Source organism: Tamandua tetradactyla, chromosome 6 (genome assembly GCF_023851605.1).
Source record: "Tamandua tetradactyla isolate mTamTet1 chromosome 6, mTamTet1.pri, whole genome shotgun sequence".
Taxonomy (NCBI): domain Eukaryota; kingdom Metazoa; phylum Chordata; class Mammalia; order Pilosa; family Myrmecophagidae; genus Tamandua; species Tamandua tetradactyla.
The window spans coordinates 101777564-101846248 of NC_135332.1; the positions used below are offsets into that span (position 1 = coordinate 101777564).

General features: G+C 38.1%; 1 protein-coding gene and 1 non-coding gene across 5 annotated transcripts; both read right to left on the reverse strand.

Annotated features, from left to right (window-relative positions):
• Positions 1 to 123: 123 nt before the first annotated feature.
• On the reverse strand, positions 124 to 314 carry LOC143689317 (U2 spliceosomal RNA). The gene has a single exon (XR_013178758.1). It is a non-coding gene; the product is annotated as a U2 spliceosomal RNA (small nuclear RNA).
• A 22599-nt stretch (positions 315 to 22913) lies between these two features.
• On the reverse strand, positions 22914 to 41643 carry CYP7A1 (cytochrome P450 family 7 subfamily A member 1). 4 transcript variants are annotated; one of them, XM_077166820.1, is made up of 7 exons: positions 41420 to 41643; positions 40682 to 40821; positions 31924 to 32164; positions 30441 to 31027; positions 28823 to 28953; positions 27350 to 27525; positions 22914 to 23662 (listed from the first exon to the last, which is right to left on the reverse strand). In XM_077166820.1, exons 3-7 carry the CDS (start codon positions 32029 to 32031, stop codon positions 23363 to 23365), a joined length of 1302 nt encoding a protein of 433 aa, XP_077022935.1. In that variant the 5' UTR covers positions 32032 to 32164; positions 40682 to 40821; positions 41420 to 41643; the 3' UTR covers positions 22914 to 23362. The 4 variants fall into 4 exon arrangements, with proteins under 4 accessions (XP_077022935.1, XP_077022936.1, XP_077022937.1 ...); XM_077166821.1 differs by having other exon boundaries at positions 40682 to 40847; XM_077166822.1 differs by lacking the exon at positions 41420 to 41643 and adding an exon at positions 41247 to 41411.
• Positions 41644 to 68685: the final 27042 nt, after the last annotated feature.

Below are 68685 nucleotides of genomic sequence, written 5' to 3' on the forward strand. Positions count from 1 at the left end.
CAGGAAAACCTGACGCCATCAATAGGACAGCTGGGAATAGAAAAACAGATTAGGACCGAAGAAAAGAGACAACACCAACTTTAAGTAAACCTAATCTTTTGAACCAATGGATGTTTCCCCCGCAGGGGGTGCACCGTTTCTGGAGATACTGCAATACCAGGTCAATGCGCAGAGTGGACGGAGCAAGCTCCTATTCCATCTCCCTGCTCCAAAAATCCATTTACTATATTGTCCTCAGATAGAGGACGTATCAGATATTAAACTGATAAGAACAGATACTACACTTGATCTTAGCCAAAGGGCCGAGAAGCGATGCTGAGTCCTTCTTAGATAACCTTGTAATAGTCTGCCCTAAGGAGTTGGCCATTCATCCTCCACCTGAAGGGATTAACCTTCAGTACATGTGAAGCACACAGTTACCCCCCATGGGGAAACATTCCTTGCTTCTCTGCCTGTAGTGATTAATCATGTTTCACCAGATAAAACTGCAAACGAATGCCCTGAAGCAACTGGCTTGGAAGATACTTATAATTTTTTTCATGAACCACCCCCACTAACCCTCTTTTCTTCCAGACCTATAACTAGACTAAGGTCCCAACAGGCCCCAAAAGGTGAGGTACAAAGTGTCACCCATGAGGAGGTATGCTATACTCCAAAAGAACTGCATGAGTTTTCCAATTTATATAGACAGAAATCAGAGGAATATGTGTGGGAATGGATTTTAAGGGTGTGGAATAATGGTGGGAGGAATATAAGGCTGGATCAGGCTGAATTTATTGATATGGGCCCACTAAGCAGAGATTCTGCATTCAGTGTTACAGCTCAAGGGGTTAGAAAATGCATTAACAGTTTGTTTGAATGGTTGGCTGAATCATGATTCAAAAGGTGGCCAACATTACCTGAGGTTAAAATGTCAGAATTTACCGGGAATAATGTAGATGAGGGGTTCCAACAGCTTATCGAAATTGGAATGTTAGAGTGGATTTACCATGGAAAACCTTCTCATACACCCCAAGAATGCCCATAGGACACAACTTTTACCAGAACTGTTGAAAAGTAAATGTGTGAGATTAGCTCCATCATCCCTGAAGAGCTCTGTAGTCACCCTTCTCTGTAGGTCAGATATTACTGTCAGATCTTCTGCCACTGAACCGGAATCCTTAAACATGATGGGGATGATTGGATCCCGAGTTGGCAGAAGCCAGGTAGCAATACCTTACAGAGCCCAGCTGATGTTCTCCAGGAGACTGTGTATGCTCTGAATCAGTGTCCATTGTATGATGCTGTTTCTCCCATAGACAGGATCCGTGGATCCAGGAACCAAAGGGTGGAAATGGGAGTGGCACCACTCACACCCCTAGTGACCCACCAGAAAAGTTTTTGCTTCCTGTCCCTGCAGCTTTGAGCTCTGCTGGTCTACAGGTTTTAGTTCCAGAAGGGGGAGTGCTTACACCAGGAGAAATGACAACAATTCCATTGAACTGGAATCTAATACTGCCACCTGGTCACTTTGGGCTACTCATGCCCATGGATCAACAAGCCAAGGAGGGGATTATTTTATTGGCTGGGGTGATTGACCCTGACTATCAGGGGGAAATAGATAGTCTACAGCTATGCAATGCAGGTAAAGAAGAGTTCTCCTGGAATTTAGGAGATCCACTAGGGTGTCTCTTAGGACTACCATGCTCTGTGATTAAAATCAATGGAAAACTGCAACAACCCAACCCAGGCAGGACTACCAATGGCTCTGAAACTTCAGGAATGAAGGTTTGGGTCACCCCACCAGGCAAAGAACCATGCTGGTACTGGCACAAGGATAGATATATTGATCAACTGAATGAGATTGAGGTTTCAGAAATAGACCCTCACACCTATGTCCAATTGATATTTGACAAGACTACCAGGTCCACTCAATTGAAAGAATAGTCTCTTCAACAAATGATGCTGGAAGAACTAGATACCCATATGCAAAAAAAAAGCAGTGAAAGAGGACACCTATCTCAAACCATATACAAAAATTACCTCAAAATGTATCAAAGACTTAAATATAAGAACCAGGACTATAAAACTCCTAGGAGAAAATGAGTGGTTGGATTAAGCAGGAAAGTCCATGGAAGCATTTAGCACAATATCTAACATAAGAAGCATGCAATAAGTTTACTGTTATTACTAGTCTCTTTCAGTTCAAAATATTGGGTCAACATAGGCACCTGAGATTTCAATCTAATTTGATTAAACAAGAGTCTAATCCATGAAAATCTCAACAGAATTCTTATGACACTTCCCATCACTAAACTTCATTAGCTACATACAGTAACTTCCAGGCAATTTATTTTGATAGGTATACTTCTGTGCCTTATGTGATGATCCTCTTTAAAGAAGTTGGTGGTTGGCCTTTGAATTCCCTTGATTTACACTTTCCAACCTGGCAGGGGCATCTTGAGAGTACTCTCTGTTTCTTTGCTGGCATTTGCATGGTTTTCAGGTCTACCTGTTCCCTAAAGTCAATAGTTACTTGCAAAGATATGTTTACTTTGACTTTACTCCTATTGGAATTCTGTAACCTTGGACTAAAATAGTTCTCAAATATATTGTTTCTAAAGGGCAAAGTCAAATTTTCCCCACAACCTATTTTCTCTTTAGGAATAGGCATAGAGGACCATCAGAAACAGAATAAAGGTACTAGTGTTCAGATTCTGAGAATTTTGACCTATAAGGCTTTTCACAGTGAGACCTTTGGGTCTCCCAACCCAGTGATTCCTTTTAGGTGAGGGGAACTCAGCCTAAGCTCTTGGACAGCTATTTATAGTTGGACATTCTTGACATAGAATCCTTTTATTTTTTCATTAGTGCCCCCTCTCTGTGGGTAATGAACTTAACGTTATAATGTCCACAAGGTAAACTAATACAGAAATTCCCCGTCTTGATCACCGTAACATTCCTGAAGTCATAGCATTAAGTGAACCCTTGTAATCATAACTAAATCTTTCATGTGGCTTACTTAGCTGTCTGGTTGTTTTAAGCACTCACTGGCTCCTCATAACCTCCCTATGAAGTCAGTGTTTTGTCATCCCCTTCTTAAAGGAAAGGACATGAGATACAGAGATATGGACATCATGCAGTTAGTGGGTGGAAGAGTAGTGAACTGAATGCAGTCATTCTGGCTCCAGAATCCAGACTTGCAGCCACTGAGTCCAGTGGCCTTGAAGACGGCCCCATAACCCTGACTCATGCCCTCATATGGGAGCTGAGCTTTCTGACTTGCTTCTAATGAATGGAATACAGCAGGAGTGGGATTCCACTTCTGAGATTAGTATATACGAAGACTATAAGTTCCATTTTGGACCCTCTCTTGTTCTTTCTTGGATGACTGAACATCCAAGATGGCTCCCTTGAAGCATCCAGCTGTCATATCATGAAGCCACCCTTTGGATGGCTTTGGAGAAGCCCAAGTGATTGAGCTTTGAAACACATGCTTCAGCTCCAATCTAGCTTTGACGTGCCTGCAACCTTGCGAAGGACCTGTAGCCAGAGGCACCCAGCTAACCATGTCCTGATTTCTGACCCACGGAAATTGAGTTAATAACTGTTTGTTGTTTTGAGCCATTGTCATAGTTAAGTTCATGTGTCAACTTGGCCAAGTGGTGGTACCTGTTTGTCTGGTTGGGCAAGTGCTTTGGTCTGTCTGTTGCGATGAGGACATTTCATAGAATTAAACCATTTGTAATCAGCCAAAGGGGAGTGTCTTCTGCAATGAGTAATGCTTAATCTGATCACTGAACGCCTTTTAAGGAGGATTCAGAAGAGACAATCTCTTCCTGTCTCGGTTGATCACCCTCTCCTATGGAGATCATCCAGATCCTCCATTGGAATTGTAGGCTTCACAGCCTGCCCTGCCGATTTTGGACTCTGCATTCCTGTGGTCACATGAGACACTTTTATAAATTTTATATTTGCAAGTGTTCCCTGTTGATTTTGTTTCTCTAGAGAACCCTAACTAATACATCTTGGTACCAGAACTGGTTCTTAAGAAACAGAATCTTAAAAATGGGTTTTTATGAATGGTTTTCTACTCTGACTAGACTCAAAGACACTAAGGACTCTGAGTCCCATAATCAGAATGACACTCCCAATCCGCCTCACTTCCAGCCTGTTATAGTATTTAAGTTGTAAGATATCAAGTTAAAGAATGAATATTACCCAAGGATTTGTACCCTATTCTGGAGAGATTTAATGTGTTTCCAGTTATATGCAGGACAGTTGAGTATTGTTAGGTGAAAGAAAAAATGTGTGTTTTATTGTTTTTTATTTAAATATTTGGTATGGTTTAAGGTGGTATGTATAACTGCCAAGTTGACAAAGGGTGGACTGTCATGTTTAAGTTCATGAGTCAGCTTGGCCAAATGGTGGTACCTGTTTGTCTGGTTGGGCAAGTACTGGCCTGTCTGTTGCGATGAGGACTTTTCATAGAATTAAATCATGATCATGTCAGCTACATCCACAGCTGATTCCATTTGTAATCAGCCAAAGGGGAGTGGCTTCTGCAATGAGTAATGCTTAATCTGATCACTGGAAGCCTTTTAAGGAGGATTCAGAAGAGACAGGCTCTTCCTGTCTCGGCTGGTCAGCCTCTCCTGTGGGGTTTGTCCAGACCCTCCATCAGAATCGTCGGCTTCACAGACTGCCCTGCTGATTTTGGACTCTGCGTTCCTGTGGTTACGTGAGACACTTTTATAAATTTTATATTTGCGAGTGTTCCTTGTTGATTCTGTTTCTCTAGAGAGCCCTAACTAATACAGCCACTAAGTTTTATAATTTTTATAGAGCAAAAGTATTACCACTAAACCATATTGCTATGTTTGTTTGTTGACTTTAAACTAATACAGATACTACAATTAGGGTGGTGCAACAGTGGCTCTGTGGCAGAATTCTTGCCTGCCACGCAGACAAGGCGAGACCCAGGTTTGATTCCCAGAGCCTGCCCATGCCAAAAAATAAAGATAGTACAATTAGAAGTTACATTTCTTACTAAGGCCTACAGTTAGTAAAGGTACTTAGCTATTTGTTTTAAGTGCTCTATTTCTAATCTCTACTGCAAACCCTGCAGTTTTATAAATGGAATGCTTAAATCCTGATATGCACAATGACTTTCCTAAGACCACCCAATTAATGTGTAGTGGCTAGTCTTTTTTTTTTTTATTAATCAAAAAAAAATTAACTAACATAACATTTAGAAATTATTCCATTCTACATATGCAATCAGTACTTCTTAATATCACCACATAGATGCATGTTCATCATTTCTTAGTACATTTGCATCGATTTAGAAAAAGAAATAGCAAGACAACAGAAAAAGAAATAAAATGATAATATAGAGAAAAAAATAAAAATACAAAATACAAAAAATATATTAAAAAAAAACTATAGCTCAGATGCAGCTTCATTCAGTGTTTTAACATAATTACATTACAATTAGGTAGTATTGTGCTGTCCATTTTTGAGTTTTTGTATCCAGTCCTGTTGCACGGTCTGTATCCCTTCAGCTCCAATTACCCATTATCTTACCCTATTTCTAACTCCTGATGGTCTTTGTTACCAATGACATATTCCAAGTTTATTCTCTAATGTCGGTTCACATCAGTGGGACCATACAGTATTTGTCCTTAAGTTTTTGGCTAGTCTCACTCAGCATAATGTCCTCTAGGTCCATCCATGTTATTACATGCTTCATAAGTTTATTCTGTCTTAAAGCTGCATACTATTCCATCATATGTATATACCACAGTTTGTTTAGCCACTCATCTGTTGATGGACATTTTGGCTGTTTCCATCTCTTTGCAATTGTAAATAATGCTACTATAAACATTGGTGTGCAAATGTCCATTTGTGTCTTTGCCCTTAAGTCCTCTGAATAGATACCTAGCAATGGTATTGCTGGGTCGTATGGCAATTCTATATTCAGCTTTTTGAGGAACCGCCAAACTGCCTTCCACAGTGGTTGCACCATTTGACATTCCCACCAACAGTGGATAAGTGTGCCTCTTTCTCCACATCCTCTCCAGCACTTGTCATTTTTTGTTTTGTTGATAATGGCCATTCTGGTGAGTGTGAGATGATATCTCATTGTGGTTTTGATTTGCATTTCTCTAATGGCCAGGGACATTGAGCATCTCTTCATGTGCCTTTTGGCCATTTGTATTTCCTCTTCTGAGAGGTGTCTGTTCAAGACTTTTTCCCATTTTGTAATTGGGTTGGCTGTCTTTTTGTTGTTGAGTTGAACAATCTCTTTATAAATTCTGGATACTAGAACTTTATCTGATATGTCGTTTCCAAATATTGTCTCCCATTGTGTAGGCTGTCTTTCTACTTTCTTGATGAAGTTCTTTGATGCACAAAAGTGTTTAATTTTGAGGAGCTCCCATTTATTTCTTTCTTTCTTCAGTACTCTTGCTTTAGGTTTAAGGTCCATAAAACCGTCTCCAATTGTAAGATTCATAAGATATCTCCCTACATTTTCCTCTAACTGTTTTATGGTCTTAGTCCTAATGTTTAAATCTTTGATCCATTTTGAGTTAACTTTTGTATACGGTGTGAGATACGGGTCCTCTTTCATTCTTTTGCATATGGATATCCAGTTCTCTAGGCACCATTTATTGAAGAGACTGTTCTGTCCCAGGTGAGTTGGCTTGACTGCCTTATCAAAGATCAAATGTCCATAGATGAGAGGGTCTATATCTGAGCACTCTATTCAATTCCATTGGTCGATATATCTATCTTTATGGCAATACCATGCTGTTTTGACCACTGTGGCTTCATAATATGCCTTAAAGTCAGGCAGCGTGAGACTCACAGCTTCGTTTTTTTTCCTCAAGATACTTTTAGCAATTCGGGGCACCCTGCCCTTCCAGATAAATTTGCTTATTGGTTTTTCTATTTCCAAAAAATAAGTTGTTGGGATTTTGATTGGTATTGCATTGAATCTGTAAATCAATTTAGGTAGGATTGACATCTTAACTATATTTAGTCTTCCAATCCATGAACACGGTATGCCCTTCCATCTATTTAGGTCTTCTGTGATTTCTTTTAACAGTTTTTTTGTAGTTTTCTTTGCATAGGTCTTTTGTCTCTTTAGTTAAATTTATTCCTAAGTATTTTATTCTTTTAGTTGCCATTGAAATGGGATTCGTTTCTTGATTTCCCCCTCAGCTTGTTCATTGCTAGTGTATAGAAATACTACAGATTTTTGAATGTTGATCTTGTAACCTGCTACTTTGCTGTACTCATTTATTAGCTCTAGTAGTTTTGTTGTGGATTTTTCTGGGTTTTCGACGTATAGTATCATATCGTCTACAAACAGTGATAGTTTTACTTCTTCCTTTCCAATTTTGATGCCTTGTATTTCTTTTTCTTGTCTAATTGCTCTGGCCAGAACCTCCAACATGATGTTGAATAATAGTGGTGATAATGGACATCCTTGTCTTGTTCCTGATCTTAGGGGGAAAGTTTTCAATTTTTCCCCATTGAGGATGATATTAGCTGTGGGTTTTTCATATATTCCATCTATCATTTTAAGGAAGTTCCCTTGTATTCCTATCCTTTGAAGTGTTTTCAACAGGAAAGGATGTTGAATCTTGTCAAATGCCTTCTCTGCATCAATTGAGATGATCATGTGATTTTTCTGCTTTGATTTGTTGGTATAGTGTATTACATTGATTGATTTTCTTATGTTGAACCATCCTTGCATACCGGGGTGAATCCTACTTGGTCATGATGTATCATTCTTTTAATGTATTGTTGGATTCGATTTGCTAGAATTTTGTTGAGGATTTTTGCATCTATATTCATTACAGAGATTGGTCTGTAGTTTTCTTTGTTTGTAATATCTTTGCCTGGTTTTGGTATGAGGGTGATGTTGGCTTCATAGAATGAATTAGGTAGCTTTCCCTCCACTTCAATTTTTTTGAAGAGTTTGAGGAGAGTTGGTACTAATTGTTTCTGGAATGTTTGATAGAATTTACATGTGAAGCCATCTGGTCCTGGACTTTTCTTTTTGGGAAGCTTTTGAATGACTGATTCAATTTCTTTACTTGGATTGGTTTGTTGAGGTCATCTATTTCTTCTTGAGTCAAAGTTGGTTGTTCATGCCTTTCTAGGAACTTGTCCATTTCATCTACATTGTTGTATTTATTAGTGTAAAGTTGTTCATACTATCCTGTTATTACCTCCTTTATTTCTGTGAGGTCAGTGGTTATGTCTCCTCTTCCATTTCTGATCTTATTTATTTGCGTCCTCTCTCTTCTTCTTTTTGTCAATCTTGCTAAGGGCCCATCAATCTTGTTGATTTTCTCATAGAACCAACTTCTGGTCTTATTGATTTTCTCAATTGTTTTCATGTTCTCAATTTCATTTATTTCTGCTCTAATCTTTGTTATTTCTTTCCTTTTGCTTGCTTTGGGGTTAGTTTGCTGTTCTTTCTCCAGTTCTTCCAACTGGACAGTTAATTCCCGAATTTTTGCCCTTTCTTCTTTTCTGATATAGGCATTTAGGGCAATAAATTTCCCTCTTAGCACTGCCTTTGCTGCGTCCCATAGGTTTTGATATGTTGTGTTTTCATTTTCATTTGCCTCGAGATATTTACTAATTTCTCTTGTAATTTCTTCCTTGACCCACTGGTTGTTTAAGAGTGTGTTGTTGAGCCTCCACGTATTTGTGAATTTTCTGGCACTCTGCCTATTATTGATTTCCAACTTCATTCCTTTATGATCCGAGAAAGTGTTGTGTATGATTTCAATCTTTTTAAATTTGTTGAGACTTGCTTTGTGACCCAGCATATGGTCTATCTTTGAGAATGATCCATGAGCACTTGAGAAAAAGGTGTATCCTGCTGTTGTAGGGTGTAATGTCCTATAAATGTCTGTTAAGTCTAGCTCATTTATTGTAATATTCAAATTCTCTGTTTCTTTATTGATCTTCTGTCTAGATGTTCTGTCCATTGATGAGAGTGGCAAATTGAAGTCTCCAACTATTATGGTAGATGTGTCTATTTCCCTTTTCAGTAATTGCAGTGTATTCCTCACGTATTTTGGAGCATTCTGATTAGGTGTGTAAATATTTATGATTGTTATGTCTTCTTGTTTAATTGTTCCATTTATTAGTAGATAGTATCCTTCTTTGTCTCTTTTAACTGTTTTACATTTGAAGTCTAATTTGTTGGATATTAGTATAGCTACTCCTGCTCTTTTCTGGTTGTTATTTGCATGAAATATCTTTTCCCAACCTTTCACTTTCAACCTATGTTTATCTTTGGGTCTAAGATGTGTTTCCTGTAGAAGCATACAGAAGGATCCTGTTTTTTAATCCATTCTGCCAGTCTATGTCTTTTGATTGGGGAATTCAGTCCATTAACATTTAGTGTTATTACTGTTTGGGTAATACTTTCCTCTACCATTTTGCCTTTTGTATTATATATATCGTATCTGATTTTCCTTCTTTCTACACTCTTCTCCATACCTCTCTCTTCTGTCTTTTCATATCTGACTCTAGTGCTCCCTTTAGTATTTCTTGCAGAGCTGGTCTCTTGGTCACAAATTCTCTCAGTGACTTTTTGTCTGAGAATGTTTTAATTTCTCCCTCATTTTTGAAGGACAATTTTGCTGGATATAGAAGTCTTGGTTGGCAGTTTTTCTCTTTTAGTAATTTAAATATATCATCCCACTGTCTTCTTGCCTCCATGGTTTCTGCTGAGAAATCTACACATAGTTTTATTGGGTTTCCCTTGTTTGTGATGGATTGTTTTTTTCTTGCTGCTTTCAAGATCCTCTCTTTCTCTTTGACCTCTGACATTCTAACTAGTAAGTGTCTTGGAGAATGCCTATTTGGATCTATTCTCTTTGGGGTGCGCTGCACTTCTTGGATCTGTAATTTTAGGTCTTTCATAAGAGTTGGGAAATTTTCAGTGATAATTTCTTCCATTAGTTTTTCTCCTCCTTCTTCCCTTCTCTTCTCCTTCTGGGACACCCACAACAGGTATATTTGTGCGCTTCATATTATCATTCAATTCCCTGAGCCCCTGCTCAAATTTTTCCATTCTTTTTCCTATGGTTTCTGTTTCTTTTTGGATTTCAGATGTTCCATCCTCCAGTTCACTAATTCTAGCCTCTGTCTCTTGAAATCTACCATTGTAGGCTTCCATTGTTTTTTTCATCTCTTCTACTGTATCTTTCATTCCCGTAAGTTCTGTGATTTGTTTTTTAGACTTTCCATTTCTTCTTTTTGTTCATCCCTTGCCTTCTTCATGTCCTCCCTCAATTTATTGATTTGGTTTTTGAAGAGGTTTTCCATTTCTGTTCGTATATTCAGAATTAGTTGTCTCAGCTCCTGTATCTCATTTGAGCTATTGGTTTGTTCCTTTGACTGGGCCATATAGTCAATTTTCCTGGTGTGATTTGTTATTTTTTTCTGGCGTCTGGGCTTTTAATCAGATTTCCCTGAGTGTGGGACCCAGCAGGTTGAAAGACTTTCCCGTGAAGTCTCTGTGCTCTGTTTTTCTTATCCTGCCCAGTATGTGGTGCTTGTCTGTCTGCAGGTCCCACCAGCAAAAGATGTTGTGGCTCCTTTAACTTTGGAAGACTCTTGCTGCTGGTTGTGTGGTGGAGACAGAGGAAAGGTTGTAGGTTGATTTTAATGGCTTCAAATTGTGAAGTCCTGGGATCTGAATTCCTTGAGAGAGGGATTCCACCTAAGTTGTGTTTCACTCCTCCCGCAGGGCAGGTTCAGGTGGTAGAGAGCCCTGAAAGCAGCCTGTTTCTGCGTTCGGGGCAGTTGCAACCTGTGTAATCCTAGCGCTGAGCCCAGAGGCAACGAAGCCTCCATAGAAACAGCCACAGAAGGCTCTGTTTCGCCCCCTTTCCTCTTTTTCAGTTAGCCCAATCGGCGACTTCCACCTTGATCAGTTTCGCCTGAGCTGAGGGCCTATTTTTAGTAGTCAGAAGTTGTTCATTAATGCCACTATTGGTGTTAGGTTGGGCTCAGTCTCTACTACTGTTGGAGACTCTTTCCTTTCCCTCCGGGAAGTCACCTGTGGGGGAGGGGCACCGGCCTCCGCAGCTTGGGAAACTGCTGATCCGAGGCTCCCAGCCGGCCCGGGAAGCCGCGTGTGTGGGAGGGGCGCCGGTCACCGGCCACCGCAGTTTGGGGAATCGCCGATCCGAGGCTCCCAGCTGCCCCGGGAAGCCACGTGTGTGGGAGGGGCTCTGGTCGCCGGCCGCCGCGGCTTGGGAAACCGCCGATCTGAGGCTCCCAGCCAGCCCGGGAAACCGCGCGTGGGGGAGGGGCGCTGGCCGCCACAGCTCGGGGAACTGCTGATCTGAAGCTCCCAGCTGGCCCCAGGAAGGAGTGAGGGAGGGACTGTGGCCACCAGCCGCCGCGGCCCGGGGAAGCGCGTGCTGCTAGGGGACCTCACCACAGCGGAGTCTCTTAGCCAGTCCAGCCATTCCAAACTGGGGTACACTGTGTGTCTTGTTTCTGTCGTGGCTCCGGAAGCTGTTCTGTACTGTTTCTAGTTATTTAGTAGTTGTTCTGGAGGAGGAACTAAGACGCGTGCACCTTACTAAGCCGCCATCTTCTCCGGAAGTCCTGTAGTGGCTAATCTTGATTGCAAACTAATACTCTTTCCCCTGCACCATGACAGTCTCAGGGAAAGCAAAGCTGGGGCTAGCAAATGTAATTAAAACTAAGAAATAATCATAAATCTCAGTATTCACTAATCATTGTAAAAGAATGGTCTAAGCCCTATATAACAGGCAGGAATATATTGACTTTTGATAAAGCAAAGGGTTAGTCCACAAAAACCCATGTAAGGCTTCTAACCTTCAGAACTGCAAGAAAATAAATATGTGTAGTTTTAAGTCACTGAGCTTGTGGTAATGTGTCACAGAGACAGTAGAAAACCTGCCAGGAGAGGTGGCCACAGATGAAGTGGTGCCAAATTGATTTCACACTCCAAACAATTTTCCCATTCATGCCTATTTCATGACAATTAATTTTTTAAATGTTTTAAGGACTTTCTGAAATTCTAAATTAATTCACTGCTTCCCTTTATCTTTTTCTTCTCTCAGAGAAATCCAATCATCACACATACTTTATTGAAATTGTTGGGACAAATTTTGTTTCCTTGAGTATGATCATATCCTATGCTATAGGTTCTGTGGCTTGGACAGGCTGGGGTTATCAATCAGGGTAAACCTTCAGCCTGCCTTCTCCATCTGTTCCTTTTGGGATACTTTTCTTTCATTCTCTTTTTAACCTTCAGCCTGCCTTCCCCATCTGTTCCTTTTGGGATACTTTTCTTTCATTCTCTTTTTTTTCTTTTTGTACTTTCTTCTTCATCTTCTGTGTGTGGTGTGGTATGTGTTTTTGGGGGGTGTGATGTGTGCCTAGTGTGTGTAATATATATGTGTAGTGTGTATGTGTGAGGAGGTGTGATGGTGTGGTATGTATGTATGGTAAGTGTGATTTGTGTGTGGTATGGGGACTGTGGGGGTTATGTGTGTGGTATATGTGCAGTGTTTATGTGGTGTGTAGGTTTGGGGTATATGTGGTATGTGTGATGTTTGGGTGGTGAGTGTGGAGTGTGGAGACATATGTTGTGTGTCTTGTGTGGTGTGTGGTGGTTGTGTCTGTGTAAAGAAAATCCATTTGCAATCTTATCAATGGGCACAATTTAACATACTCTGATCAGAAGATTTTCCCCTAGATTCCTACAAAATTATCAAATAGTTCTCACCGAGGTTCAGTTATTCTTATCAACATTTCATTAATGTAGTTTAAATCTACTGAGGGACTATAATATTATCTTGCCCCTCCTACTTGCTCATTTTATGGATAAATTTCAGAATAAGAATCTTTTTAATATCTTCCTCAGTAAAAATAGAGGTAAAAGATGTATTTTTAATCTGAATCATCACCCTTTCTCCTTAAGTCTTTGTCCCATAATCATGGAGAAGTCTCATAGAATGTTCCTTTGAGACCTTGACTTTCAAAAGGTCTCGAAGCCCATAACATTTAGTAATTTGTGGTTTTCCCAATTGATATTGTGTCCAGAAGTGAGTCACTTGCCTAGGAAGTTAGAACCTTGCCATCAACCTAAAATTGCCATCTTGACTTAGTTCTAGTTCTTTGTGGCAGGCATATTTTTTAGGGAGTTACATGCTACAGTGGTATTTATAAATTTAGGCAGTCTTGCAGATATATCGGTAAGGATCAAGGGGCTGGTTAATCTTTATTTGTCATTCACTTGTTTCGGAGTTCTTAAAACAAGCTTCTCAAAGTCTTTTGACCTGCCATCTAAAATTGGACATTTTTTATTATTTGAATATGCTTTTTCCCTGCTCTCATTTTGTATGAGAGCAAAGCATCACTTAGATTGTATATGCGTGCGTGTGTGTATGTGTTGTGTATATGTTTTAAGCATGTCTTATTTGGGCAAGACTTCAGTTTTCTACATTCTTAACAATCAGCCTTGCCACTGCCCTTAAGTGACTTTAGATTCAAAGGCTATCTGATTTATCAAAGATGCAGCATGGGTTGCACCATTTCACCAGAGATAACCAACATGAGCACTTTGTAAACCACTATTGACTCTAGGTCTCCTAACAAAATTTCAAAAACCATGAGACAGCACTGGAAAGGATCCAAGAGAATTTTCAGCTTGGAGCACTGAGCTCTACGGTTGTTTTGCAGGATTCTTATGACAAGCACAAGTTGATAAGGGTGAACGAGTTTTGGTAAATAAAACAAACAGCTTCAAAAAACAACCCATGTTTTGTAAGGGAGCGGTCAAATAGAAGAGGCAATCTTCAAAGTCCCTAAAGGGAGTCAGGGGTCTAAAAAGCAGCTGCCTCCCACTTGTTTGCAAGATTTGGGGAAAACGTCCTCACCTCCAACAAGAGTATTGCCATCTGCCACTGGAAATCCTCTAATAAAGGGCAATTAGCAGTTTTTGTTTGTTTGTTTTGTTTGTTTGTTTGTTTGTTTTTACATGGGCAGGCATCAGGAATCGAACCCGGGTCCTCTGGCATGGCAGGTGAACATTCTTGCCTGCTGAGCCACCACAGCCCACCCAGCAGTTATGTTTTAAATAACTCCCCCAAAGAGGTAGCATATCATTTCAGGGGAAGGAGGGGTACCAGATTACTTTACTTGAAGAAATGGTACATGTGAAAAACAACTTATAGAAAAGATGAAGTTAAATCAATGCATATGCACTGCCCTGTTGACCCAGAAGTCCCCCTGGTGACTATGGGGAAGCCAGCCTAAAGCTCAACTCTCAAAATCACTATTTCCCAGGGTGTGTCTGTCAAGTGATGCTCTGCCAAGCCAGATTCCGGGGCCCCCTTCTTGTGCACACTCGTGACAACACCCAAGTCTTTGATGGACTTCACTTGTTCATTCTGGTAGTGGGTTTCAATGGAGTCACACAATGGGGGTCATATTTGTCAGGGGCCAGTCTGTGCAGTTCCAGTAGTGACTGAGTCACCCTTTTTTCTAAGTGTAATACTCTCTGTATTGTGTTCAGCCCACTCTCCCAGGTGGCCCATTCTGGTTTCTTGATATCCAAAGGAAGAGTTGTCCACCTCCTTGGTTCTGCAGGTTCATAAGTTTCTCAGCATAAATTTCATGCTCCTTGTGAGTTTCATGAAGAAAATATTCAGCAGAGTTCTACAAAGCCTCATCAGCATGGTCAAAGTAGTAAGACATGAGCAGTAGACATAAGAGGTGTAGCGCTCCAGTGACCTGGTGGTTGATGGTGACTTCCTAGGCCTAGCTGTTGCTCTGGCACCCATGAATGGGGACATGGTCTCCATGGCAGCAGCTGAAGAGAGGTGGTGGCAGTAGAGGGTTCCAGGTGGTCCCAAAGCAGTGTGAGGAAGTGGTAGAGGGCTGGATGCCAGCCTTGGTTCAAGCACTGTGGAAGCAGGAAACTGCAATAACTCTATGTAAGATGTCTGGTGGCTTTTAATCATTTTATATTCATTCTTAGATCTATGTAGAATTGGAATCAGATCCTTCTGAGCTTCTCCAGTGATTTGACTAGACTCTGAACTCCTTGTGGACAGAGACTATGTCTTTTCATCTCCACAAAGCACTGGAGAGCCTTAACTCTTTGGGGCACTGAGATGAGGAGAAAGGGTGATAAAAGCAAGCCTTTTCAGCATTTTGCTTTGTCCTGTTTTCAAATGTCAGCCTCAAATAATATTGGATTAGTCTAGTAGTCCAGTGTGTGTCATTCTGGTTACATGGTTGTTACATACACTGGGTAAAGATACTGTCATCTGTTAACTGCTAAGGAATCCATTGCCTGCAGGTATCAGTGAAGTGTCAGTGAGGATAAGATTTGTTCTTGTAACCATGCAATACACGCCAATAGTAGGGAAATATGATAGGTTAAATTATATATCCCAGAAAAACATGTTCTTAATCTTAATCCATTCCTGTGTGTGTGAGCCCATTGTAAATAGAAGCTTTGGGCAATGTTATTTTCGGTTATGGTGTGGCCAGCTGAATCAGGACGGGTCTTATGCTTATTACTGGAGGTCTTCCAGAGAAGGCCAAGGGAGAAAGCCATAGGGAAGAGCTAGAAGCCAGAAATCAACAGAGTATGGAAGAGAAAGGAGAGGACATTACTCTGTGATGAGAAAACCAAGGAAACCGAGGATGGTCAACCAGAATGCTGCTGACTCAGAAAGAAGCAAGCCTTTCAGCCCTGGAAACCATGAGTTGGTAGTTCCTGTTGTGACGCCAATCCACTGTGTGGCATTTGTCATAGCAGGCAAGGAACTAAGACAGAAGAAGGCCTTAGATATGTGTAAATATTTATGCTTTCTTACTCTTAGGACTGATAGACCAGGGTGGGGTGAGGACGTACTAGTGTAATAAAATGCCCCCAGTGAGAATAAGGAAAGGACTCATAGTCATCCTGAAATCCCTGCTGGGACACAGTGAGGCCCTTTATTGTGCAGGTGAGTTCCTTAATTCGTCCTGGCCCTTTATTGTGGGGATGGGGGAGTTCTTTGATTAGTCATAGATCATGCTGTCTGGGAAGGGATGTTCTGGCCACTGTTCTGAGCTCACCATGCTGAAACGGACATTGGGAAACAGGCCCTCCTGGTAGCCTTGCAGCCATTTCAGTCAGCTTCCTGTTCAGAGAAGGCTGGCCCCAATTCTCAGTCTTAAACAGTCAGATTTCCTTGGATCAGAGCCTTAAAGTGGAATGAAAGTAACTTTCATGGAGCCTGTGTGTAATGACATTAGTATTCTAGGTCGCCAAAAGAAAAGTGAAATTCATAGTGATGAGAGTAGAGGTTCCTTGGTCATTTTGCCCCAACAGGTCCCTGCTGATCCAGAAGCTATTGCTCTGCTCTGAACCCACCCCAATCCACAGGTAAGCTCCCTTCTCTTCTTCCAGCCATTACCTGTCCAGTTGGAATGTCGATAGCACTCCGTTCTCTGTAACTTTCTTCTTGCTTCTTCAGGATCTTCCTGTACTTTTCCACTTTCTCAAATGCACCTTTATCTGCCATTAGCACATTTTCCCCCCATTTCTCCAACCCCATTAGTGAACCAGTTGACTGAAAGATCGATATAATGGAAGAACTTGGAGGTAAAATTAGAAATAACCTTCTCTGGCCCTTGTTTTCCTTAGTTGTCAAATAAGGGAAGTGGTGCCATTTATAACTCAGAAAATCCATGGTTCTCAACCACCTCCTTTGCAGAACCTCCTTTAAAAGGACCTATACGTCCCCTTCAGAATCTTCATGTTCCATCTCCATTCTCTTTTAGGATGTCTGCTTTCATGACATCTTAAAAATGTTTCTTAGACAACTTAAAATAGTCACATTTCAACAGTGATTTTTTTTCTCCCTCTTTTCTTTTGCCTTATAAAATTATTAAAAACAGAATGACCTATTTGATGATATGAATGAAATTAACTTCTCTTTGTTTGCTCTGGTAATTTTTTTTTTGCATGGTAGGCTCCGGGTCTCTGGCATGGCAGGCGGGTATTCTACCACTGAGCCATTGTTGCACCACTTCTGCTCTGGGAATTTAAGTTCCATTTATAGCATGGTTTCCTCAATAAAATTACATTCTAACTTCAAAATCTTCCATTTACAAGGGAATCTTTGGAACATACTACTTAATAAATAGAGGACTTTCTATATATGGAATTAAATTGAAAGGAGTAACATATACTGTTGCAATAAGCTTAAATTATTATGACACAAGGAGCTTGGCCTTTTATAATAAACCCAGAAACCTAACAGGCCCTAGAAAACTATCCTCCAGCCCTAGAAAACTGTATAGGAAAAGCAGTTTGTTGTGCCACAGGGAAAGTCCTGATTGCAACTAGGAAGAGTCCTAGACCTCACCAGGATGGGCATTTCCAAAACTTTCTTTAATAACAAAATGGAGATTAAACAGAGGATATTGACTAAATTAATGACTCTGGGCACAGCTTCCCACCTAGTGCCAGGACTGACAGGCCCCACATCTCCTGTCTCACTGAGATACAGCAGCACCCTGCTCGCAGTAGCACATGGACTGAGACCCTCCCCACCTACGCTATGTTTTAGCAAATAGTAAACCCTGCCACATCACGCAATGTGAACCTGAGCACAGGCCAGCTGTGTTCCTGAATCTGTGGGTAACTCTTTCCCAATATTTTAATAGAGCAGAGGATCGATACAGCAACCGAATAAAACTTGTGGGATCCAGGACTGAGGAAAACAGAGATTCCAGAGTGCAAAATGCCTCCAGACAATGCATTTGCATATTATCCCATCATCATCATGAAATGTTAGAGCTACTATGCTGGAGCTACATCATCAATTGCTCTACTATGTGTAAGACACTGACTAGGACCTTTGGTGGGCTATACTGTTGAGTAAAATACAATTGCTCTCCTTGTGGAGCTGGCGGTCCCTGGTATCGCTCCAAAAACATGATGAAGTAAAGGTACCTGCAGCCACATTTCTGTGAAGCTGACTGCTGACTCTGTTCGAATGCCTTGTTTCCATTGCTAAAGCACTTCTGTGGACACCTGCCCACCCTGGCAGGTGTGGACCGAGGGGCCCATGAAATATGCACCTTGTTACCTAGATCACTGAATGCTGCAGGGGATATAATCGCTGTGCTCACCTATCCAGATTCCTACCTACACACTCTAAGAAAAATTGAGAGGAAAAATATTTTCTGGTGCATATTTCCCTTCAAGTTTATATTTTCTGTTTTATTTTTTTTTAACTTTTTATTGTGTAATATATATACAAAGCAAAGAAAGAAAAAAAGCAATCGTTTTCAAAGCACTCTTCAACAAGCAGTTACAGGACAGATCCCAGAGTTTGTCACGGGCTACTATACCATTCCCTCAGATATTTCCTTTTAGCTCCTCCAGAATATAGGAGGCTAGAAGGCTTAAATATTTTTTTATCACCACAATCAACATTTTTTCTTTTTTGTGAAAAATAACATATATACAAAAACACAACAAATTTCAAAGCACAGCACCACAATTAATTGTAGAACTTATTTCAGAGTTTGACATGGGTTACAATTCCACAATTTTAGGTTTTTACTTCTAGCTGCCCTAAGATACTGGAAACTAAAAGAGATATCAATTTAGTGATTCAGGTATCATATTCATTTGTTAAATCCTATCTTCTCTGTATAACTTCATCATCACCTTTGATCTTTCTGTCCCTCTCTTTAGGGGTGTTTGTGCTATGGCCATTCTAAGTTTTGCATGTTGGAAGGGGCTGTCACTAATATGGGGTAGGGAGATGGAACTATCTGATGTTCTGGAGAGGCTGGGTTAAGTTTCAGAACTTATCTGGACCAGGGACCCATCTGGAGGTTGTAGGTTTCTGGAAAGTTACTCTAGTGCATGGAACCTTTCTGGAACCTTATACATTGCCCTAGATGTTCTTTAGGGTTAGTTGGAATGATCCTCGTTGGGGTTATGTTTTGAAACAACAAATTCTGTTTCCAAGGGAATTTAAGTGAATTCCACTTTTTTTCCTACCAGAAAAGAAAAATATGGTTACTTTTAAATGGAACATTGGTGATAGTAGGGAAGATAATCAGTAACCACCCACTTCCTTCCTGGTTCCCTCATCCTTTTTACATCTCCAAAGGTTCAGAGGAACCAAGGTAATAAAACCCCAAATTAGAAACTTGAAAGGAAAATTATTATAAATGAAAAGCATTGCTGAAATAACTAGTAAAAATGAATGTGGCACTCTGTGAATGTGAAAACTTTGTGTCTGATCTCCTTTTATCTACCATATCAACAGGAGAGTAGAACATATGGAATAAAAATAAATAATAGGCGGAACAAATGTTAAAATAAATTTAGTTTGAAATGCTAGTGATAAATGAAAGTGAGAGGTAAGGGGTATGGTATGTATAATCTGTTTTTTCTCTGTTATCATTTTATTTCTTTTTCCAAATCGATGCAAATGTTCTAAGAAATGATGAATATGCAACTATGTGATGATATTAAGAATTACTGATTATATATGTAGAATGGAATGATATCTTAATTTTTTGTTTGTTTGTTGTTAATTTTTTTAATTAATAAAAAAATTTAATAAATTTTTTAATTAATAAAAAAAATCTGGAAAAATATTCTCCAAGCTGTTACCATGATGTTCTGTGATAAATTAGTTTGGTGAAAGAGGAATGAGAAGATAACTTTTATTGTATATTTTATATTGCTCTATGTTGTTAAAATTTTATAGCCATTTAAAGTTTGTGGTAAAAGAAAATGATAAAGATAAAAACCTCTCTAAAAATATAAAGGAAAGATCTTCATTATGCAGTATTACGCAGTTATAATCTCCAACCTCACTGGGAAATAAATGAATATATTCACATGAAAAAAAAAAATGAATGTGGCAAAATGTTGACAATTGGTGAACCTAGATGAAAGTTAAAGGTATTCATTGAATTCTTTTACATTTCCTCTAGGTTTGAAATTTTGTGAAAGAGCAAGGATGCGAGGGGATGATCTTCCCTGTGTACTCTCTCCCTTCTCTCATAAACTCTCTCACCAACACTTGTAATTCTTAAAACTGTCGTTTTTTAATGGCATGATAGAGTGCTCTAGAAGTGTTGTGTTGAATCCTGCTGAATAACCTTTGAGGAGAAATTGCTCTTTAGCAGATGGAGCAGAGGCCACCAGAGATTGTTGGTTGCACACTTGAACAAAAGTAGAAAGGGGTGATGCATAAATATAGTGGTGTGAGAATGCATTTTCTAGTCTTCAAAATTTTTTCCACACATAACTTTATAGATAAAGGCTAATTTTATAGAGTCTAAGAAACGTATACCTCTGTTTTGGAGGGTAAGGTCTTTAATGTCAAATGTACTCTGGTTATTCAGGGGATGCAATACTCCATGAGTAGCCAGGATAGCTCCACACCCCAGACTGCCCTTGAACTTACTGTATAATCTTTTGAAAATAAATCCCTTCCCTTCAGTAAATGTACATTTCTACCTGACAGGAGGGCTTAAATTAGATGATTTGAAATAGTCTATGAGGCTCTATGAACAATAGATGCTGCTGTTTTGGCATCGCTTGTAGGTCTGAGCCTCTGAGTTGGTGTCAATCCAGGTGGGAAAAAGGTGGGGAGGCTGTAGTGAAACTCCATTTCCTTTTCTCTTAAGGAGACCAAAGCTGAGCCTTAATCCCAACCACCTCGAAATTTTAAACACTGATCCTAGAAGGAACATATTAGGTCACACGGTTAATAACTTCAGGGTATTGGCAAGATGGAGAAGCACCTTCCCGTGTGAAGGAGAGTTTACTACTGCAGTATGATAATGTTGCCTGGGATTGCTCAGTAGCTCCTCACAGGCTCAGAGTTCGAGTCATGGCAGGTGAGTGTCCTCAGCCTCCTTTCTGACCGTCTGTACCAGCTGGGCATGGCAGCTGCAGTGAGTCCACACTCGGGCCTGGTGATACTCCCAAACAGTGGGCACTTCAGGACAAATGACATTATGGGTTTTGTTTACTGTGGCCTCTTTTCAATGATCTGAGGTGACACAATCTGTTTCTTGTACTTGCCGTGGAGCTGGCTCTAAAGTTGGAACAATCTGGATCCAATACACCCAGGTCTGTCCCTGTCAACATTGTGACCTTGGACTATGGCTTGACCTTTCTAGAGCTCCCTCTTTCTCCTCTGTAAAATAGGATTCGTAGTTATAGAACCTCAAAGGACTTTAGGAGGATTAAACAAGATGACGCTTGTGAAGGGTTGAGCCTAGACGTGGCCCACAGTAACCCTGAATAAATTTAGATATTTAGATAAATGTAGCCATTACTATCTCTTCTAAGCCTATCCACACAGTTGTTTTTTTCCAAATAAAGCTTTATTTCTGAAATAGAATGGGTTAACCTTAAATAAGTTAAGGTTGTTTACAATAAATGTACATCTGGTTTTCAAATGCCTTCCCCTAATATGCTTTCTACAAAAGAAACATGAAAAAATATTTCATGTATTTGTGCATTTTTAAAAGTTATAAAGTTATGATAAAACAAGTAGCCTTTGGGATTGCTATACAACAGGGGTTAGCAAGCATCTTCTGTAAAAAAAATTGAGAGTAAATTTTACTATTTTAGGCTCTGTGGCCACATGGTCTGGGTTGCAACAACTCAAATTGGTTGCGTCTCAAGACCAGCCATAGACAATAAGTAAAACAATAGGCATAGTCATGTCCCAATATACCATTATACACCCAGAAATATGAATTTCATATAATTTTCACGTCCTGCAATGTATTCTTTTGAATTTTTCAGCCACTTACACGAAAACCATTCTTAGCTTTCAGGCTGTACAAAAACAGATGGCAAGCCAGATTTGGCCCATGGGCTAACATTTGCCAACTTCTGCTATACAAGAATAAAGATATGGAAAGATGTATGGACGCATTCAGCAACTTATAAAATATATGAGAAAACCACATCATAAATTTAGTTTCTAGCAGTTTGCTATAAAACAGAATTTTGAAACTCTTAAACCACCTCTAAATAAGATTAATATTTTTAATATGAACATAGCCTTAAAAGCAAGTTCCATGGTCGAATGACTGGAATTTTTTAATGAATTTTTGTACTATGGTCAGATTTTTGAGTGAAAGATTGTTTTGCTTTTTCCAAGAGACGAATCCTGAGCAAACTCATAACTTATAAGTCAGTGAGTATTTTAAACATTCCAAATATTTAAAATTTTAAATGTGCAAATCCATATTGTTACTTCTGGAAGATATATCATTTCAAAATGATCAAATGGTAACAGCATTTTCTTACTATTTTTAGTTGATGGTAAAAGGCAGATATAATTTATATATGAATACATATATTAATAAAAATATCATAATGATAACTCCAATATTTAAAATATGTTACTGAAGCTCTGTTATCCAGTAAACACTGTCATATAGTCTTAAATTATTTATCCTTCCACCAAAAGTCTTTGAAAGATAAAGACTTTCAAAGTCTTTTTCTTTGGCATAAATGCAATGCCAAGCTGTATTTACTGAACTCTTTGCATGGTTTCATGACCATTCTTTCAAGTGATCATTTTCATCCAGTTTATAATCTCAAAACCTATCACACGAAAGGTACATTCTTTTCTTTGATGCACATTTATTAAAAACAGAAAACTGTCTTTCTATTCCCTGGGGGAAATCTTATTAATATAGAATCAAAAAATTTCCAGAGACAATAAATTAAAACATAGACTCAAAATATATTAAAACTGTCTTTAATGTTTTCAGGATTTAAGATCATCATTTAAAAAACCCTGAATACTGGATATACAGAAAGCTGAAAAATATTTCCTTCTTATTAAAATCCATTAAAATATCTTTTAGAATATTATGTTCATGCTCAAATAGCCCCATTATATAGTAAAAATTATGGTGCAGTTTCACTAAAACGTGAATTTTACCATTCTCATAATTGTTGGATGGTTTTTATAAAAAATGAAACTTTCCTTAGGAAAAACAAAACATTTTGCTAATTACAATATCTTCATTCTGAAAGCAACAAAAAGACATTTGGATCCTCTGAAAATAATGAAGTTCTGTCCTAGGCTATATGAACATTCATTCAGCTATTCAAATGAAATCAGATTATTGTGCTTCTAGAAACTAATTCTTTACAATAGCACAGTGAGAGACCATCACAAGCGAGCAAGAGACCTGTGTCAGCAGAGTCACTTCCACTACCACGAAATGTGTTTGTCCAAAGGGATGAAGTGATGATGTTCTGTGCTCATCTAGCATCTTTCCAACCATGTATTCAAAAATCTTTTACTTTATATTTAAACTCAATATCATTCAATGGTGGTAAAACACCCAAGCCTGCCCGGGACTGGTCCAAGGGGGGGCATTTAACATGTCTATCTACAAGCTGCAGTTCAAAATAGGAAAGCATTAGAATCAGAAATTGCTTGATTTCATGGACAGCAAATAGTCTCCCAGGACATATTGTTGCTCCCGATCCAAAGGGCATGTAGTAATACTTTAACTTGAGTCCGTTACTATAGAAGGAGGTCTTTGTCTTCCCATCTTCATCAAGATATCGATCATATTTAAAGGTCTGCAGTAAAAATACAAAGGAAAGAAACCCATCAGATGGTTTTCAAGGGACTTCTCTTTCTTGAGTAATTTTCATTCTTAACCCAAACCATTAGTAATTTGGCATATCCCCACGTTGAATCAAAAAGTATTAGGGACTTCCGGTGAAGATGGCGGCTTAGTAAGACACGTGGGTCTTAGTTCCTCCTCCAGAACAGCTACTAGGGGAGTAGAAATGATACAGAACAGCTCCCGGAGCCACGACAGAGATCAAGAAGACAGCGTACCCCATTCTGGAATGGCTAACTGGCTGGGAGAACCTGCTCTGGTGAGATCGCCGAGGGGCGCGGGCTTCCCTGGTCCGGGGCGGCAAGTGGCCGGAGTCCCTCCCTCCTTCCTTCCCGGGCCGGCTGGGAGAATTGGACAGGCGGTCCCCTCAAGCCGCGGTGGCTGGCACCCCCCCCATGCGCAGCCCCCCGGACCAGCTGGAAGAATTGGATCGGAGATCCCCAGGCCACGGAGAACGGTGACCGGGGTCCCTTCCAAACACCTGGCTTCCCAGTCCGGCTGGGAACGGTGCACTCCCCCGGGCCACGGCGGCTGGCGCCCTCCTGCCACGCTTGGCGCCCTGGGCCGGCTGGGAGATTTGGATGGGCACTCTCCCGGGCTGCGGCGGCTGGCAACCCTCCCAGCGTTTGGATCCCCGGGCCGGCTGGGAGATTCGGATTGGCACTCCTCCAAGCCGCTTCGGCTGGCGAACCTCCCCCACGGCAAGAGTTTTCCAAAGTTAAAAGACCCACAGCACCTTTTACTGGTGGGACCCACAGACAAATGAGTGCCACAAGCGCCACCTACTGAGCAGGATAAGAAAAACAGAACCCAGAGATTTAACAGAAAAATCTTTCAACCTGTTGGGTCCAACACCCAGGGAAATCTGATTAAATGCCCAGACGCCAGCAGAAGATAACGGATCATGCTCAGAAAATTGAAAATATGGCCCAGTCAAAGGAACAAACCAATAGTTCAAATGAGATACAGGAGCTGAAACAACTAATGCTGAATATACGAACAGAAATGGAAAACCTCTTCAAAAACGAAATCGGTAAATTGAGGGAGGACATGAAGAAGACATGGGCTGAACAAAAAGAAGAAATAGAAAAACTGAAAAAACAAATCACAGAACTTATGGAAGTGAAGGACAAAGTAGAAAAGATGGAAAAAACAATGGATACCTACAATGATAGATTTAAAGAGACAGAAGATAGAATTAGTGATTTGGAGGTTGGAACATCTGAATTCCAAAAAGAAACAGAAACTATAGGGAAAAGAATGGAAAAATTTGAACAGGGGATCAGGGAACTGAAGGACAATATGAAGCGCACAAATATACGTGTTGTGGGTGTCCCAGAAGGAGAAGAGAAGGGAAAAGGAGGAGAAAAACTAATGGAAGAAATTATCACTGAAAATTTCCCAACTCTTATGAAAGACCTAAAATTACAGATCCAAGAAGTGCAGCGCACCCCAAAGAGAATAGACCCAAATAGGCATTCTCCAAGACACTTACTAGTTAGAATGTCAGAGGTCAAAGAGAAAGAGAGGATCTTGAAAGCAGCAAGAGAAAAACAATCCATCACATACAAGGGAAACCCAATAAGACTATGTGTAGATTTCTCAGCAGAAACCATGGAAGCTAGAAGACAGTGGGAGCACTAGAGTCAGATATGAAAAGACAGAAGAGAGAGGTATGGAGAAGAGTGTAGAAAGAAGGAAAATCAGATATGATATATATAATACAAAAGGCAAAATGGTAGAGGAAAGTATTACCCAAACAGTAATAACACTAAATGTCAATGGACTGAATTCCCCAATCAAAAGACATAGACTGGCAGAATGGATTAAAAAACAGGATCCTTCTATATGCTGTCTACAGGAAACACATCTTAGACCCAAAGATAAACATAGGTTGAAAGTGAAAGGTTGGGAAAAGATATTTCATGCAAATAACAACCAGAAAAGAGCAGGAGTAGCTATACTAATATCCAACAAATTAGACTTCAAATGTAAAACAGTTAAAAGAGACAAAGAAGGACACTATATACTAATAAAAGGAACAATTAAACAAGAAGACATAACAATCATAAATATTTATGCACCGAACCGGAATGCCCCTAAATACGTGAGGAATACACTGCAAACACTGAAAAGGGAAATAGACACATATACCATAATAGTTGGAGACTTCAATTTGCCACACTCATCAATGGACAGAACATCTAGACAGAGGATCAATAAAGAAATAGAGAATCTGAATATTACTATAAATGAGCTAGACTTAACAGACATTTATAGGACATTACATCCCACAACAGCAGGATACACCTTTTTCTCAAGTGTTCATGGATCATTCTCAAAGATAGACCATATGCTGGGTCACAAAGCAAGTCTCAACAAATTTAAAAAGATTGAAATCATACACAACACTTTCTCAGATCATAAAGGAATGAAGTTGGAAATCAATAATAGGCGGAGTGCCAGAAAATTCACAAATATGTGGAGGCTCAACAACACACTCTTAAACAACCAGTGGGTCAAAGAAGAAATTGCAAGAGAAATTAGTAAATACCTCGAGGCAAATGAAAACGAAAACACAACATATCAAAACTTATGGGACGCAGCAAAGGCAGTGCTAAGAGGGAAATTTATTGCCCTAAATGCCTATATCAGAAAAGAAGAAAAGGTAAAAATGCAGGAATTAACTGTCCACTTGGAAGAACTGGAGAAAGAACAGCAAACTAATCCCAAAGCAAGCAAAAGGAAAGAAATAACAAAGATTAGAGCAGAAATAAATGAAATTGAAAACATGAAAACAATAGAGAAAATCAATAAGACCAGAAGTTGGTTCTATGAGAAAATCAATAAGATTGATGGGCCCTTAGCAAGATTGACAAAAAGAAGAAGAGAGAGGATGCAAATAAATAAGATCAGAAATGGAAGAGGGTACATAACTACTGACCTCACAGAAATAAAGGAGGTAATAACAGGATACTATGAACAACTTTACACTAATAAAAAGTATTAGGAACAGGAGCTTAATGAGAACTGATGGAACTGGAAAGATTTATGATCCTTCCAGTCCTGCCTAGGAAACTAGTTACTTGGTTAAGCAGAATTAGGAAGAAAGGTTCAGATCAGAAACTAAAAGAGTCTTCAGTTTGGAGCAGATGCTTTTTTTTTTTTTTTTTTTTTTTTTAAAGGAAAGACAGAGAGAAGGAAGGAAGGAAGGAAGAAAGGGAAACATTTTTAAACATTTTCTTGTTTTATTGTATTCTGTTTCTCCGTTTTTGTTACATGGGCTGGGGCCGGGAATCGAACCGAGGTCCTCCGGCATAGCAGGCAAGCACTTTGCCCGCTGAGCCACCGCGGCCCGCCCTGGAGCAGATGCTTTTTTAATGTGAAAGAAAGTTGGCGGCTCAATTATCCTGATTGCAAATACAATCTAGTGGAGACTTTGTGATGACAAAGACCAGGAATAAAAATTTAAAATTTAGGCTGGCCATCATTTAAATTTCCAAAAACACATGAATGTTTGACCTAAGGGGAAAATCCTGATTATTGCAATCATCAAATGAATTCAACAGTGGTAAATTTCCTCTTTATCTGCATCTGGGTAGACATCCCATGGAGATTACATTGATGGCGAGCCACTCACCAAAGGATCTGGGTAGATTTCCGGGTCTAAGTGCATTAACTGAGGATAAAGCGCTATGAAGTCATCTTTGCGGATGTTATAGGAACCATCCTCCAGGTGCAAAGTAAAATCCTCCTTGGCAGTCCGGATGGTCAGGGAAGCACTGGAAAGCCTCAGAGACTCCTTGATAATGCTGTCTAAGATTTCAAAAGAAAGGAGGGAAAGAAGGAGGGAAGAACAGATCAATAATTTAAAGGCCCATAATACACAGCCTGAAATACTTCTAACAGCCTCTAACACAAAGAACATGAGAATATGAGAAGGTGATAAGCTAGAATTTCCCACTCTTTTTCCGGTAATCACTATATTGTTATCAATTCAGTTGTGTCCTAATGCATTTTTAATCTCATAAACTGAGTTAATAATCTTTTGATAAAGATATGATATTTTGGGTCATCAGTGAGAATTAGACTTATAAATGCATGTCAAAATAATCCTATGTCTACATGGTACTAACATCTAACAAAATTGGAAAATCAGTATATCAATTGCTAGGTGAATTATTCAAAGTTTATCACTTTTGAGATTAAAAATCCTGATCACACATTTACACAGCAGTGTCTTTCCAGGTGTTTAATGCAGCTTCAATTCAATGTTTGCAAGAACCTTTTTAAATCTGAAGCTTTACTGTAATACATTTTTTCCTGAGTAAAGACTTAAAGGGACCAAAAAAGCCACTCTGTGAATAGCTAGATGCTCTGACCTAATGAGATGGTCCAGCCTTGCCTTCTGGGCTCTACCTTTTAGTTGTTATGTTTTAAATGCTCATCATGGGATTGTTTTAAAAATCACAGAACATTACCACTTCGCTTTGCAAAGGAGTAAAGGTCCCTAGCAGGGAAGTGACCCATCCAAGCCTCCTGCATTAGGGGCAGAGCCCAACACAGAACCTCAGCTTTTTGCCTCCTGGAGATTCTCTAAGGCCCACTGCCCCTGAAAACATAATGTTTTATTTCCTTAGAAAAAAAATAAAAACTGAATGAAACCTTTCTTATTATAAAATCACAGCACTTTTGTATTTCTGTAAAATACAGAAAAGCAAAAAAGAAGAAAAATAAAGCAACCTTTAATCCCATCAACTGGAGATAACTAGTTTCTTGATGGCACTTCTTTCCCCTTTTGTCATGAGCTTGAATCACAAGAGTAATAAGGGAAACAGAGTCAGGTGGTGCAGAGTAGTGGTTGACAGTGTAAGATCCGGGTCCCGACTAAAGGCAGTAATTGGTTCTGCTATGATCTTAGGCAGTTATTTCATCTCTATGAATCTGTTACTCATTATATAGAAATAATAGAAGCCCTGGGTCATAAGACTGTTGTGATCACTCACTGAGAAGGTACATGGGAATTACTAGAACTTTGCAAGCTCTTAGTCTGTATTGACTGTTACCGTTAGCAGTATATATAGTAAATGAAATGTAAATGCTGCAAGCCCACCTAGCACTGGCATGTCATTCAGCTGCATTTGACTCAGACAAACAGGGTTGCCTTCAATGCTGACTTTTTGATCAGCATTCGCTAACGTTTTGTTCACTTCTTCAGTAGCTGCTTTCATTGCTTCAGGACTCCTATTAAAAGTTAAGAGAAAAGAAAAGATGTACAGAAAATAAATGTTTCCTGTACCCAAAGATCCAAAACAAATAGGTGTTTCCCCTCTTCTTTTCACTAGGTGGTTAAAATACCAGAGGAGGTGGGAGAGCAGCCTTCTGTTTTCCTTTTTATTCTGTTCTGTAATTGTGTCCCTGCCTCCGAATATTGGTAAGAACTGTTTCTTTAAAAGAGCCTTGCCAAATAAAAGTAAAACTGTGTTCAGACTTTTATAGATGAATGATTCTAATGAGGATTAAATGGACAAGTTGGACAAAGATATAACAATTTAGAAGAAAATCATATGTAAGTTAATTATAAAGTATGTGGGTACATTCCAAGTGGCAAATGAAATTTACTCTTCAAATCCATATCATGATTTCAAGTAGAACAATGACTTTTCCATTTACATTTAAAATATTGTTATAGTACTTTGAACTGTGAAATGAAGACTATTTCATATTAGTACATTCAGATTTTTTTTGGCGCAGCAGTGACATTAAGAAATCCATAGTAAATAATTGCAGTAAATTGCCTCTCAGAAACATTTGACTGAGAAGTATTTGCAAGAGGACCTTAAATATAGCTTCTTTTACCTATATGATGTTAAATTGATGATGTAACCTTACTGTTATTTAAATATGTGAATTTTTTGCAGCCAAAGCTATCTCAAGAACTTTGGAAGGCATTTAATATTTGAGACTAATGACTAATGGATTTTTATATCTGATATTAGTTTTTAAAGTATTTTTTTAACATTAAAGGCATAAAATTAACTGCCAACAAGGGACATTTGGCATTCCCAAGGCTGTGAAATACTAATTCTGTATCTTCATGATTCTAAGCACGGAACAATTTAATAAACCATTTGAATGTCAATTTCTAGAAATATTAGCACTTTAGATAGAAAATACATGATGGAAAGTATATATTACGTATAGCTTTAATAAGAAAAACTCTAGCTAAATCTTATCAATAATAATAGATTTTGATTGATCTGTAACTATCATAACTGATAAAAGAAACAATTACAAATTGAGTGGGAAAAAAATAATAGTCAATGCACAAATGTATAAGGCATTTAACATGACCCACAATTAAGTAACCACAAAATATATGTATTTCACAGGGTTATGAAAAACACATTCCATGTGGAATAGTGAGGTTAAGAGCAAGGAATCTAGGAACAGACCTCCTGAATTCACCCAATGCCAGTACACGTAATCTGCGTAATTTCCGGCATATTCCTTTCCTTCGACCATCTCTGCTTCTGTAAAACGGGTTTACTGGTCAACCTGTTCACGTTGTAGGAATTGAGGGTTGATGCATGTTAAGCACTTACAAGTGTAAATGTTACATTCTTGGTTGATGGCATGAGACGGTAGCATGCTTTTTCTTTTTTAGTTGAAAGAGCTGAATTTCTGCTTTCTAACAAAATAAACAAAGGAATACATGAGCTGCTAGTTACCTAATCATTTGAAATAAGCTCCAGAAAGTTGCTGGAATGGTGTTGGCTTGAGAGGCCCAGAGAACAGCGAGATGCGTCTTGGCCTTCTCCACGTCATCAAAGGTGGAAAGGGTGTCGTTGAGAAGCATGCGCAGGCTGACCAGCTCGGAGACGTGGTCCCGCTCTCGGAGGTTCTTGTGCATCAAGCCCTCCGCCAACTTCTCTCGGGCATTGTGGGCACTCTTGAACATGTGAATGGGGAGGCCTGCTACCAGAGCCGGAAAGATCTTGTCAAATTGCTTGAAGTCGTCAAGGCTATTAAGAATACGTGCTCTTTGTGCATCTTGCCTTGTAAGCTCTTTGCCAAAGAGGGTTAAATACCCAGCCTCGAACATCACTCGGTAGCAGAAGGAATACATCCCTTCTGTCACCCAGGCAGCGATCTTTGATTTGGAAAGAGGGGAGGGTCTCATGACAAGCTGGAGGTTTTCCATCATGGTTTCGGTGAGGGAATCCAAGGCATTGCCTTGCAGAGTTTTGATGAAAGTTCTGTTTACATTTTCAGTGGTATGCCCATCATTTGGGTCAATGCTTCGATGGCCAAATACCTGCCAGCAAGTAAAATGAATGAAAAAAGAAGTCAGATTTGACCCAACAGAAACATACTAGATACTTTCATGATTCTCTAACTGTTGAAAAAAGGGAAATGGTATTGTCATATGAAATTTCATAGTATTTTACAAATAAAAACCCAAATCATCCCCATCCTTCAAGGCCTGGTTTAAATCTGTTCTTCAGTGAAACTTCACTAGAGCACTCCTAGCCTCTATTTCTTATTTCTTGCGCCTTTCATGCATTTACTTGCACATAGATAAGGTAGTAATTGATAATATTTTTGCATTGTTAGTCCTCTTCACAATCTTTGTAGATGTATTAGAACAAGACTTTAAGCTACTAAATGTCAGAGAGAATGGCTAATATTTCTTTGTAGAGACTCAGTAAATATTGGTTGTTTGTCTTCTCTATAGCAGAAGCCCTTAGATGTAAACTTAGATGGTTCATCCTACTCTAAGAAGCCAAAACATCTGGTCCATTCTTTAAAAAAAAATTAAAATGATTTTGTAGCAAAACAGTCACTGAATGCCTAAGGTTTCTACCATACCCTCTCTGTTTTGTAGGTTTCATTGATGTGAGTGAGCTTGTATCTATCTCACTCATACTCATACAACATCATCTGCTTAGTAGGACATTTATTTTTTTATTTCACCCTCTGTGGCTCATTAAGGAATGACAGATCTATACCTATTTTGATTTTTAAAATAACTAGTACCAAGAGTTTATGTCTAATGAGATTTATTCTATTTCTAAGAATCTCCAGATAAGAGCAACTCTCTTGAACATCTCCATCCTTAAATGCACGTATAGCGACATTACTGAATAGACCAACATATAAAAAGGCAGGAAACAGCCAACCAGAATGCTGTATAAATGCAAAGCTAGTTACCTTTGCAGAAGTACTAAAGTGAAATTTCCTCCAATCAAAGAATTTTCCATGGCATAGCACCTTATGGTATGACAAGGGATTTGTGATGAAATGGACATATTTTCCCATTAGTCTGCAGGTAAAAACATGACCATGTTTCCTTTGATTTGCTCTGAGGAACTCAAGGGGATTGGCACCAAATTGGAGAGCACAGCCCAGGTATGGAAGCAACCCATTTTCCAGGGGCGGTTCAGCCGTTTGCCTGCAAGACACAAGTGTATGATGGGCATGGAATATTACACATTTGTTTTTTTATTTACACCAGAATGTGTACATTTTACCATTGACTTCAAACTTCATAGTTTATTAGATACTTACTGCGTTGATGGGGCTCTGCTCTTTTATTAAAATGCTAGATTATATTGACATAGTTCCATGATACACTGGCGAAAATATTACTGAATCCATCAGTCTATCCTTCCATCCATCCATCCATCCATCCATCCATCCACCCACCCATCCATCCATCCATCCATCCACCCATCCATCCATCCATCCATCCACCCATCCATCCATCCATCCATCCACACATGCATTCAACAAACACTGAATTCATACGCTGTACTAGTTACTTTTCCCAGTGATGGAGAACATCAGCAATATGCTTTTTCACAGTGTAGAGGTGAAACTAATGTTTTTTTAAAAGCATCATTTGCCTAAATATCTCAAAATGAGTTCATTTGATTATTTTCTTTAAAGATAATTCCAAAAAACAGAAAAGATTGCAGAATTGAAGTTTCCCAAATCTTCATTATTTAAAGATCACAATTATTTTTTAATGACAGTTGAAGAAAGATCACAATTATTCTTTAACGATAGTTGAAGAAAAGGAGAATCTCATTTGAGAAATTAGCTTATTGTAAAACAAGGAGGGATAAAATAAATATTGACAGGATCATCAGTGGTAATACAAAGCTCTATCAGTATATTTTATGTGTTTTTATTAGGAAATATGAAATTCTTTATTTCACAAGAGACAGAGTGAAAGAGTGTAAAATATTTCTTTTCATTTTCTTAGCTTAAAGATAAGCAGCCTAATTAAAACTAGAAACTATGAAACCTAAAATGAAATATCTGACAGGATAAAGAAGCATGCAAAAGGTGACTAACATAGCAACCTTCATAAAACTTAAAGCAATGTTCCATGCACTTAGAAAAGTTTCCCACGCCACACTGATCAATTAACATTAATGGGAAAAGAGCAATAGAATGACTGATGCAGGCTATTTACTTAAGTCCAGACTTAGGCTGAGGCTATACAAGGCACAAGAACTAACTGGAAAAAAAAAAATTCCATTAGTCAGGGCATATACTTTATCCACATTCTAAAAAGAAACCCTTTTCTTTGCAGATTCTCATCTGCTACTTGTATCCTTAGCAATATAAGATTCTTTATAGATGCATATCACAGACACAGATCTTATAAAATCTTTCAGTTATGTGTAACAAGGTTATACATTTATATATTACCACTGCTATGTGGCTGTCCTAAAAAGAGAAACGCTGTGATTAAATTTTGTTAAACATAATTTTAAAAATCGGATATCACTTTTAAAATATAAAGAAGAAAATGCTAATGTGTCTAAGTGCAGAAAAAGCAAACTTGTAGAATCTTGAAGGCAAGAGAATATTAAATGAATGAACTGAAATGCAATTTAAGGATAAAGCGTTCCTTACCTTCTCCTTATTCCAAGAATAAGCCATAAACAACAACACATTATTACAACAATTCCCCAGATGAAAGATATTGTCATCATTTTGCAAAACTTTTGAGGTGAATCTGTGATTAGAAAGACGAGGATGGCATCTCTCAACGGAGATGCCAGCTGGACGTTTTATATACAGTGGCACCGTAATATATTAACTTGAACTTGGGTAACCAATAAACAGTTAACCATTTGTTCATCCTACTGGGGAAAAAGAAAAGATATTAACTGGCCTTGAACTAAGTCCACAGTTATCAGAAGAGGATCCAAAACCATCAACCAACCTGTAATACTTGATAAAGTGAAGGTCTCACAAACATAAATTGACTTAACATTCGCACCTGGGGACAACAGCAAATATTTCAAGTTTAGTGTGTCTATAAAAAGAACAAATAAACCTGTTCAGGAATGAATATTTATAATAGATACATAAAATAAAGTCTAAAGAAAAATAGGCATAAATTATTCATCAAGCCCATGATCTGATTTTGCTGCTTTTTGAAGAAGAAATCAATTTAAATGATTTACTGAGAGATAAGGTAGTCAAGTTCAAAGGAAAGAAAACTGGGTGAAATGCTTCTGCTGCTTTTTCATGTTTCAGTGCTTTTACAAAATCACAGATATTTTACACATTATTTACCTAATACCCTCAAAGACAAAAGTATTCCACATAAATGCACCTTTCAGATAACGAAAGTCAATTTTAGGCATAAAAAATTTGTATCAATCATTTTTTCTTCTCATTGAGAATGCTTTTTTTTTCCTGATTACTAACACAGTGCATTTTATTTCAAATAGTTTCAGACAAATTGGAACATATGTTGGTAGAAAGTGAAAGTTGATCATAATTTACCTACAGTACTCCCCACTCAGACGTAGCCACTGTTAACTGTTTAGTATATACCCTACGAAATTTTCTTCCTATGCACACATAAATATTAATTGAGCACTTATGTGTCCAGAACTCTTCATAGTAATTTTTGGTTATGGATGCCAACAAGATAGATGGATTCCCTAATGTAATGGAGACTGTTCTGGTGAAGAGATAGACAACAAACAAGTAAGCAAATATATCAATAAAAGTGTTGAGGGCTGTGCAACAGTGACTCACTCAGTGGTAGAATTCTTGCCTCCCATGCCAGAGACATGGGTTCAATTCCCAGAGCCAGCCCATGCCATAAATAAATAAATAAATAAATAAATAAATAAATAAAAGTGTTCTAAGCAAAATAAAAGAGGGTGTAAGAGAGCTATTGGGGAATGAGTAGTTATGGCAATCAGGGAAGGCCCTTATGACATTTGGTATCTCAATGACAAGCAAGGATTAACCATGTGAACATCAGAAAGAAGAACATTCCCAGAAGAGGGACCAACAGATGCAAAGGTCTTAAGTCAAGGATGAACTTGGCAAACCTAAGGACTGGAAAGAAGGCATCATAGATTGGGTTGGAGCATGGCAAGTGATGGGGAAACTGACTCAATATAAAGACAAAGAGGTAAGCAGAAGTCAAATGGTATGGGGGGGTGTAGCCAAGTTAAAGAATATCAGTTTTATTCTTAAGTTTAAAGCCATCAAAGTTTTGAAGTAGGAATGTGATAAGGTCTGATTTTTTATTTTAAAGGATTATTGTGGATTTTGTGTGGAGAAGGAATGCAGGCATCAGGAAAGAGTGAGAACATGGACATTAGTTGGGAGGCCACCACAGTAGAGAGGGAAAACTGCTGCCTTAGATCAGCACAGTAACCGGAGACGGAGAAATGTGGTGAATTCAGATTATATTTTGAAAATGGAGCTGAAAGATATACTGAAAGATAGGCTGAGAGTGGAGGGTGGTGAGAGAGGGAAGGATTATGGTAGGTTCAATTTTGAATCTCCCAAGCACATGTTCTTAATCCGCATTCCTGTGGGTATGAACCCATTATAAATAAGACCTCTCGAAGATTTTAATTAAGGTGAGGCCCAACGGAATGAGGATGGGCCTTACATAGATTACTGCAGTCCTTTATAAGTAGAAGAAATTCAGACATAGGTAAAGCTACTAGGAGGAGCCAAAGGATGGAAGTTGGAAGCCAGAAGTTAAATGAACACAAAAAGCAAAGACTTCCACGTAACAGGAAAGCCGAGAAACCCAAGGATTGCCGGCCAGCCAAAATGCTACTGACCCTGAGAGGAAGTAAGCTCCTAGCCTCTGAAACCATGAGACAATACATTCCTGTTGTTAAACCAACTCTTTGTGTGGTATTTGTCATAGCAGCTCAGGGTGGAATCAAGAATGTCTCCTGGACTTTTTTTGCTGGAATAAAGGATGATAATATTTGCTGGACAGGGAAGATTGAGAATGAGGAGAGACGCTTTTAGAGGGCAACAGATCAGGAATGCTATTTTGGACATTTGAAGTTTGAGAGACATATTAGGCATCAAAGGATAAATATCAAATTGGCAATTGAAGAAAAGGGTCTGCAACTAAAGAGAAAGGCCAGAATTGGAGATAGAAATTGCAAGCCATCAGTATCTGGACGGTATTTGAAGCCAAGTGACTCTATGAAATCATCTAGGGAGAGAGGAATCTAGAGAAAAGAATAAAGTCCAAGACCAGACCATAGCCCATTCCATAGAGTTCAGTCAGAGGAGGAGGAGGAGAGAAGAGGCTTAAGAAATAACCAGGAAGAAAATCATGAGCATAGGATGCCACAGAAAACAAGAGGAGAATGTTTTTGAAGAAAGATGAGTGATTATATCACATGCTACTTTGAAGTCCAGAAAAATGACAGGAGGCTGACTATTGGATTTGATAACGTGATTCACACATGATCACACCCGCAAAAGGGGGATTATACTGAAGACTTTGTTTTGTAATTGCTTTTTTTAAAAATTGAATGCCGTATTTCCCATGATGTTTCAAATGTATCTTCCTCATGCTTCTTAATGTGTACATAATCTGCCATTGAATAAATACGCCATAATTTATTTAACTGATTACTTGTTCGTGGGCATTTGGGTTGTTTCCAGTTTGGGGTATAGAAATAGATCCATGTCATAGAAATAGATCCATTTCATACTTTTTTGCATCCTTAAGCAGAGATCACAAATCTTTTTTCTGTATGGCTTACAATCACCATAACTATCGGTAATTTTTATGGCAGTAGATAGGTTTTCTCAGAATCTATTTAGGTTCTGTAGGGCTTTATGCACATTAAATGTATTTAGACTAATATGCTGCTTTTGAAGTCCATATGTTTGTTTTCTTTGTATGACTTATAAAATGCTAAACTTTTTCATAGTCTATAATGACAGGATGTCACAGTCAAAGAAAACAGCAGCCTAATGTCCAAGCACAAAAGAAAAGCAATTTAGGATGCATGGGTAGTTCAGTGGTGGAATGTTCGCCTTTCATGCAGGAGACCTGGGTTCAATTCCTGGACCATGCACCCCCCCCCCCCCCAAAAAAGCAATTTAACCTTTTAGAGCCATCTCTCAAATAGACAAAGGAATGCAAACAACAAAAATGGTAAAGGAAAGGGTGCATGGGAACTTTCTACTGTCTTTGCAGTTTCCTCTGACTCTATACTTAATTCATAATAAAAAGTTTTACAAAATGGTAAAGGAGAGAGACAGCCACAACCCACAACAAAACTTCCTTACGTCTTGACTTGCTTCTGTGGTTCAGAATGCCACGAATTCATTTCATATGCAACCTGGATAGTACTTACCTGCAGGTGCCTCTGTTTCAAACAGTAAAGTTTTCTCTTCTGCTTCCTTTCTTTCCACATACACACACACACTCACTCACACTCACATATTCACATACATTCAGACACACTCACACACACACTTATTCACACAGACTTGTACACTCACATACATTCATATATTCACAGTTACTCTCACATATTCACACACCCTCATAGTCATGCCCACACACACTTGCTCACACACAAACTGACACACTCACACATACTTCCACACAACTCACACACTCATATATTCACTCGCACACAATCATTAGGCATGTGCCAGGCACTATGGTAGCACTGGGGGCACCAGGAGCCCTGAACCTGTGTCGTTTCCACTATAGCAATGGAAAGATTAAGGAAGGAGTGTGCTTTAGTTGCCAGAAGTCCAAACAGGATAAACTTAGCTTATTTAAATTCTAATTCATCCATAGCTTGTCAGTTGCCTCTTTATTTGGGTAGAGTAGGGGATCACACTCAAGTGTGGAGAAAGAACTTGCTCTGGGGCTCGGAGAACACAGGGCCTGAGTCCAATACCTGATTAACAGAATATGCAATACACGGAAACTAAAGTCAGGAAAGCCCAAAGCTAAAGTAATCAGCTTATGTAAACTGCACGGCACATTTAGATGTTCTTTCTATTAAGGAATGCGATAAAGATAGAGTCTTGAATAGGTTTGATTGCTTTAAATAAATGAATTGTGAATACAATTTACAAATTGAGTCAAACCCACTGTTTCCCTGAATTTTCAAGTCAAACCACTTCCATATGATATGGTGAAACACAGATTGGCTCAACTAATGCAATGCCTTGCATTTTCAGAGAGCATAAAAGAGCTGTTGCACATCAAGACAACATCAGGTTCCTAAATCAGGGCAAGTCAAAGTGGAATGGGTTGATGAAGCTTCTGAATGATTAACTGGAGGTTTTCATAATAAGCTTTTAGGAGATATGTGTATTCACTTCATCTTCATGATGACATAGTAAAAGAGCTCTGTTATGGCAAATACAGAACATCTGATTCTCAAATAAACCTTTGGATTCTAAAAACCTGGTTTTAATGTTGTAAATGCCTAGGACATCTGGTATGTCAATTTTCAATGCAATTTCACCTGACTAGAGAATAAAAAGGGGTTGATAAATTTATTTCAGAGAATAATAGTATGTTTTACATTCATCTTAAGATTTTCACTTTTAAACACCTTTTGATATATTTTCTTACTTCAATCAATAATCACGAGACAAGCAGGGCAGATATGGCAGATTGGGTTATATGTCCCAGAAAAAAAAAACGTGCTCTTAATCTTAAACCATATTCCTGTGGGTGTGAACACATTGTAAATAGGACATGTGAAGATGTTATGTTTAGCCAAGATGTGATCAGATTGAATTAGGTGGGTCTTATCCTATTACTTCAGGCCGTATAGAGAGAAAGTCTTGGGGAGGAGCTGCAAACTGGAAGTGAACAGAACCTGGAAGAGAAAAGAGGGGACATCCTCATTTGATGGGAAAGTCAAGCACCCAAAGACTACCAGCCAGCCAAAACTTTCCAGAGAAATCAAACCTTCTAGCCTCTGAAACTGTGAGCCAGAAAATTCCTGTCATTAAACCAACCCGTTGTGTGGTATTTGTTATAGCAGCCAGGAAATTGACAGCAGGTATCTTAGCTATTTGAAAGATGAGGAAATAGAGGCTCACAAATTTAGTGGCTAATGTCAAATAGCTTATAATAGTCCAACTAGTCAGTGGAGAGGGGGCTGGAATTAAATATGGGTTTGCATCTAAGCTCTGCCACTGACTATTCACTTTTTAAAAAACATTTTTTGTTGTGAAATACTACAAAAAAAGCAATAAATTTCAAAGTACATTGTCACAAGTAGTTATAGAACAGATTTCAAAGTTTGGTATGGGATATAGTTCCACAACTTCAGGTTTTTCCTTCTAGCTTCTCTAAGACACTGGAGAATAAAGAAATATCAATTTAATGATTCATCAGTCACACTCATTTGTTAAACCCTATCTTCACTGTTGTAACGCCTCCTTCTTTGATCCTTCTCCCCATCTTTAGTGGTATTCAGGTATTTCATGCCCATTCTAACTTGCTCATGTTGCAAAGAGCTGTTGATAACATGGGATGGGGGTATAGAACTAGTTGATGTTCTTGGAGAGGCTGGCCCCTCTGGGTTTCAGGACTCATCTGGCCTAGGAACCATCTGGAGTTATAGGTTTCTGGAAAGTAAGTTTAGTGCATGAAACTTTTGTATAATCTTAGATAAAGCCATAGGTGTTCTTTAGGGTTAACAGGAATGGTGCTGGTTGGGGGTTGACAAACCGTGGTAATTAGCAATATCTAGTTGAAACTTGCATAAGATAACCTCTAGAATACCCTCTCGGCTCTATTTGAACTCTCTTAGCCACTAATACCTTATTTTGCTACACTTCTTTTCCCCCTTTTGGTCAAGAAGACTTTGTCAATCCCATGGTGCCAGGGCCAGGCTCATCCCTAAGAGTCATGTCCCACGTTTCCAGAGGAACTTTCACCCCTATATATCATGTCCTGCATAGTGGGTAGTGGTGGTGGTGGTGGTGGTAATGATTTCACGTGCAGAGTTGGGCTTAGAGAGAGAGAGAGAGTCCACATTTGAGCAACAAAAGAGGTTTCTGGAAGCAACTCCTAGGCAAAACTATAGGTATGATTAGCTTCTCTGCTATAGAAATAAGTTTTATAAGAGCAAGCCTCAACAGGCAAGGCTTGACCTATTGACTTGGGAGTCCCTAATGTTTGACATAGTATCAGGGGTTTCCTCAGTGGTAAAATTTAATAGTTCCATTTTTTTTTTTCCAGTCCTTCAAGGGACATTGCCAGTGCATTTTTTTTTTTTTTTTTTTTTTTTTGTATATGGGCAGGTACTGGGAATCAAACCCGGGTTTCCAGCATAGCAGACAAGAACCATGTCTGCTGAGCCACTGTGGCTTGCCCCATTGCCAGTACTTTTTAATTTATCTGTTCAACTTTTACTCAGATGAATCCATGTATTACATTAAGCTATACAGAATTGCAAGCACTCATTCCCATTCTGGGCACCACGTGTTTCAGTTGTTTAAATGATCTACCCAGACAGGTTGAGTTAAATTATGAGCTACAGAAAATTTAGGTTTTGAACAAAAACATCCTCTCTTCCTGAGGTCTCATGCAGTAGGTGAAGTTCTAAAATATAGACAATATCATCTTTTACCCTGTATTATAATTTAGTTCTGACCTTGTTGGCTTCATTCTTACCTCTAATTGAAGCCTGATCTCTTTTTCAGTTTCTTTAACAGTTGTTGTATGTAGCAATGCTCACTTTCAGAGCTGCAGAACTCCAAATCTGAGTCTTAGGCATTACATAGGTATCCAAAGCTCCAGGAAAATACCAGGTTCTACATATAACACAGCATCTTTAGATCTATAAACAATATTTAAAGCTCTGAACTAAAATATGACTGCTATAAGAGCTTACAATCTAGGCCCCAATTTTCTTATAGGTATTTTCTAAGAGGGACCATACAATATTCGTTCTTTTGTTTCTGGCTTATTTTACATCACATAATGTCCCCAGGATTCATTCACCTCATTGTGTGTCTCTCATGATTTCGTTCCTTTCTATAGTCACACAATATTCCATCATATGTATACACCACAGTTCGGCACTCTGCTTCAGCCACCTCCACCCCCTGGGCATCGTATATAATGTCCAAAGTAAACAATCCATTTCTCACTTTATCCATACTTAGTTGTACAGTCAGCACTCTCAATTTTAGACAATTTTCATTGATCCAAAAAGGAAAATAACAGATAAACTCACCCTCACCAAATAGGAAATCCAAGCCTCCCCTAATTAGTTACCTTCCCACCAATTAATTACCCCTGGTGTTGCTGTGGTACAGTTGCTATCTTCCTGTTAAACATAGCCCTTACCATACAATAGTAATTTTCCCCATGCCCCTCTATAATTGACTCTTTGTGCAAGATTCATACCTTTGAAATAGTTCATGTAAGAACTTATTTTTATTTGTAGTGTCAATCAGTGGGATACATGGCTCTCTATACAACCCCTTTCAATTATGTTCACTTTCAGTATGGCATTACTACTTATAAACCCACTGATGATCTGCCTTTTCTTCCACCTATTACTTACATTTACACTCAACCTCATTAACTAACTGTTCAGCCATCTCTAGTTTCTATGTATCTCTAGGTCCCCTATATTCTACATTATGAGTCACTGAGTTTACCTTTACTGAGGTCATAATAGCGAAATCATACAGTATCTATTCTTTTCTGTCTGGCTTATTTCACCCAGCATTAGATCTTCAAGGTTCATCCATGTTGTCATATGCTTAGGACCTCATTTTGTCTTACTGCTGCATAATATTTCATCATACATGTATATCACATTTTGTTTATCCACTTGTCTGTTAATGGGCACTTGGATTGTTTCCATCTTTTGGCAATTTGCTGCTATGAACATCAGTGTGAAAATGTCTGTTTGTGTCACTGTTTTCAGTGAAAACAGTGTTCACTGTTTTCAGCTCTTCTGGGTATACACCAAGTATAGTAGTAGGTTGTAGGACAACTCAATATTTAGGTTTCTAAGGAAACACCAAACTGTCCTCCACGGCAGCTGTACCATTTTACATACCCATCAGCAATGAATAAGTGTTCCAATTTCTCCACATTGTCTCCATCATGTGTAGTTTCCTGTTTGTTTAATAGCAGCCATTATAGGTATGAGGTGATATCTCATTGTAGTCTTGATTTGCATTTGCCTTATAGCTAATGAAGATGAGCATCTCCTCTTGTGCTTTTTAGCCATTTTTATTTGCTCTTTGGAATAATGTCCATTCATATCTTTTGCCCATTTATAATTGGGTGATTTGTTCTTTGTTGTTGTTGTTAAGTTGTATAATTTCTTTATGTGTACAAGCTATCAAGCTTTTATCCAATATGTAGTTTCCAAATATTTTCTCCCATTGAGTTGGCCACCTCTTCCCCTTTTTGACAAAGTCCCTTGAGGCACAAAAGCATTTTATTTTGAGGAGCTCCAATTTATTTATTTTCCTTCTTTCATTGTTTGTGCTTTGGGTGTAATGTTTAATAAGCTACCTCCTATTACTATGTCTTGAAGATGTGTCTTTATATCTTCTTCTAGGAGTTTTATGGTACTTGCTCTTATATTTAGCTCTTTGATCCACTCTGAGTTAATTTTTGTATAAGGTGTAAGGTCAGAGACTTCTTTCATTCTTTTACTTACTGATATCCAGTTTTCCCATGCTCATTTATGGAAGAGACAATTCTGTCCTAGTCCAGTGGATTTGAGGGCCTTGTTAAAAATCAATTGATCTTAAATTTTAGGTCTATCATCACACTCTCCACTTTAATTGGCCAATATTTCTGTCTTTGTGCTAGTGCCATTATGTTTTGGCCACTGTAGCTTTACAATAAACTTTTAAATCAAGAAGTGTTAGTCCTCCCACTTCATTCTTCTTTTTTAGAATATTTTCAGCTATTTGAGGTCTCTTTACTTTCCAAATTAATTTTATAACTAAATTTTCTGAGTCTTCAAAGTAAGTTGTTGGAATTTTGATTGGTAGTGTATTGAATCTATAGATCAATTTGGGTAGAATTGACAACTACATTTATCCTTCCTATCCGTAAACAGAATTTTTTCCTTAATTGACTCCTCAGTTAGGTCATCGCTTGTGTACAGACACATTACTGATTGTTGCACATAAATCTTGTATCCCAACACATTGCTGAATTTATTAGCTCAAGATGACTAAAAAAAAATGTGGAGAAAAATAAATAAATTATGGGGGGGTGAGGGGCAAAATAAATTGGGTAGATTAAAATATTAGTGGTCAATGAGACGGAGGGGTAAGTGGTATGGGATGTATGAGTTTTCCTTCTTGTCTTTCTTTTTCTTTTTCTGGAGTGATGCAAAAATGTCCTAAAAATGGTCATGGTGATCAGTATACAACTATGTGATGATATTGTTAGCCATTGATTGTACACTATATATGGGCTGTATATGTGTGAGGATTTTTCAATAAAAATATTTAAAAAAGAAACTTTGACATAGATTTCTCAGGATTTTGCAAATATGGTATCATGCCATCTGTAAATAATAAACGCTTTATTTCTTCCTTTCTGATTTGGATGCCATTTATTTCTTTTTCCTACCTGATTTCTCTAACTAGAGCTTCTAGTACAATGTTGAAAAATAGTGGTGACAAAAGGCTTCCTTATCTCATTACCAATCTTGGGGGGAAGGCTTTCAGTCTCTCACCATTGGTATAGATATTGGCTATGAGTTTTTCATACATGCTCTTTATCATATTGAAGTTTTGTATTTGCTTGGGTTTGCACTGAAGGTCTCCTTTTCCACTTGGTCTGTCAGTAATTCTCTGCTAAACCAAGGCCCAGACCTCATGCAGGGGATGCAACTCTACTTGAAGATCTGTTTGAAGCTAGACAGGCAGGTTGCCAGACTGCACTTCCCATTTCTTCCCAGCAGATAGCACTCTTGGGCCTCCTCTTCCCCTCAGGCCTGCCTCTCCCTGACTATGGCAGCTGGCTGAGCTAGATGGAGACCAGGTGCAATTCCAGCTAGTTCCATGGGTCCTGGTACACACTGAAAGTCACCAACCCCTGGGCTGGGGGATGGACAGTGTAACCTCAGCAGAGATTCTGCTTGTGGGCCTGATGGGTCTGGTGGCCCCTGGCTCACACTTGGAATGACCTTGGGTTGTGGGACTGGGTATTTCAGTTGCCCTTGTCCACAGCCAATCTGGAAATGTCTGCCAGCTAGGCATGGCACAGGGTATGGGGCCTGGGAGTATGGGGCCCAGGGTGCAGGGTGGGCCCAGGGCTGCAGTGTGGAGCACAGGTGGTGTGGAAAGGGGTGCAGGGTCATGGGGGCACAAGGCTTAGTGCAGTGGCACAGGACTGGGGTGCAATGTGAGGCATGTGGCATGGCATGGCTGGCTTCCTTGTCCCACCTCTCCAACAATGCACTCCGGAGGGCTCAAGATCTCTGTATGGAAAGGGAAGCAGTATGCTCTGTGCACTAGCTGGATGGTTTCCTTTGCACAGGGAAAGCAAGTCTGTTGGCTTCCAGGTTCCCCCATGAGCTCCTGGCTGCAGAGCTGAGGGTGCTGGTCTCCCAAGCTAGCTGTAGGGGGAGAGGCACTTTCATGCACCCTGCCTCTTATTCCCAGTGGACCGAGCACATTCACCCCCTTCTCTCCATCTGCCTTTTCATCCAGAACCTCCCTATAGAGTGTAGAAGACCCCCTCTGTTCACTTGCACCCTTGGATTTCTGTCCTAGTTGTTTTCCTGTTGCTTCTCTAGTTGTTCTATGGAGCAGGGGTGAACTCAGCCTATCTTATTCCACCTTCTTCCCAGAAGTCTAACTACTCATTTTTGAACAAGGTGCCTATCCATTCCAAGTCTTTGCTTTCTTACCTGTAAATAGGCATGATTATAGTGCGTGACTCATAAGATGAAATAGAATAGTGTGTAAAATATTCAATCTAGTGCTTTGCATAAGCTATATTCAAAAATTTTTGTAGTAAATATAAAGTCCCCAATTCAGGATTTAAACCCAGATTTTTCTGACTTTAAGTTCAGCATTCCTTCTCTATACCCTAGTACATCAAAAGAAGGGTAGTGGAACCACAGAATATCCAACTATATATTTAGAGAAGGGCAAGTATACCCCACCTACATATTTTTATATAAAGTTGATTCGTTGAACACTTTCTGAGCACCAAAGGTATGGAAGGAACTGTTGAATGACAGAGAAAGGTCAATCCTGCATGCATTTGCTAATATTATTGTAGTAGCAGCAGCTATTCTGTGAAAGACCCATTTTAGGCACTGAGATACAGAGGTATATAAGACAATGTTTCTACCCTGAAGGGATGGAGCCAATCAACAAGAGAACAAATACACATCAAAGACCATTTCTAATCATAGACAGTATTCTGAAAAGAAAATGGAAATGGGTAATGTGAAAAGGATTGACTCAAGATGGGGGACTGGGAGTAATGGGAGTACGTTAGAGATGTTTCCCATAGAGAGCCCCTGAGAAGATGGCACATAGTTGAGACCTAATAATGTCAATGAGCCACCATGGAAAGAGCTGGCGGGAGAGTGCTACAGGTCGAGGCAACGGTTATGCAGGGAACTGAGGAGGGAATGTGCTTCAATTGTTCAAGATACAAAGAAGACAAACTGAGCAATGCCAATTCTGGTAACAGCTCGTACAAGGATAGCCATGGTGTGGGACTGTTCTAGTTCACTAATTGCCAGAATGCAATATACCAGAAACGGAATGGCTTTTAAAAGGGGGAATTTAATAAGTTGCTAGTTTAAAGTTCCAAGGCCAAGAAAATGTCCCAATTAAAGCAAGTCTATAGAAATGTCAAATCTAAGTCGTCCATCCAGGGAAAGATACCTTGGACAAGAAGGCCGATGAAGTTCAGGGTTTCTCTCTCAAGTGTGAAGGCACATGGCAAACACACTCAGGGCTTCTCTCCTAGCTGGAAGGGCACGTGGTGAACATGGCGTCATCTGCTAGCTTTCTCTCCTGCTTCCAGGTTCATGAAGCTCCCTGGGAGGTGTTTTCCTTCTTCATCTCCAAAGGTCACTGGCTCCTGGACTCTCTGCTTCGTGGTGCTGCAGCATTCTCTGCTCTCTCTGAATCTCCTTCATTCTCCAAAATGTTTCTTCTTTTATAGGACTCCAGAAACTTATCAAGACCCACCCAAATGGTTGGAGAGATGTCACCACCTAATCAGCTTAACAACCACTCTTGACTAAATCACATCTCCAGGGAGATGATCTGATTACAGTTTCAAACATACAGTATTGAATAGGGTTATTCTGCCATTACGAAATGGGATTTGTATTAAAACATGGCTTTTCTAGAGGACATACATTATTTCAAACCAGCACAGGAACAGAAGCATTTTCTATTGTGCCAAGTTCCATTATCTCACTTGATCTTCATAAGAGTACTATGACATAGGAAAGAAAGAGCTCAGAAAATTTCAGCAACTTGTCAAAGCTCAATTCATGTGAGTTGCAGAGCTAGGATTGAAACCTAGTATCTCTGACTTGATGGCTTACCTATATGCCAGTGTTTCTCAAGCCACATCTCCCGGAGCTCCAAGGGATCTCTGTTGAAGGAGGAGGAGAAAGTCAAGAAGGGAGACTCTAGCCTGCTGCTGTCTTTCACTATTGCTAGCCTGCTTATGTTGGGGTTGTAGTGTAAAGCTGAGTTTGAAGGAAGGACTACAAAGCTAAAACAAAACCCAAATAACAACAAAAACAAAAATTTGAGAATCACTGCCATATTCCATCTGCCTTGTAGACTCAATGCCATCAGATATTTTCAATAATTTGTTCATTATTTTATTGTATTTACTTATAGCCATTTATTTTTTTTCTTGAGATATAATTTACATACCATAAAATCCACCCTTTTAAAAAATGTGCAATTCAGAAATGTGACCCCTCCATAAAGCATACAAAAAAAGTATACAATTCAGTGGTTTTTAGTATGTTCACAATGTTATGTAATCATCGCCACTATGAACTCCAGAATTTCCACCATCCCCAAAAGAATTCCCATATCCATTAGCAGTCAAGTGCTAGTCCTTCTCCCCCAGTCCATGACAACCACTAATCTACTTTCTTTTTCTCTGGATTTGACTCTTCCGGACATTTCATAGAAATGAAACCATACAATATGTGGTCATTTGTGTCGGGTTCTTTCACTTATATTATGTTTTCATGATTTGTCCATGTGCTAGCATGTATCAGAACATCATTTCTTTTTTATTACTTCTTATTAGAAGTGTTGGTTTATGGGAAAATCTCATAGAAGATAGTGTTCCCATATAGCTCCACCACCCATACAGCTTTCCCTATTATTGACACTTTGCGTTAGTGTGGTAACTTTGTTACAATTGATGAAAAATATTGTCATTATACTATTTACTATAGCCCATGGTTTATATTAGGGCTCACAGTGTTGGATACTCCTATGGATTTAAAAAACTTTTTATTCTAGTAACACATATACAACCAAAAATTTCCACTTCTAACCATATTTAAACGTATAACTTACTGGTGTTAAGTATACTCACAATGTTGCGCTAGTGTCTTCATTACCCATTACCAAATTTTCCATTATCCCAAATGGAAACACTGCAGCCATTATGCATTACAAATATCTAAATTCCTGTTTCAATTATTTGGGGTATTTTTCTAGTTTGCAAGCTGCCAGAATGAAATCTGTCAGAATTGAAATGACTTTTTTAAAAGGGGGAATTTATTAAGTTGCAAGGTTACAGTTCCTAGGCTGTGAAAATGTCCAAATTAAGGCACCAATAAGAGGTTCAAGGAAGGGCGATGAAGTTCAGGGTTTCTCTCTCAAATGGTAATGTCTGCTAGCTTTCTCTCCAGGCTTCTTATTTCATGAAGCTCCCCCAGAGGCATTTTCCTTCTTCATCTCCCAAGGTCTCTGGCTGTGTGGGCTCTCGTGGTTCTCATGGCTCTGTCACTATCTCGCCATTCTGAAGCTTTCTCCAAAATGCTTCCTTTTTTAAAGGATTCCAGTAAACTAGTCAAAACCCACCTGGAATGGGAATCACATCTCTCTCTAATCCAAGTTAATACCCACGTTTGGTTGAGTAACATCTTCGTGGAGATAATCTAAAGATTCCAACCTACACTATTGAGTAGGGATTAACAAGATTGGATCAGGGTTAAAGCATGGCCTTTCTAGGGTATATAATCCTTTCAAACCACCACAGGTATATAGCTATAAGTGAGATTGTGGGGTCATATGGTAGGTCCATGTTTAACTATTTAAGGAAATGCCAATTTTCCACAGCAACTACAGCATTTTGCATTCCCAGCAACAAGGTAGGAGGATTTCAATTTCTCCACATCCTAATCAACACTTGAATTTATCCATTTTTAATTAATAGCCATTCTAATGAGTGTGAAAGGGTATCTCCTGGTGGTTTTGATTTGTATTTTGCTAATGGCTAATGGTGTTGAGCATCATTTCATGTGCTTGTTGGCCATTTGTATACCTTCTTTGGAGAAATGTCCACTTAAAACTTTTTCCCATTTTTAAATTGAGTTGTTTGTCTTTTTTATTATTACTTGTAAGATTTCTTTATATATTATGGATGTTAAACCTTTGTCAGATTTGTGGTTTCTAAATTTTTTCTTCCATTCTGTAGGTTTTCTTTGAATTTTGAAGTAAATGAAGCCCTTTGATGCACAAAAGCTTTGGATATTGATGAAGCCCCATTATATAAATATATTTTTTCTTTTCCTCATACTTTGGGTGTAAAGTCAAAGAAATCATTGCCTACCATGAGGAAAATATAAGATGCTTCCTTGTATTTTCTTATAGAAGTTATATTGTTTTGGTTCTTATGTACAGGTCTTTAATCCATTTTGAGTTAATTTTTTTTTCTTTTCCAAATGGATACCCAGTTTTTCCAGGAACATTTGTTGAAGAGACTATTCTTTTTCCTTTGAGCAAACTTGTCCACTAGTCTATTATCCAAAGATTTGAGGATTTATTTCTGAATTCTAAATTCAATTCCATTGGTCTATTTGTCTGTCCTTGTGCCATTACCATACTTTTTTTTTATTACTGTAGCATGGTAATAAGTGAAAATCAGGGAAGTGAGTCCTCCAACTTTGTTCTTTATCAAGATAGTTTGGCTATCCAGGGTCCCTTACCCTGCCATATAAATTTGATGATTAGCTTTTGCATGTCTGCAAATAAGGCTATTGGAATTGGGGGGGGGCATTGCATTGAATCTGTAAATAATTTGGGGTAGAATTGACATCTTAACAATATTTAGTCTTCCGATCCATATACATAGAATCTTTCATTTATTTAGGTCTTCTTTGATTTCTTTTAACAATGTCTTGTAGTTTTCCATATATAAATCCTTTACATACTTGATTAATTTTATTCCTAGATATTTTATTAAGTTGCTATTGTAAAGTGGAATTTTTTTCTTCATTTTCCCTTCAGATTGTTCATTACTATACACTAGTGTATAGAAAAAATACTGATTTATTTTGTGTGTGTGTGTGTTGATTTGTACCCCCCTACTTTGCTGAAGTCATCTATTAGCCCCAGGAATTTTATCATGGATATTTCAGGATTTTCTAGATATGAGATCATGTCACCTGCATATAAGGAAAGTTTTACTTCTTCCCTTCCCTTTCAAATGACATTATTTCTTTTTCTCGCCTAAATACTCTGGCTAGAACTTTCAGTACTGTATTGAATTTCATCCTTGTCTTCTTCCTGGTCTTGAGGGAAAGTTTTCAGTCTTTCACTTTGAGTTTGATGTTAGTTATGGGCTTTTCATATAGGCCCTTTATCACGTTAAGGAAGTTTCAACTTCAATAGCATACATATATCTTGAGTCATGGTATCTTTCTCTGGATGTCTTAGAACTGTAAACTGATAATGTAATATATTCCTTTATTAAAAGACATTTCATTTCTTGTATGTTGCATTCTGGCAGCTTTAGCAAACCAATACAGTACATATATATTTATAATTGTCGAGTCTTCTTATAATTGCTTTGCTGAGCTGACCCCCTTGTCAATGTACATTGACTTTTTTGTCCCTCTTAACAGTTTTTGACTTAAAGTCTATTTTACCTGACAATAATTTAGCTACCCCAATTTTTTCATGATTACTCTTTGCATGTATATTTTTTCCATCCTTTCACTTTCAATCTTCTTGTGTTTTTGAATTTAAAGTGAATCTCTTTTAAACAGAATATTATTGGGTTGTGCTTTTTTATCCATTCTGCCAGTTTTTGCCTTTTGACTAGAGAGTTTAATATATTTAAAGTAATTTTACATTTAAAGTAATATTACTAATGCAGTTCTTTCTTCTGTAATTTTTCTCTTTGGCCTTTGTAACTCTTATACCTTTTTGTCCCTCAATTATTTGATTAATACCTACTTTCATATTTATTTGACTATTTTTAGTATACCGTTTTGAATCCCTTCTCATTTCCTTTTGTAAAGTTTTGAGATAGTTTCTTTGTAGTTACCATATGGCTTAAATTTATCATTCTAAATCTATAACAATTGCATTTCACTTGATACCAACTTAATTTCAATAGCATACACAAACACTGTGCTATACTTTTCTGTCCTCCACCTCTTTTGCTGTATTTATTAAAAATTATATCTTTATACATTGTATATCCAAAATCATAGATTTTTCATTATTTTATATGCATTTGCATTTTTAATGTCTCAGAACAAAGAAGTGGAGCTACATGGCAAAAAGTACAATATAATAATATTGGCATTTATAGTGATTCATATGGTTACCATTACCAGAATTCTTTATTTCTTTATGCCACTTCTATCCACTCTCTAATGTTCTTCCCTTTCAGTCTGAAGAATTCCCTTTAGTACTGCTTGTAGGGTTGGTGTTCTGGTGACAAACTCCTTCGGCTTTTGTTTAATTGGGAACATCTTAATCTGTCACTCATTTTTTTCTCAAGATTTTTTTTTTTTTTTTTAACATGGGCAGGCACCGGGAATCAAACCCGGGTCCTCGGGCTTGGCAGGCAAGCACTCTTACCTGCTGAGCCACCATGGCACGCCCTGTCACTCATTTTTGAAAGACGATTTTGCTGGATATAAAAGTCTTGGCTGGCAATTATTTTCTTTCAGCATTTAAAATATTTTGTCCCACTGCCTTCGTGAATATATTCATCTTTTTCATTCAATTTGGGAAAAGTTCTTCCATTATATCTTTGAATATTCCTTCTGCCCCTTCTCTCTTTCTTCTCCTACTGGGACTCCCACAGTGTGTGTATTGGTAAACTTGATGGTGTCCCACAGGTCTCTTAGCCTATGTTTACTTTTCTATCTGCTCCTCAGCTTGATTCATTTCAATTGTCTTCTCTTTGAGTTCACTGATTCTTTCTTCTGCCAAATCCCATCTACTCTTGAAACTTTCTAGGGAAGATTTCATTTCTGTTATTAAGGTTGTGGTGGTTTGAAATTGTTATGTACCCCAGAAAAGCCATGTTTTCTATCCTGATCCAATCTGGTGGGGCAGCCATGTTCAATAATCCTGATTCAATATTGTAGGTGGAACCTTTGACTGGATTGTTTCTATAGAGATTGACCCACTCAATTGTAGGTGCAACCTTTTTATTAGATGGAAATGTGACTCAGCCCATTTAAGATGTGTCTGGATTAGTTTACTGGAGTCCTTTAAAGGGGGAAACATTTTGGAAAGACCTCCAAACTGATTGAGGTGATGACATTTGGAGATGCTTGGTGTGCTGACAAAGAGACAGTGTGCCTAAACACAGACAGTTGCAGAAGCAGAGTCCAGCAAATATCACCATGTGCCTATCTATGAGATGCTAACCAAGTGAGAACCCAGAGTTACATCCCACAGAAATTAAATGAAGGCCCACAGATGCTTAGAGAAAAAAAACCACTGGCATCAGAAGCTGGAAACAATGAAATCAGGAAGAAGGACCAGCAGATATCTTCCCATGTAACAGATATCAGCCTTTCTTGAGTCAAGGTATCTTTTTCTGGATGCTTTAATTTGCACATTTTTATGGCTTAGAACTGTAAACATTTAACTTAATAAATTCCCTTCATAAAAGCCAATCCTTTTCTGATATATTGCATTACAGCAGCTTTAGCAAACTGATAGTGGTCTTCAACTCTAGTGTTTCCATTTGGTTCCTTTTTAAACTTTTTATTTCTTTATTGAGATTCTCATTTTCTCATACTGTTAGTTCATAATTTTCCTGATATGTTTTTGTTCTTTCTCCATATTTTCCTTTATCTCCTTGACCAATTTTTAAAAAGTCTTTGGTATGTACAAGGTCTTGATTTCTTAATTGATGGCTGCTGGATGTTTTGTGTTCCTTTGACAGGACCATCATTTCCTGTTCTTTGTTTGTCTTGTCATCTTTTGTTGTGCACTGTACATTTTAATGTTTTAATGGTTAACTCTGAGATTGAGTTCCTTAGTTCTCTGTTTCTTAAGTTTGTGTTCAGCTAGTGAGATGATAGAGATTTCTGTGAGTGCCAAGAGCTGGCAAAAAGAAACAAACCATTGCAATGAACACTTTCATAGTCTTTGCAAATTGGCTCTATATTGGCTCCTGCTCTTCTTCAGAGTTTAGCACTCCTATCAAGATCAGCCCAAGGCAAAAGTGAAATACAGGGTTCTTTCCATCTTTTCTGAGCCTGTGTCTTGACCTGGGCTTGTGCTTGCTCATTGTCTTAGGTTTCCTCTTTTTGCAGAAATCAGAATGTCCCTTCTATTCCTTACAAAACAGACTTTCCTACTGTCTTGGGTCCTCTGATGTATGTCTTAAAACTGATAATCCTTTGTCCCAGACTGCTTTGACTTAATTGTTTCTTATATTGCTTAATTTTCTGCAACGTGCTTCTTCCTGCAGGGCTTATTCTGGTAGGGTGGGCCAGAGATGAACTTTCTGGTTCATCCTTTCAGGCTGCCACTGATGGACTGACACCAGCATATGAGCATTTCTGTATGTACATACGAGTTACTCTGTACCCTCCAGACCAGGCCAGGGACCAACAATGGGGGTGCAGTCTGAGGGGGTGATGGTGGGGCCAGCAAACATGCCATAAGCTTCTCCTATGATTTTTAAAGCTGTTTTTTATTTTAATTTAGCACTTATCCAGTTTTGGCAACCCTTTAACTGTTTTATAGAGTTTTGAAATAGATGACTGCCCATTTTTGCTAGGTGTTCAGAGATTCTTTAGGGGAATGCATTCTGGCTGGAGCACTTTTACCACCATCTCGGTTGACTGAATACTTGAACTTCTTTCTTTTTTATAGCTGAATAATATTCCATTATATGGAAAAAGCACATTTTTGTATCCATTCATGGACATTTAGGTTTTTACCACATTTTAGCTATTATAAATAGTGCTATGAACATGTATGTACAAGTTTTTGTATGAACATATGTTTTCATTCTCTTGGGCATTTATCTAAGAATGGATTGCTGAATCCTATGGTGACTCTATGTTGAATTATTTGAGGACCTGCCAAACTGCTTTGAAAGTGGCTGTACCATTTTCCATTCATACCAGTACTGTATGATGGTTCCAACTTTTCCATATCCTCTTGATCACTTTTTATCATCCATCTTTTTTATTATAGTCATCCTAGTGGGTGTGAGGTATTACTTCATTGCGGTTTTGATTTGTATTTCCTTAATTACTAACGATGTCAAGTATCGTTTCATGTGCTTATTGCCCGTTTGTACATCTTTTCTGAGAAAGCTCTATTCAAATTCTTTTTTTTTTTCAACTGGATTATTTATTCTTTCACAGTTGAGTTTTAAGACTTCTTTATATAGTCTAGATACTGACCCTTATCAAATAAATAATATATAAATTTTTGCATAAAAGGCAACTGAGATTTTGGCAGGGATTATATAAAATCTGTAGACCAAATTTGGGAGTATTGCTATCTTAATATAAAATCTTCCAATCTGCTAAAAGAGGGTGTCTTTCATTTATTTATGTCTTCTTTAATTTCTTTCAACAATACTTTGTAGTGTTCAGGTACATGTCTTGCACTTCTTTTGTTAAATTTATCCCTATTTTATTCTTATTGTGCCATTGTAAATGGAACTGTTTTCTTAATTTCCTTTACAAATTGCTCTTTGTTAGTGTATAGAAGTACAATTGATTTTTGTGTTTTGATCTTATATCCTGAAACTTTCTGATTTTTTTAATCTGTAATAGCTTTTCTGTGCATTCCTTAGGATTTTCTGTATACAAGATCACATCATCTGAAAATACAGACAGTTTACTTCTTTCTAATCTGTACGTTTTTCATTTCTTTTTCTTTCCTAATTGACTTGGTTGGAATTTATGTGGATTTTTTAAGAGATGTTCTTTATCAAGTTGAGGGAGCTCCTTTCTATTTCTACTTTGTTGAGTGTTTGTATCATGAATGTGTGTTAGGTTTTATCAAATGTAATTCTGCATTTATTGAGATGATTATGTATATTCCCTTTATTCTATTAATATAGTATATTACATTGATAATTTAATGTTGACATTCATTTTTGCACGTTGAACCCACCTTGCATCCCTGGGAAAAATCCCGATTGGTATATGTTTCTAGATTTGGTTTTCTATTATTTTGTGGAAGATGTTTGCATCTGTATTCATAAGGTATATTGGTCTGTAGTTTTCTCTAATCCTAATATCTTTATCTGGTTTTAGTATTCATGTAATACCAGTTTCATGAGTTAGGAATCCTCCATCCCTCTTCTAATTTTTTGAAGAACTTTTAAAGAATTGTTGTTAATTTTTCTTTAAATATTGGGTAGAATTTGCCAGTGAAGCCATCTAGTCCTGAGCTTTTCTCTGTGGGATTTTAGAAGACATTTCTAATATAATCTCTTAACTTGTTATAAATAGGTTAATGCTCCTATTGCCCTCTTGTGGATAACCATGCACAGTGACATCTCCTTTGTAGAAGAAACATAATACAGCAGCCATAGCCCTCATGCTGGAGCTACAGACCAGGATTCTAAAAAGCACTATACCCACCTCACTCATAAACCCATTTTCCCATCCTGCATTTTGCAGTAGTGAAGCCTGGCCTCGAGACAGCCTCCATTTCATTGTGTAAAGTTAAAACCCTGGTATTTACAAGAAATGACAGCAACATCACTAAAGGACGTGACCTTGAAGAAGCCTCAGACCCCAGATACCAGGACTAGTCCAAACCAGTTTTTCTGCTTTCATGGCATGTGCATGGGGTAACAAATGTAGCCTCAAGTCAGATTGCCTGGCACAGGTGTTTTCTGACTCAGATGGATAATCTGATTGTTTAATAGATCAATGTGCAGTATTTTTTCCTCCCCTGGCTGCCTTCAAGAGTTTAAATTTCATTTTCAGTAGTTTGACAGTTGATATGTTTGGAGCTTTTTCCCTCTGGTTTGGTTTTTTTCATTGACTTTTTAAAAATATTGACTATCATATTTTCAAATATCCTTCCACCTATGTCTTGCTCTTTTCTCCATCTGGGACCCCAATTAAATGTACGTTAGTCAGTTTGATAGGATCACACAGCCATGATCTTCTGGTTCATTTTTTCTGTTTGTGTTTTAGGTTATATGATTTCTATTCATCTATTTATACATCCACTGATTTTTTTCTTCTGTAGTTTCTAGTCTGCTGATAAGCTTTTTGAAAGAATTCTTCATCTCTGCTCTTGTTTTATTTTAATTTCTAGCATTTCTACCTGGCTGTTTTATAGTTTCCATCTTTCTACTGAAATTTCCCATCTGCTAATGTCCATTTTCCATTTTCTCCACTAGATCCATTAACATCCTAATCATCTTTATATTAAATTCCCTGTCCTGAGTAATCTCTGAGTTTGGATGTGTTGAATGCTTTGTCTCTTGAAGATGCTTTGAATTTTCTTATTGTCTTAGTTTCTCATCTTCTAAAACAAGTACCACACAATGGTTTGGCTTAAAACAATGGAAAATTGTTGGCTCCTGGTCTTGAAGCTGGGAGAAGTCCAAAATTAAGGCATCAGTAGGCAATGCTTTCTCCCCAAAACTGGCATTCTAGGGCTGACTACCAGTGATCCTTGGCCATTGGTGCATGGCAATGCACATGTGATGTCTTCTCCTTTCTCCTCCAGGTTCCACACTTCTGGTTTCTTCCCATGGTTTTCTATCTGTGTCTGAATGTCATTCCACTTATAAAGTACTCCTGTAATCCGTATCAAAGCCCAACCTGATACAGTTGGGCCACACCTTCACTGAAATAACATCACCCAGAGATCCTCTTTACAATGGGTCCACACCCACCAGAATGCGGACCAAAACCAAGAGCACCTCCCAACTGGGATACACAACTCGATCCCTTTGTAAAAATGTACACTTTGTCAAAATCCACCTCTGATGAGCTTTAAATATTCCTAACTATATCACCTAACATAAAATAAAAGCTCATTGTGAGAGAGTGGGGAATCTGGATTGGAGACCTTGGCTCAGTAGGCGGGCTTGGATGTTTGTGGTCAAGTGCCACAAACTTGACTATATGGCTGAGGAAGAAACAGCATTTGAACCAGGTTCCCAGACAGGATAGCCAGGCTTTGGGAAAAAATAAAGCATATGAGTATAGAATGTTCAAAATCCACAAACAAAACATTGTGTCTGAGGCACTTTGCAGCCTGCATCAGGATTCAGACAAGTAGCAGCTTCACAACAAAGACATATCTGGCTGTATGGACCAATTTGTAATAATGCACAGTGTACGGGAACAATATTTTAAAACTAGAATCCACTAGTGAACAGATGGGATTCTGCACTTGTCTTTATTTGTGGTGTTTGAAACAGGACTGACCTCTCTGTATTAAGCGGGGCCTTTAACCTTATCGATGAGGAGAACTTACACAGGAGAACTGGAGGTCTTAATTTAGGCAGGTTTGTTCTTAAGCAATTAATTGAAGATATAAATGTGACATTATTAATAATTATACCTCAGACTAGTAAAGGGTTTAATGTGTCATAAAACATTAGCCCTTGGTTGGAAAGGTATTTTGAACAAAGCTACTTGAAATTCTGCCCTTGAAGAATCCAACTGAAAACTGAAGGTTTAGTCATCTGACTACCAAGTGAAAACAATTACATTTCATCCACCTTCTTGCCTTCCACTTCCCACTCTCCCTCTAATCTAAGACTGGAAGAAGTAACTATATAAGTCTAATAATAACTTCCACTCTTGTCTGCTTGTGACCATTTATAAATGCTGACTCATCCAAGATTTTGGCGTCTTACCTAAAATTTTAGGAGATTTTTAAATCTCCCTTTTACCATTCATCCCACAGACAAGAGGGGAAATGTCTTAATGACATACATGACCTGCAGACAGGTGAATATAAATGACATCTCAGCAAATGAATACATTGATGATGGCATTTAAATTTCAGACTAAGAATTATGGTCTTTTGATAGTGTGAAAATAGACATGCAATATTTCTTTATTTTCCTCTGTTTCTACATATGATCTGTGTTTTCACAGGCCACACTTGCCTGGAAATTCAGTAGAGAGACAGTAATAATAATAAATCAGTGTTTGTCTTGTTCATATCTGCCCCATCCCACATCCCCGAGAATGACACGTTTTCTAGATCCACTCTTCAACACCATCCCCGAGCTACACACATACTTTTACTTCTTCCCCACTCTGCAACCCCTGTGTTTCAGGTACTAGGCTGGACCAGATAAGAGAAAATGTAGATTAAGTATCCAGAAATGAATGTTGAACATGTCACCACGCTAGTGTTATAGAAATCCTAAAGAATAAGAGGCCTTGTGCATCATCTCCTATGAATTCTTTCCCTACTCCCATCTTGCTCATAAGTAGGAGGAAAGATTCATCTGGCTCATTGCCTGGGCTGCTGTGTCCTTCTCTTGTTGTGGCTTCTTGCCAGTCACTGTTCTGAGCTGCAAGGTTAGTTACCTTCCACCCCCATTTTACCAAACATTCTTCACCGCCTTGTGTTCCCATTATCTGATAGATAATCTTATCCAGTCCAAGAGCTGGATTTCCTGTCTCAAAAGCCCTCATTTAAGATTCTAAAGCAAGGAGTCAAAGAACAGTTTACTTGATTATGCTTGTGAGCATCTATTGTTCCTTATGGATACTTCCCAAAAGTTTTCTTAGCCCTACATTCATACAGACCCCTGCTGGTCTTTTCTAACAGTATGGACAAGACCGCATCATAGTACTCATTTTCTATTCCATTTTCTTCTGATAATGGAACTCATTTTTCCCCTTGGGGTATTATTCCTCTTTATGCAATCCATATAATTCAGGTGGGCTGGTGCCAACAAAGCTTTCTGTGGTAGATTAAAGATTGCTGCAAATTCTTTGTCAGTCTTTCCATTGGTAGGAATGAATTATAATTCCCTTACACTTGGGCGTGACTGTCTTAATGATTTGTTTGACCAATAGAACGTGGAAAAGTGAGGTACTGAAACTCTCAAGACTAGGTCTTAAGAAGCCTTACACAGTTCACCCAGAAAGGAAAATAGTTTGGTGGTTGTTTTGGTTTGCTAAAACTGCTGGAGTGCAATATTCCAGAAATGGATTGGCTTTTGTAAAGGGGAAGTTACAAGTTTACAATTCTAAGGCCCTAAAAATATCCAAACTAATATATCCGGAGAAAGATACCTTGACTCCAAGGAAAGGCCAATGTCTGTCACATGGGAAAGCACATGTGGCTGGCATCCGCTGGTCCTTATTCCCAGTTCTGTTGCTTTTAGCTGCTCATTCCAGTGGCTTCCTCTCTAAGCATGTGTGGGTCCTCACTTAGCTGTTCCTGGGCCAAACTCTGGGATTCATCTCTTAGCTTAACATCTCCTGGGGCCAGAGATTTCTTCTCTTTAGGTTGTGGCTATTTCCATGAGTCCTTGCTTAGCACCCAGTGTATTTCTGTCTCAATCTCCAAATGTCTGTGTCTGCTCCCTGTGTCAGCTCTTTTAAGGACTTGAAGGAACTAATTAAGACTCAATTGAATGGCCAGGTTCATATTTTCATTTAATCAAAAGGTCCCATCCACAATTGGGTCTGTCACATCTCCATGGGAACAGTCTAATCAAAAGGTCCCATCCTAAATATTAAGTCAGGCCCCACAAGATTGGATTAGGATTTAAAACACGCAACTTACGGTGGCTCAGTGGCAGAATTCTAACTTGCCATGCCCAAGACCTGGGTTTGATTCCCAGAGCTACCCATGCCAAAAAAAAAAAAAAAAAAGAAAGAAAGAGAACAGCTTTTCTAGGGTACATAACAGTTTCAAACTATCACAGTAGTTCCTCAAAAAGTTAAACATAGAATTACTATATGGCCCAGAATTCTATTCCTAGGCATATACTAAAATGAACTGAAAACCTATCCTCGAGCAAATGCATATACACACATATTCAGAGCAGCATTATTTAAAATAACCAAAAAGTGGAATTAGTCCAAATGTCCATCAATGGGTAAACAGGTAAACATATTGTGGTATATACATATAATGGAATACTATCTATCCATAAAATGGAATGAAGTATTAGAAGAAAATACAATGGAAAATCTTCAGGACCTTGTATTAGGCAATGGATTTTTAGAGGTGACACCAAAAGCATGACTAACAAAAGAAAAAAAAGATAAATAGGACTTCATCAAAATTAAAAGCTTTTGTATGTCAAAAGACAAACTTCAGAATGGGAGAAAATATTTGCAAATCATCTACCTGATAAGGGTCTATTATCCAGAATTTAAAAAGAACTCCTACAACTCAACAACAGAAAGACAATAAACCCAATTTAAAAACAAGCAAAGAACTTGATTAGATATTTCTCCAAAGATATACAAATGGCCAAAAGCACAAAAGAAGTTCAGTATCATTAGTTACTAGGGAAATACAAATCAAAACCACAATGAGATACTACTTCACATCCTCCAGGTTGATTATTGTTAAAAAAACAGAATAGTATGCATTGGTGAGGATGTGGAGGAGGAATGCTTATACATTGCTGGTGGCATTGCAAAATGGTACAGCCATAGTGGAAATCCAGGTGGTGGTTCCTCTGAAGTTGAAAATAGAATTGCCACATGACCCAGCCATCCCACTTCTCAGTTTCAATCCTTTTGATATCCAAAAGAATTGAAACAGAGACTTAGACAGATATTGTACACTAATGCTTATAGCAATATTATTCACAATAGCTAAAAGGTGAAAGCAACCCAAGTGTCCATCAACAGATAAGTGAATAAATATAATATGGTATAACCATACAATGAAATATTATTCAAATACTAGAAGTAATGAAGTTCTGATACATACTACATCATGAATAAACCTTGAAAATCTCATTTTGAGTGAAGTAAGCCAGACATAAAAGGATGAATATTGTATTATTTCACTTATATGAAATATCTAGAATAAATAAATTCATATAGACAGAAAATGGATTACAGGTTGCTGGGGGCTGGAGTGGGGTAGTAAGAACTTGTTGCTTGGTTGGTGCAGGGTTTCTGTTTGGGGTGTTGAAAGGGTTTTGGAAATAAATGGTAGTAATGGTAGTACAAATTTGTGAATGTAATTAGTAACTCTAAATCGTGTTCATGAAAATGGTTTATAATGGAAAATTTTATGTTGCATATGTTTTATCACAAAAAAAATTTCTGATAAAAGGAATGAAGTACTGATACATGCTACAACATGAATGATCCTTGAAAACATGCTATGTGAAATAAGCCAAACACAAATGGTAACATATTGTATTCATTTATATGGAATATCCAGAATAGGTAAATCCATAGAAACAGAAAGCAGATCGGTAGTTGCCAGGGGCTGCGGAGAGAGAGGGATGTAGAGCAATTGCTTATTTGGTGCAGGGTTTCCTTGTGATGTGACGAAAATGTTCTGGAACTAGATATAGGTGGTGGTTGCAAAACATGTGAAAGTACTAAATGCCACTGAATTATTCACTTTAAAATGATTAAGTTTATGCTATGTGAGTTTCACCATGATTTTTTAAAATGAAAGAAAGTAGCCTTGCACCTTCTATCCAGAACTTTTGGAAAACTCATTCTGGGAAAGCTGGCTACTATGTAAGAAATCTAACTACCCTGAAATTTCTGTACTATGAAGAAGCCCAGACTAGCCACACAGGAGGCCTCAAAGGAGATTTAGATGCCTGGTCAGCACACACTGTTCCAACTTAGACATTAGATTAGATATATCCGTGATGGACCCATATTGGACAATCAATCCCCAGCAGATGCAATAGGGAGAATCTGCCTGCCAGCCAGAACCAAAGCCCCAGGACTGGGGACCTAATAAGATGTTCCAGTCATCTCCAGCCATTTGGGCCATCCCAGACCAAATCACAGACATTGTGAAGCAAACATGAACCATTCTTCCCAACTTCCTCCCCCACAAAATCCTGAGAATAATAAAGCTTGAAGCCATTAAATTTTAGGACAATTTGTTACAACAAGATAAGTAACTGGAGCAGCTCCAGAGTTGGGTACGTAACCCAGACACAGATAATTGCAGTAAATTCACCCAGCCATGATAATTTGTTCAGGAGGTGTGCTGGTTTAAAAGTGTTGTGTACCTCAGAAAAACCATGTTTTTTAATCCTGATTCAACATTGTAGGGTGGAAACCTTTAATTAGATTGTTTCTGTGGAGATGTGGCCCATTTAATTGTGGGTGCGACCTTTTGATGAAGTGGTTTCCATGGAGATGTGTCTGCACCCATGCAAGGTGGATCTTATTCCGTTTGCTGGAGCCCTTTAAGAGGAAACCATTTTGGAAAAAGCTTTAGAGCCAACATGAGACCCAGATGTTTGGAGATGCAGAAAGTAAATGCCCCCAGAGAAGCTGTTCTAACCAGAAGCCAAAGACCAGTAGACACCAGCCATGTGCCTTCCCAGCTGACAGAGGTGTTCTGGATCCATCAGCTTTCTTGAGTCAAGATATCTTTTTCTGGATGCCTCAGTTGGGACATTTTTATGGCCTGAGAACTGTAAACTTGCAACCTAATAACCTCTCCCTATAAATGACGACCCATTTCTGGTATATTGCATTGTGGCAACATTAGCAAACTAAAACAGGGTTAACCACATGAGTTGGGTTTGGCCAATCAGGAGTTCCGTCTCTCCAGCCATAGCATCTGGTAGGAAATGAGGTTGTCATCCAACGAGGTTCAGTGACATAGAGTATGGGGAATTTTATACAAATTGGGACAAGAAGTGGAAATGGAAAATCAGGATGATAAGGGGAAAATGTAATGAGTTATTTGATTTGTGTAACTGAGGCATTTTAAGCCGGGGTACCAAAGGGTTACGTGAAAAGAGAAAGGGCAGGAAAGAAAGATTGCTCAGCTGATTCCTTGCAGGATTTCTTCATTTCCACTTATAAACCTTGAAGGTAGCAGTCACAAAAAAGGTACCACGACTTCTTGACCCATCCCTCAGAGAGGATCTGTCATCCATTTCTCGGTCTTGAGGTCCTCTGCTAAAAATCTGAGATGACAAGAAAAATGTCAATTAGCATCCTATTTCATATATATAACTAAAAGTAACTCAAATAAACATTGCAAAATTTCATATGGGAAGAATTTCCAGGTTTATCTAACCTACTGTAATGAAGATATTTACCTGTTAATAGTTTGAACGACATTAATAGATTTTTTTTGTATGCTGTATGGTGGGGGGGGTCACATTTCATTCTTTTTCCATGTGACTATCCTGTTAGTGCAGCATCACTTATTGAAATTATTTTTTTTCGGCGGGGGGCAGAATTTTTTAGTGCATGGGCCGGGAATTAAACCCAGGTCTCCCGAATGGCAGGCAAGAATTCTACCACTAAACTACCCTTGCATCCTCTGACATTAATAGAACTTTAAAACTTTAAACCATCCCTACATTCTGGGATAAACCGTATTTGACAATATTATCAGATTGTTCTTGCTAATATTTTGCTTTTTTTTTTTTTTAACATGGGAAGGCACTGAGAATTGAACCCAGGTCTCCGGCATGGCAGTCAAGAACGCTGCTACCGAGCTACTGTTGCCTGCCCTAGACTACACTTGCTAATATTTTAGTTAGGATTTTTTCATTATATGTCATAAGTAAGATTGTCTTATAGTTTTCTTGGTGGTATCCTTGTCCAATATTGTTATCTGGATTATGTTAGCTTTTTAGAATGAATCAGGAAGTCTTCATAATTTTCTATGCTTTGGGAATTTTAATATAATATATAAATTATCTCATAAATATTCATAAAATTCACGTGGATATCTTGCAGTTGTTTCGTTTTTAGGAATAAATCTTTAAACTACCTTTTCAAACGTGGTCTTTTCAGTTTTGCAATGTTTATTTGAGTTACTTTTAGTTATATATATGAAATAGGATGCTAATTGACATTTTTCTTGTCATCTCAGATTTTTAGCAGAGGACCTCAAGACCGAGAAATGGATGACAGATCCTCTCTGAGGGATGGGTCAAGAAGTCGTGGTACCTTTTTTGTGACTGCTACCTTCAGGGTTTATAAGTGGAAATGAAGAAATCCTGCAAGGAACCAGCTGAAGGCTTTTAAGAAAGAAGAGAGATGCTTTCACTGCTTCTTTAGCCAGCGAGCCTCTCCTGTGGAGTTCATCCAGACACTTCATCGGAGCCGCCAGCTTCACAGCCTGCCCTATGGATTTTAGACTCTTCTATTACCACAGTTGTGTGAGGCACCTTGACAAAATCTCATATTTGCAGATCTCTCCTGTTGGTTCTGTTTCTCTAGAGAACCCTGACTGACAACTGGTTACTAATTTATGCAACGTGTTCATCCTATTGTTAGGTTTGTTTAATGACTAACTCCATGGACTCCTTATATTCTATTGCTTTCTTGTAGTATTAGGTAGCATTTTTACTTTAACCCAACAAAAATGATTTAACCTTCAAACCAGTGGACCCAATGATATTATTTCTGGCACTCATAAGTTTTGATCCAAATATCAAGTTCTCCTTTTGAGGTGCTTTATTTTTCTTCAGTCACTGAGGAGACACTTTTCATAGCCTTCATAGCCGTATTGACAATGACGTTAAATTGGTTTCATTAAATTGGCATTCCTTGTTCTTTAAACCAATGTAAGAATTGCCCTACTTTCCCCAGTAGTAAATAGTATGATATTGCCCTCACTCTTCCTTAGGCTTAGAGAAAAGACAAATATTTTTCAGTATATACAGTGAACAGAATACCAGGGCTCCCAAACTGGAGGTGGGTGTTTTCACAGCCTTAGAACTGTAAATTTGTAAGCTAATAAATCCCCATTGTAAAAGCCAACCCCTTCCTGGTATATTGCATTCCAGCAGCTTTAGCAAACGAAAGCAGCTTTGAAATGGTCCATGAAGTTTGCCTACCATTTTTAAGTTGCCGTTTTCTCTTTTGTAACTCACCCAGTTACTGCAAGTCTTTAACCATTTTCCAGTGCTCTGAAAATGTTAGTTTTGCCAGTTTTTGCTTGTTTAAAGCTCCTGTCAGAAGACAGGACCCTCACTCTGCCATCTTGGTGATGTCACTTCCTTGTATAATCTTTCTGAAGGGATTTTTAATGACAATTAGAAGTTTAATTTCAATTAAAAATGTAACTGTTTTAAGTGCCATGATACTTTATGAACATGACTAAAGGTCACACATGAACAGGCAAAGAAAACAGCCTCAACATACTTCTTGGCCAGGAAGATGAAATTTTCTTTTGACAGTGATTTCTAGAGACATCTTAAATTCTGGATTGCTAAGGTATAAAAATGTGGGTCTTAAAGTCAAGAAAATACGATAATTCTGGAATCAGATTTCTTCCATTTGCTAGCCATTACAGGAGGCATCAATTATCATTTAAACTACAATGCCAGCCCACAGAAAATGTAATGGTTAATTCACAAGAAACAATAGGGAAGAAAGCAAAGGAAAGAAAAACTACTTCTGATTACCCAGAAAATTTATATGTAAGCGTGAAAGATGAGAGTGAGATCCAAAGGTCAAATTGATACAATTAATTACTCAGTTACCCACACATAAGAAACTGGGTGGATGAGCGAAACTAGTAATTTTCCATATACAGTGATTTTCTGAATACAGTTCAGAAATTATGTATTCTCCTAGCTGAATAAATACAACCAGTATGGCTGTTTCTAAACATCTGGATCACTTTTGGTCATATATAACTTGGAACAGAGCATTTGGCATCCTTTTTAAGGGTGTGTGTATTCACTACTTAGGGAGGAATTCCAAATCAAATTCCATAGTTAAAAGCAAAAGCAACTTTTAATATACTGAAAAAATGCTCTTCTGTGTGGCTGCAAAAGCCTATCTGTAAATCGGCTGTACCCAGGGCAGCTGAAATGTTGATTTGGCACACTTCCTGTGAGGGCAGATACATTCAGAAATTTTGAGGATTTTAGTATCTTTACAGAACACAGATATTCTTAAATATTTCAGACATATTATAAATTAAACAGAATTAAGTGGCCATAAAATGTTTTTTAAAAAATGTTTTAGGTAATTTTCCTATAATTGTTTGGGGCATTAACATTGAAAGACATATATCATTTGACTAATATATTTCAAACCTACTATAATAAGTTATTTTGTACTATTGAACAAATCTTTGTATTTCCTGTTACAGAAATCCTGCATCAAGTGAGCTAATGTATCTTTAAATTTCTTACTATGTATTATTCATGATGACCCATCCTAGAAGGCAGAAAGCAGAACCCTGAAGCAAAGAAAATGACCCATGTGATAAATGAAATTTTTTTGGTCACATGCCACTTTTTTTGTTTTAAAAATTTTTAGTAACTCTACAATACATGTTTTTCTGTATGCTAGGGCAGACTTTCCAAATGCATTAAAATTTGCTTTAATTTTTTAGGATTGCAGAATTTAGCACACATCTTTGAAAGGACAGCCATATGCTTTACTTAATTTAACTCATAAATGTTTTAGATTATATTTAACTTATTGCTATGTCAACCAACAATATTTATACCACCTAGAAAAGGTGTGGTTTCTAACTCTGAAGGAATCTTTAGTACAGTTGATGATGTCACTATGGCAAACTAATCTATAGTGGACGATTTTTAAAAATAGCTTTGTAAAAGTATAAATGCCTGGGAAAATGCTTAATGTAGCAACAGAAGTGGTTATCATTTACACAGGAATGCTCGATTATAAAATAACCAGCTATATTAAATCCAAAGCTAAAAGATAGTAATTAACAAATGTTTACTCACTTTACACAAGAGTCTAAGACTTCACAAAATATGCATTTAGAAGGAGAATGAATTGACAAAAATATTATTTACGTATTTCTTTTCAGTAAACTATTTTAAATGAGTGCCCACTAGAATAGACACCATTTTATTCCCTGAAAGTCAGCTGAGGAATGTTTGAACGGTGGTTTCACTGTTCAAAAAAAACATTGTTCATAATCTTGTTGATATAAAGCCCTGAGGGAGAAATGTGTTCTAGAATAAAGACTGACATTGCAATCAGTGCAGAAAAGTCTGATCTGTCATGTGGCTGATATTAGACACAAGAAGAGGAAGTTACATAATTCAACAGAGCAAATGACCTGCAGATGATTGACTTTTTTAAATGCTTTGTGGTGAAATAAATTCTTTACAGTTAATAACAATGCTAATTATGATAATACCATAATATTAATAGCTCAGGTACTTTAAAATAGGAAATTCTCAATTTTGTAAACTGAATAAAAGTGTATGGTGATCATTCTCATATATATTCCTACCCATAAATAACATTTTGAACCTGAAAGGGATATGAGGAATTCTTTTAAATAAAAGATCATTGTATTTCATAAATTGGAATATTCAAGAGATTTTTGTATGCAGTAATGTCTTTAGTTTACTATATCTTGCTGCGATTGTTAGATTCTGGTATCAACTTGGCCAAAGGATGATGCCCAGTTGTCTGGTCAGCCAAGTACTGGCCTGGCCACTGCTACAAGGTTATTTCATGGCTGTTTGATAAACCGGAAGGCTGGTGTATTAAATCAACAATCAGTTGATTGCAACTGTGACTGATTATAGCTGCGGTCAACTATGGTGTGTCTCCCACCACAAGATAATCCAATCAGTTGAGGACTTTTAAGGAAGAAAAGAGATGTTTTCGTTGCTGCTTCCTCAGCCAGTGAGCTTTCCTGTGGAGTTCGCCCGGACCATTGGAGTGGCCAGCTTCCCATCTGGCCCTATGGATTTTCATCTCTTCCATTCCCACAGTTGTATGAGGCACCTTTATAAATCTCATTTGACAGATCTCTCCTGTTGGTTCCATTTCTCCAGAGAACCCTAACACACTTGCCATAAACATTAGATAGGGTATATTCATATTTATGGGTCTATTTTTGCATCAGACCACTGAAAGTCTTAAAAATGTAATATTCTCTGGAAATTAATACATCAGTGTCTTGTAGCTGACCTATGATTTTAGCTTGGGGTTTAACTAATATTTTTATCCTATTATGTTTAAGTAAATATTTTTCAAAGTTGAATGATTTAGAGTGTTATGATTATAATCTGCTTTGGTTTTTTCCACTGCTTTGTACTCTTTAAGTTCTTATCATTAACTCAACTTCTACTCTCTGCCAGAACATATATTACTATGTTCAAGCCTTTTACTTTTCCTGGAGCCATTCCTATCAATCCCCTCCATCATCAAAATCCAATTGTTGCTTTCCAGGCCTCTGACATAGTTGTCATCTCAGGATCTTCCTTCATCATCATCCTACAATCCTTTTTGCTGCTCACTTATGCTGCGGCCCTTGTGTTATGGGAATCCCCTACCTACAGTTTTCCTTTTCTCCTGGTATTCTTACTTTGGAGGGGACTCCATTAAGCTCCTGAGAAAGGGTGCACGGTTTCTCATACGTATGAGAAGTTTTTCACTCTGTCCTCACACTCTTAAAGATACAGTTTGGCTCAGTATACATTTCCAGTTCAGAAATTTCCCCTTATTCTTTTGAAGGCATCCCTCTACTATGTTCTGGCTTTAAGATTTTCTGTTGAGAAATCCAATGCCATCCTTGGTATATGATCTGTTTCTCAAGAAATCTGTAATGTTCTAAATTTTACATTGATATGCTTTGGTGTGTGTGTGTGTGTATGGGGGTGTGTGTGCGTGTGTTTATTTCTTCTGGGCACTCAGTGAATCCTGTCAGTCTGGAGACACCTATTCTCCAATTCTGGTACTGTTTTTGCATTACTTGTTTGATGATTTCCTCCTCCTTGTTTTCTTCCTCTGGAGGTTTTTTTATTTGGATGCAGGAGCTCCTGGATCAATCCTTGATCTTACTGTTGTTTCTCTTCTAGTTACCATCTCTTTGATTTTGGTTCTCCTTTCTGGAAGATTTCATTGACTTTATTTTCCAAACTTTCTATAGATATTTGATATTTTGTATAAAATATAAACATATTTAAACATAGTACTTTGAATGTTCCTTGAAAATCATTATGTTCTTTTTTGATGAATAAAGTATCTTATTTCTCTGGAAAAAATTAATGTTGGATTTTTTTATATTGATTTTTGTCTCTGTTTCTCCTTT

Bases quoted from the DNA above. Each gene is read 5' to 3' on its own strand.
- CYP7A1 (XM_077166819.1), bottom strand. From the start codon at position 33,719: ATGATGACAATATCTTTCATCTGGGGAATTGTTGTAATAATGTGTTGT. The intron at 31,028-31,923 runs GTAACTAGCTTT...ACTTGCTGGCAG, and splicing joins ACTTTAGTACTTCTGCAAAG to GTATTTGGCCATCGAAGCAT. The intron at 27,526-28,822 runs GTGGGCTTGCAG...TTGAAATCTTAG, and splicing joins GAATGACATGCCAGTGCTAG to ACAGCATTATCAAGGAGTCT.